We start from the raw sequence: 71,603 nt of genomic DNA on the forward strand, positions 1-71,603 counted from the left end.
ATACGCCACGATAACGGACCCTGTCACAGTCAAAGTCATCTACATTCAATTTCTTGGTTCCCTTGATACATTTGACCTTCGTCATTTTAATGCATATCATTGTTTTTCACCTCCAGGTGATAGGGCCACTGACGGATCATCCATTCTAGTCAGTCAAAACGTTATTCAAAGCCCTTTTCCACTTATTACTAATATGCAGGCTGTTGCAGAGAGAATTACTTCACATGTAGCGTTTACGTTATGCTCTCACTATATTTCGCCGTCTTCGACGTTTGCCAAAACTGATCTTCAAGCTCTATGTGACCAACTCCCAAAGCCCTATATTATAATGGGAGATGTAAATGGGCACAACCCACTCTGGGGTAGTGTAAATACAAACACTAAAGGTAAATTGTTGGAGGACTTCTGTTCTGACAATGATTTATATATTTATAATGATGGCTCCAGCACATATTTACACCCTGGTACAGGGACTTATTCTGCTCTCGACTCGTCACTCACAAATTCAGAACTACTAAATGAATTCGAATGGTCAGTCCACGATGACCTCTGTGGAAGTGACCATTTTCCTACCATATTAAAAGCTGTAACTCCATCTGATGTTCCTCCATCATCAAGGCAGAATTTTAAAAAGGGCTTTATATGAAACACTGTGTGCTGCAAAACTTAAACCTGAACGTTTTATTGACGTTCCTGACGCTATTAAATGTTTTTCTGATGAACTGAATTCCATAGCTGATGAGTGTATACCAAAGTCCCTTGCAGTTCCACATATTCGAAAACCATGGTTCAGCGATGAATGCAAACAAGCTAGGAAGGCATGGAAAAAAGCAGAACATTATTTCCGTCGCCATCCTATGGTGCATAATTTAAATAAATTTAAAATTTTAAATGCTAAAGCGCGGCGTACTTTTAAACAGAACAAATGCCAATCTTGGCAAAATTATATATCCAAAATAAATTCATGGACACCCATGTCCAAGGTATGGAACATGGTCCAGAAAATTAGGGGTAAAGGTACTAAATCTACTGTCCACTTACTGATAAATCAGATATTGCGAATAAACTGGGCGAAAGTCTCGCTGAACATTCTTCCTCTTACAATTATATACCTAAATTTCAGCAATATCAGAAACAAGAAAAGAAATTTCAATTCTGATAATGGGGAAGATTATAATGAAACGTTTTCTATTCATGAACTCCATACTGCTCTTGATCAAGCTCATGACACTGCTATAGGAGCTGATAACATACATCATGTCTGATCATTACAATCAGGATCAGGGTGTTCCACAAGGCAGTCTTTTGTCAGTGACACTTTTTAGTATAAAGATAAATATATAGTTTATCAAAAGTTTTAAACGATTCAGTTGATGGATCGTAGGAAAGATATGCGTACTATTGAACGGCAACTGCAGCTGTGTTTAAACAAAATAGATAAATGGTGTCTTGAAAATGACTTCAAATTTTGTAAATCAAAAACCAATTGTATACATTTCTGTCGTAAATATAAACCTCATAAAGACCCAGAACTATTTCTAAGTGGCACCTCTGTCAAAGCTGTCAAAGAACTTCACCTATTGGCAGTCTCTACGTTGAGGCCGATGAACCATTTCTTACACACCGTCGTATTAAATTATCCTTACAATACATTACTAAATTACACTCTAATGACTCTAACCCTGCATATAACTGTGTGTTCAATCCCCTTTATGAGGATGTGTACGACGAGAAGTCTTCCCTTGTTCCACCTCCAGGGCACAGAATTAAACCCGTTCTTTCTTCGGCCTTCATTCAGCTGGAACACATAGCTCCCTCCCGTCTTCTTTGTTCTCCTCCTTGGCAGATGGTTAGGCCACAAGTTGACCTAACATTAACTACATTTAAGAAATCAGAAACGAATGAATTACATGAGTATAAACAAGAATATAATCAATTGAAACATAAATATAGCAATTATAAATCCTCATTTACAGATGGGTCCAAGGACGGTGCCGCAGTGGCTTGTGCCACTGTCACTGGATCCAGAACAATATCTTCTAGATTACCAGATAATAGTTCTATTTTTACAGCAGAAGCTGACGTCATAGCTCTTAAATATATTCAAAGACACCATAAACGTAAGCAATATATAATCTATTCAGACTCTCTTTCTTGTCTTCAGGCGATTAAAAATTTATCATGTAAACATCCACTTTTAATTGACATTATTGAATTGTATAATAATCTTGCTAATGGCCAATACGACATGGTCTTCTGTTGGTTGCCTAGCCATGTAGGCATTTCAGGTAACACAATGGCCGATCTTGTTGCCAAGGGAGCACTCAACATCTGTGACACCACTTCTTATTCCATACTCTGATTACAAAGCGAGCATTGGAACTTATATGATCTGATGCAAAAGAAGTGGGACATCCAAGTAGGTATAAATAAATTACATGAAATAAAACCGTATATTGGTAACACCTACTTAGGCTGTCAGCCCAGATTTGAAGAGGTTATTTAATGTCGTATACTAGATATACTCATGCATACCTTTTAAAAGGTGAGGATCCTCCATTTTTTATCTCTTGTGATGAGAGAGTCACGGTCAAGCATATTCTGCTTGGCTGTGTTGAATTCTCCATCACAAGGGATAAGTATTTTACAGTTAAAACAATTAAGGATCTTTTGCCAGCGTTAATTCTCATTTAATTATAGAAAAGAAACTGATTTTTGGTTGAATTTTGAACAGTATGTTCTGTAAATAAATGTTTTTTGATGATTGGTAGTTTGGATTAGTAACTTGAAGTGTTGGTGGCTGTACCCTCAAAGGGGGTTGAAGTATAATAAAATTATTGTCCTCCTGAGAGGGTACGTAAGTCCAAAAACATTCACAGTAAATTTAAGTCTACCAGGTTTTTAATCGTAGTATTCATGTTATTTTAATTTTGGGTTAACTTTTCGTACAATCGCCAGCAGCTGAAGGGATAGTGCAAATCCAACTAGGGTCCATGTAGGTAGCAACGGTACTGTAAGTCCCCATGGTCCCTAGTGTGGTGATACACCTTCTGTTGTTGACGATCTATAGTCTGTTTTTACATTGTATTGTCTAAATAGTGATATTAGTTTTAACTTTCCATGCTAGGTTTAATTGAAATTCTGATATTCTAGTTGTTTTACTGTCCTTTGTTGACAAATTTTACCACATGCATATATTTCATTTAAATGTTCTGTCACGTATGGTGGCTGATTCGGGCCATCGCTTTATCGCCCTGTAAAATCAAGGCGACATTGCGACAAAGCGATAGCACGACACGACATTGCGATACGCCGACACGATATAGCGATATTGCGATACGGCCAGAAAACGAAATAGCGAAAACCTGACACGAAATGGCGATATCACGACACGAAATGGCGATATCACGACACGAAATGGCGATAACTAGACACGAAATGGCGATATCACGACACGAAATGGCGATATCACGACACGAAATGGCGATAAAACTGGGCGACATTGCGATATGGCGATAACGCGAAAAGGCGACATTGCGATATAGAGACACGATATGGCGATACAGCGACATTGCGATATTGCGATATTGCGATATTGCTTCCTTTCCATTTATGAAATATGGAAAAGCGGGTAAGCTGATTCAGTTTTAGAATGTGAGATAAACGCATTTGTAAAAACATCCAGTTTACAGAAATAGCTATAGCTCATCCAAAAGCACGATGAGTGATGACATATTTCAAAGTGTGATAGTTGTGCAGGCCATGGTCATGCTAACTTTGTAGGCTATAGGATTTCACCAGAACGGATTTGGCATCATACCGTGCCTTTTTTCTTCTTCTTTACGAAATGAAAATATGATCATAAAGAAAAGTTGTAGAAGATTTTATATTCTTATATCTATAAATAAGATAATATTACATTGTACACTGAATTAATTTCAGTAAGTATAGTAAGTCACTCTCAGAATTTAAAGAACTTAAAGCAAAATATATTTGACGACGAATACAGTATTGTGGACCCACTGATGACCTTCAGCGTTTGAGGAGACAGCCCAATTAAACAGTCCGAGATACAATATTACACAATATTAGATTAAACAATTTGGTACAAAATTGGGTGGAATTGACTTTAGTTTAGGTTTGTTGGGGATAGAGCAATAGAATTTTACTGGAAAGGTACAATTTACGGGGATGTAAATGTTTTTTTGGGTGAAACATCTAGTTGATAAAATACAATGTATATGATTAATGCACATGGGTTTCAATCTGTCTCTACAGATATTTATGGATTAAGAAAGTGTAGGTCTTGTAGTTGTTATAGCATGATCCCTCTGGTAAACGATTTGGAAACAAACAGATAAAAACATGTATGTTTGTTTGTTTGTTTGCTTTCTGACCATGTCAGTGTTGTATTTGAATGGTGGGGTGGTTATTACTATTTAAAACGTACCTCTTATCTCTTATCTCTTACCATCAGTGTAACTGCGGCGTCATATTACCACTAATTAAAGAATAATGGAACAACGTCGACACATTGTTCCATACATAAGGACAACAAATATTGCACTAAATGTAGAAATGTTTGAGATATTTACCGATTTTCTCTAAATAGACATTAGCAGGGCTGGGTGTTACCAAAATGTTCGTATAGCCATGTTTTGTGATATACGTCGTCGTACTGCAATATGTATTGCAATACATTGTGAAAGTGGAACACATGGTTTAAGGTCATAAAATTATTGTTACATTTCTTTTGAAACAATGCCACTAGTCAGTTGCTAATCAGGTGTGATTGTAGGAGAGATCAAATGAACATGTTCCTGAATGCTTTGCTCTAATGTTTGGAACTCGAGTCTCAGTTTGGACATGATAATTTGGAAAAAGCGCGTGGCAATAATTAAAGTATTTATAGCTCTGAAAATGAGAGTGTAATAAGTAATATATAATTTAAATTTAGACAATAACTCTGCCGATTTACATTTTCGTTCAGATTATTGTAGCCTTGTATGACTAATGGAAGAAGAGAGTGTTATAGTGTTAAACTCGTCCAGTTGTTTTTGTTCTGGCTGTCTTGAGTATCTTTGGCATTATGAAGGAAATAGTGAGTATTTTTACCCACTTCTTGTGGAGCTTATCTTGTTAAGTACTCTGGCGTTAGACATGTACCATCTTATGAAAAATAAACAATTTATGATTCTTTCTCCTTTGGAAGAGAGATGGCATACATGTTTCTTCGTCATTTGTTTAATGACTGATACCCATGATGGCCTCCCTTTAGGTACGATGAGCATCAAGGTGTAATCTTTCTAGTACTGATCCTTGTTCTTGGGATCAGTTGTCCCAAATGAAGTCACAGTATTCAAAGACAGGAAGGAGGAATGATATATACAGTCTTTCTGTTTAGTTTATTAGTGCATATTTAAGACTCCAAAAGCAATATATTACAGGACTAGTTTCTTTACCTGATATTGGATTTGCAAATTCTATATACCATTGCTTTGAAATCGTAGCCCTAAATGTTTATGATAGTCATCCATCATTAAATCTGTTTTCGCTCTAGGTATTGCCTTTCAGTGAATAACGTTGTCACTGGTTTTGGGGGACTAAACGGCACCTGCAATTCATTTCTTCATTCAGACAGATTAGTAAGATCACTGTTCAATATTCTTGGTGCATCGGTGGGTTTACGTATGATTATGTAAAGGGAGGTATCATCAGCAAATAAAAGTATGTTGCTTGATACCAATAAGTGATTCATTTATCTAAACAAGGAACATAAGAGGACCCAGTACGCAGTGTATTAATATATAATGATGTAAAGGAAATACGAATATTATTAGTAGTTTGGCTACATCACAAAAATGGCAGATCGTATCGGGTGAACCGGTTCGCGAAAAGTGTACCGCAATATATAGTACTGTGAAGCTCGTATGGCAATATAACGGTTAAGCGGTATTATCGGCCACGTGCACAAATTAATCATTGTCGTACTTTAAAACGAACTTCTAAGCTACAACCAAATCGAGAAAGTGTTAACTTTAACAAGTAAAAGATAAGGTTCTGATTTTAAATAAATACATAAATAAATAAATAAATAAATAAACATGAGATATTACCAGAATGCACACGTAAAGCACGTTCTTCATCCAGTATGTACCAGTCGGCGGCAGGATGATGTGCTGTGAACGAGCCTAGCACATTGAGGTATACTAGTATATTTCAAAATTGCACTTTGTGCATTATGAACTGATAAAAATCATGACATTAGTACTAAACATTAACTTGACACGGCAAGACGTAGACTTTCGGAAAACGGGAAATCAGCTTCATCCTTTTGTGCACATTACCATGGCCACACATAATTTTAAATGTCTGTTTCCAAATCGTCTTCCAGAGGCATCATGCAATAACAACTACAAGACCCAGACTTTCTTAATCTATAAATGTCTGTAGAGATAGACTGAAACCCATGAACATTAATCATGTACATTATTTTTTATTAACCAGATGTTTAATCCCATACTCCACATATTAGATTCTAAAAGTGAATAAATTTATCCACTTTTCCACATTTCACAAATGGAAAGGGAGCAATATCGTCATATCGCAATGTCGCTGTATCGCCAAATCGCATTGTCGCTGTATCGCTATATCGCTGTGTCGCTATATCGCAATATCGCTGTATCGCTTTATCGCAATATCGCTGTATCGCCATATCGTGTCTCTATATCGCAATGTCGCCTTTTCGCGTTATCGCAATGTCGCTGTATCGCCATATCGTGTCTCTATATCGCAATGTCGCCTTTTCGCGTTATCGCCATATCGCAATGTCGCCCAGTTTTATCGCCATTTCGTGTCGTGATATCGCCATTTCGTGTCGTGATATCGCCATTTCGTGTCTAGTTATCGCCATTTCGTGTCTTGTTATCGCCATTTCGTGTCGTGATATCGCCATTTCGTGTCGTGTTATCGCTATATCGTGTCAGGTTTTCGCTATTTCGTTGTCTGGCCGTATCGCAATATCGCTATATCGTGTCGGCGTATCGCAATGTCGTGTCGTGCTATCGCTTTGTCGCAATGTCGCCTTGATTTTACAGGGCGATAAAGCGATGGCCCGAATCAGCCACCATAGTCACGATATGGCTGAGATATTGCCAATGTGACGTTAAATTCTAACTCACTCACTCACCCGAATTCATTACTCTCAGAATAAAAATTGCCCAAGGTGTAATTTTGTTTTGTTATGAAATGTAAACCACTTATGAAATGCGCCGAATAAAGACTGGTCACTTTCTTCTGGTTAGAGGCACCAAAGTGATGTCGATCGCACACCTGACGCACCTCCGACGAATGCCAAGCGTATTCCCGATTTATTAAAATTCGGCTGTTTTCCGTTGTTCTCGTTACAAGTACAGATTCCATAGCGTGAACATCACCCTTTTGTCAGCATGGATGTGTACCATGGATATTGGGCATGCACGCTATGTGTACGCTGAGCGTTGAAATAAGTACAATAAGTACAGTTTTGTGCAATTATTCATAATACGCTTTGAGTTCATTCAGCGTGAGTTGTATCTGTGTTGCAAGTACGTTATGGTGATGCCTTGTATACGCGCCTCATTGCTGCAGCAGGGAGATCAGCGTATTGCCGCGTATTGCCTGCGTAACAACGTACGCAGCGCACACGCACTGGGCGTACTGTGAGTACGCACAAACGGACATAGCTCTTTGCACAGTTCATGTTCACCCATTTCCACGAGGGTTTAATTGGTCATTTAATAAACAATCATGAAATAAGCTGGTTGTACACGCCCCTCTGGATCCGCCTATGGTATGCAGGTGTATATAAAACATACACACAAAAGGATTGGATTGCATATGAGGTGCGTGTTGTGCATACGACTGTGCATGAAAGAAATGTCAATGCGCAATTTATAAAGAGTTAGGATACGCAGAACTGCCATCACAAGTGAAACACTTTAACCTTTGTATACGCCGCCATACGTATTTCTCAGTAAGTACTGGGCTGTGTGGTTAGAGATCAACCAACATTCCAAAAGTCTGACACCAAACGTGCTGCCCAATAGTTAGTTAAAGTACACCATTGCGTACATAGTATGTCCGTCTTTTCTCAAATCGAAACACATCCGATCTTTTCCCTGCGACGGACGAATGCTGCCTCTGAATCTATCCCTAAATGACCCAACGTCAGGTTGAAGCTCCCGATCCGCGATTTCATTACGGATCCGATGTTAGAGAGTAATCTTGGCGCCTGATAGAAGGATCCGATATTAGCGATTGCTAGCGGTTGCGCGCCATGGTTTACCAAACTCAGTTATGTCTCAGCTTTACCTGACGGTCCATCCAACGTATGAAATACTATGATTGTCAATCGACGATCAGTTAAGTGTTTATGGTCAACAGAGAGGCTCGAGCTTCCACACAAACAACTATTTTCTGCGCTCTCAGCGTGGTGCCCGACAAGCGTCAAAATTACCGACGAAGTGATCCGAAATAATTCCTCCGTTTCGGATCCACTCGGAAACGATTGGGCTGCATCGTGATTTCAGACACAAAGGAACTCGGGCAGCGTTCTTCTGGCGATTTTGGTTAATGATATGATATATGTTGGTCAATGACATATTTCGGATCTCGCAACTCTAAAGTTCTTGTTATATAGATCATGCTTTGAGATTTCCGATTGAATGTCATGGCATCATATGATATTAATGTCCATACATTATACCTGTGTTGATTGCGTTCATCACCATACTGAGAAAATCACTTCAAGACGGAAATGAGTACTGCGTATGCTGAAATGAAATCGAAATTGAAAGCTGCTCAATGACTTAAAGTGAAATAGGAAAGTAATAGGAAAGTAGGAAATATCGTATACTAAAAGCTGTACGTATACGTTTGGAATGTTTGGTCTCACTCCAATCCGGGTTTTTTTTGTTCGCCTAAATTTGATAACTGCTGGTGAAGTGCATATTTTCGGATAGCTTGTGAGTTTCGAATTCCTGAAGATGAACCTAGAATGTGTGTCAGTGTGTATACACCTGTAGAATTGCAGACTGGTATTTTCGGACCACATTCACTCTGTTTTCTTCAGTGCAGATCGAGGACGTATTTCTGAAATTGAATCTATCACGTAGCATGGGTAGTTTCTATACTGATCATCGATCTCAACAAGATTTGTACATTTTCACACATATGGCCTCGTGTGAAATATATTATTTGCAAGTTTATTCAATGTAAGACGTTCAATACTTTAGGCAAGCAATAAAGCTGAGGAGCACGAAAATGTTTGTAGAGCGAAATAGCTGTTATGACTCGTTACTAGTATTATGACAGGCAGTTCCAGGTTATTACAAAATGGAAAGATCAATTGGGTGTCTAAGACAAAGTTTCTTTTGTATAAGTAATGACTTAAATATGTATGAGAAAAACAAGAAGTATACTTATTAGATTAATTTGTATTCTGAATTTCTTTAACAAATAGTTCAAAGATGTCTATTTATTCATCACTTAAAACTATGCTTGAAATTGATTCATATTTTTCAGTCATTTCACCTGATAAATTTCACTGTAATGATTTTAGCATGTTTGGATACAATTCCTATACACTCCATACAGTGACTGAAAGGTATAATATAACACCACCATGTTGTACTTGTATTTTTAAACAGGACTGTGTCGAAAGTGAACTCCATTTTTACTGGTGTGAACGATGAATGATTGTCTTTGGAAACCGGCTAAATACTATGTAAACCCTACTATTCAAAGTTCGACATATTGACGTCTTGTGAAAATGAGCATGTAATAGGAAATGAGCTGCATTCTTATACTGCACTACTTCTCATTTTACGACATTACAAAGTAACTGAAATAATACTACATGTACACCTATGTAATATGACTAGCTTGATGATACGTCCTTGTTTGATTTTGTGGGATTTATTTCTCTAAATTATAAGGCCAACATTGTGTAAATTAAGAGTAAATGACTCATTACCGTTTTGATTACATTTTCGAAAACACAATACTTATGGTGTCGTGACAGGTCCACGTTTAACATCAATAATTCAATAACGACGGTTCAACATTGTTCGCGTATTTCCTGGTTTAGCATATGTGGGTTCAGTAAATGGTAACTGTATTCTTATGAGACTAATTATGGTCAGATATCTTTTATTTCACTTTTCACCCTCGCTCACATTTGTGCTGAAAGTCGTTGTTTATATATTCGACTGCACGAATGAAGTGAGTGAGTGAGTGAGTGAGTTGGGTTAAACGCAGGTTTCAAAGTGTAATTGCGATGTGGGTCTCAGATACGACTCACGAACGAAGAACCTTAATCTGGACCGACCGAGATTCAACCCAGAATGATAGGTGTTTCGTGAGAGCAAGGGAAGCAACTCTAAACAGCGACTTCAGACCAGACAATATTCAAACCGACTGAAACAGTGGAAGAAAGGAAATGTCTTTTAAAAATATGTTTTGACATGCTTCAGTTATGCCTGTCTTAAGTAAATGTTAGTTAACAGTTGTCAACATCTATTTTAACATCCTGCCCGATTAATGCGCTTACATTTGGGGAAAACAGACAAAAAAAGAAAAACACATTAAGCAAAAACACCTCTCATATTAAAAACAATATGTCAACGCGCAGGGCTCTAAAATCACAAGCATAGCAAGAATTAGCCAAAGGCTATAATGTATGTTAATGTATGCTAATGTATGCTAATGATTCGCCTGTGACTAGTAATTTACATTGTTTACTATGTAGGACTAACACAGGCTCAAGGGTCACTCATAGATATTCATGCTCACATGGGGAGCTGACTTTGTGTGTGGCAGCCAGTGTATGGATATCCTCTGAAGAGGTGAGTAGTACTTGTATTGAGAGAAGGGACGTTGTCACTATTCAGGGAACGTTTTGTTTTGGAGCAGCCACATATTTATATATTCATCGCCCCCAGTATAAATACCTAACACAAAGGCATTGCAATGTGCCTATCCTCTTCCTACTAACTTGTGAACAACATGGAACATGTCATATTCACGATGTGTTGATGATGAATAAGGTTGGTTCTATGTTTTATAAAATTAAGCTTAGCTTGTCACCAAATTACTAAAGCACACTTATTTCAGAACCCTCTTTCTATAATCTAAGAAATCGAGATAACAACTTGCAACTTATCAACAACAAGACGACATTTTATGCAATCTAAATAAACTTAGTCTCAGTATTATTCGTTACACACTGAGTCCAACAAACCCAAGTAGGAGGTCGAGTCAGATAGCCTTGAGACTGACCAATCAGAACACAGCTTACCAAATCGCGAAAGTAGTCATTCGCTCATATCCTTTGAACCTTTACCTCGAAAAGGTTTGTAGCCGAACGATTCCGAATGCCCTTGAGCCTGTGATAGTAATACACGGTAGAGAAATATTCTCCTATTTGTCTCTTCGGGGTCATGCACATGGTGCATGCTACAACACTGTCAACGGTGAGTCAGCAGTCGCTGAAAATAGCGCTTTCGTCAATATTCGAGGATGTCAGCTTGCGGAAATATTAGCTAATGGTAAATATGCCATCAGAAAGCCCTAGGTGTATATACTTCAGGGGGAATATCTGTGCTTTTGCGGAATTTCGTTTGTTGAGGGATCAATATCAGTGACTGGGGAGTTTTTCTGCCAAACCCTAAACAGCAGCCGTTGTCTGATTGGTTAAATCCGTTCGGCCGTCTCGCCTTCGGGGGGTTACCTGACGCGACCTCCTACTAGAGTTTGTTAGACTCAGAAGAAGAGTGAAACGAATAAGACTGAGACTAAGTTAACTGACATTTTATGCAAACACCTTTCTTCCAGATGCTATCTGCAAAGGAACCCATTACCTTTAATAATATATGTTTTATGTATTTTTATTTCCCAAAGCATGTGTATATCACACAGATATCCGGACACATTTCAAAGATGATTCAAGGCACGAGTATAGCTGAGCAATTCAAATGCTGAGTCCTAGTATACGTAGTATGTGCATATACAATGATCCCCAAACATGCATGTTGATATATGATATCGTAAGTAGTGAGTGACTGTGTGTGGTTTTACGCCGCTTTCAGCAATATTCCAGCAATATTCACGGCGAGGGTCACCTTCACATATTGCGCCCATGTGGGCATAATGTATTGGTACAATGAACATACACATTCAGAAACTGCTGTGTGATACAAATATTCAAATGTTCATTGAAAGTCAGTATACATGACATTTGATTTTATAAAGATATTTAAAAATAAAAAGTGTTTGGGAAGGGTGTATATTAGGAGAAAGGCATAGAATTCTGCTGGTTCTACATTTCAAACAGCTATAATTTATTTTGTTGTTGGTATTTCTAAGCTGAACGCCAGAGAATAATCAGGCTCGATTTTTTGCATTTTACGGCAGTGCAGTGGTGAAAAATATATGAATTGACTGCTAAAAGAAGTTATGGCACCAGGTGTTCGAGAGAGGAGATTTACCTTCATGGTGTCCCGATCTATGCAAATGAGATACGATATCATGTGTCAGCAAAGTCAGCAAACTTGATCCCCGATCTCCTTAGCACCTCTTACTAACAGTAGTATAAGTAAGAGGTGCTAAGGAGATCGGGAGATCATTACTTATACAACTCGAACACCAGTTCTAACACGGATATTCACAGGTTTATTTTCTGTGTATGTATATGACACATTTACACGTTCACTTGTTGCCAGCCTGTAATTTTATATTGAAATACTGTTCATCATATAATACAGGAAAAATCACACATTTTCGACTACATTGTAGTCTTTGGCATATATACTGGCATATGACTGTGAACTCATTTCAGCTTGATATTGATGTTTGCCGAACTGGTTTCAAGTTGTGTGTAGGAAATTCATAAAAGCGCCCCAAGGGACATAACTGTAACAGGTTAGTTTGAAATAATGTTCGAACCGTAGAGGGTGGGGGAGTTGATTTAATGCAACGTTAATTCATCCGAACATTTTTATTTAACATTTAATCAAAATACGTAGTTTTTCGATGAAACTATATGGTAGCTTCCCTGAGTGTTGATAGTATTTTTAAGAGAAATACATTACGTGACTTTAGATATAGTACTTTAATGGCTGCATCTACCCCAGCAATCAAATGTGATTAACTATCGTTGGTATCTCAGGTACAAGGTGACGATGCCTTTGACAAAGTTATTGGACTGCAAAGGAAACCCCTACACTCTCCTGGACGTAGATGGAACATATTTTCCTCCCGATTTCAATTGGGAAACGTTGAAGAACATTGCCGACGTCAACATCCGTGACGACGATGTGCTGTTGTGTGGTCACGCAAGATCAGGTATCCATGGAAACTCCATTAAACCACAGCTTATACTTATTCTAGCCTATATGAATCTAGGGTACAAGGCATTAATAGTTACCAGAATCTTGTCATACTGATCATATATCTTCATGGTGTTCGACTAAAAGCAACAGATTACAGCAGGAGTGAGGTTAACACCCGTTGACTAGTATTCCAGTAATATCAAGTAAGCACTTTTTGTGGGAAGTAATCCCGAAGTATAGCTAGTCTGACTCAGTTAATCCATAGGAGCCTGTGGGTGTTTGTTGGCGAGTTATGTGTGATAGCATGGGAACAAATCCATCATCTAAAAGTAGTTTTGTGACAATTAGGATGTCGAAATCAAAGTTTGATGTGGGTTAAATATATTTTCAGGAACACATCTAACATTTGAATTGGTCCGTATGTTGCTAAGAGGAAAAGCGGAAGTTAGTCCTCACGAAAAGGACTCTCAGACTCTAGAAGTGCAACCGGAAGAGGTCCTGAGTTGTCTCCCTTCACCAAGGATTCTCAACACACATGTCCAGTTTCACTTGCTGCCAGCACAAGTGCGGAAGAAGAAAACTAAGATTATCTATTTGATGCGAGACCCCAGGGACGTCATAGTGTCTCGATTTGTTCTAACTTCTAACTATGAAGTGAAAGGCACAATGATGGGATTTGATGAATACCTGGTAGCTGCAGCAGAAGGAAAAGGTGTGTTGATCTCTTTGTTTGATTATTAGATTAACGCCACACTGAACAATATTCCAACTGTATGGCAATACTCTGTGAATAAATAAGGCTTCGCCTGACAGTCCTGTGATAGACCACCTGAGCATTGATATATAGAATCGGATACGGTGACATGTGTCAATCACGTCAGCGAGCCTGAGCACGCAGTCTCATTAGTCGCTTCTTACGACAAGCATGGGTGGCTGAAGATCAATTCCAACCCGGAACTTCTCGCCCCAGCTATTGGGAGATGGTCTATGAATAATCGAGCCTTCATCTGACAATCCAGAGTTAGACGTCACGACCTGCAGCCATTCGGACCGACTACTGAAATGACGAGTAAGAAGTCAGCAAGTGCAAATCAGAGATTAGCTTTCACTTGCTGGTACTTGTTCCACACGGGTGGTTTCCCGACTACTAGAAATTGGAAAAATGAACAAAGGAAATGTTGAAGGGCGAGATTTGTTTACAGTAATGCCCACGGACTGTGGAAAGTCTCTTCTATTGATGAGAGAGATACCCGATCATGGGCGCATTCAGGAATTGAGGAGTGGTTTCGAACCCCCTGGATCCGCCCATTCCGATGGTTTTAGCTCAGAATACCTCCTAGCGTACCTTTTCGAGATTTCATGATCAGAAAGCATATTCCGAATGTCACTTTCCCGGTATTTGTTCGATTCAGAAGTGTCGTTCAGAAGTAAGCCATTTTGGCCTGTGCCTAGAAGTTTGATCAGAAGTGCCGGGATATAATTTGAAAGAGATAACATTCTGTAGGTTAGCGAATTCAAACAGTTCAAAATCATACAGTTCAAAATTAGCACTGAGGCGTTCGGTAAGATAAATACATTGTTTACTGTACCCTGAGCCCCACGAGTTGATATACACTTGATGTCTGTTTATGCTCCCTTCTGGCTCAGGGAACATATACAACCATCCAGGATACATCAACCCATGTCTACTCGGGACCAGTGAGCAACTCATAACATACATAAAATTGTAGATATTGATGTACCCCTTGTGACAAGTGAACAACGTATAATGTCTAAATGGAATGGCATGATATGTGATTATCCCTAACAAAGTAACAAAGTAGAATAAGACCATGCCTTTTTACAATGTGTTGTAGTTGCCTGGGGCTCCTGGTTTGACGATGTTCTCTCCTGGGAGAAACTGATTCATGAGTCGGGCCACCCGGTGTTGATAGTCAGATACGAGGAGACAAAACAGGTATGATGATGACGACGACGTGTGTGTGTTTTTTGTTTTTTTTGTGTGTGTGTTTTTGTTTTTGGGGGTTTTTTTTCGGTTTGGTTTGGTCCTGTTGTTCGTGCTGGTGTTTTTATAGTCCCTACATGGTGCAGTGATGCTACTGCTGGCATTATTTAGCTTGTTCTCCGAATACTTGATGATATATCTGAATATATCAAGTAGCTTACGTTTTACGCCCAGCAGATCGTTTACTTTTATTTTAGAACTCTAAGCGACCGAACCCTTTCCTCGTCCATACCGGTGCTGTTAATGATGTCTCACCTTTATATTTATAACAACTAGGTTTATAATTGCAACTTGAGTCACTTATTTCTTAGAGTTTGGGTTATTTCAGGATCCCGTCCGTGTGATCAAAAACATTTCGGAATTTCTAAATATAGACTGTACGGATCAGCTTGTCCAGGACATAGCTGTACAATCCGACTTCACGAATATGAAGAGGGCAAAGGGAGATAATGCTGAGAAACGTGATGGTGACGTCATCCACTACAGAAAAGGTACGGTGAAGTTCCTGTTGCCTGCATAGTGCGTGAGTGAGAAGGAGTATGTTTTAAGCCACGTTTAGCAATATTTCATGCTCACTCAGGACGGAGACACCAGAAATGGGCTTCACACATCGTAGCCATGTGGGGAAGTGAAGCTGGGTCTTCAGCGTGACGAGCCAACGCTTGAGCAGCAAGGCTACTCAGCCGTCGTTATTGTAGGATAAGTCTTGGATGGCAGCCCAGTCTCATGTATGTATGGCCAGTTGAAAATCTGTGAAATTCTTGGTGATCGCGGTGCACGGTTCTGATTGGACAGTCGCAACATTGCAGTTACCTAATCATGCTGTAATTGTGGTCATGCAGTATAAATGTATTTCATCTTTACGTCTTTGATTCATCCGACAGTAACAATCAGTATTGACTGTAACTAACATCTATGTGTGAATTTAACAATATGTAAAATAATGTTCAAAATTGTCTCAAAAACATCTCTCTCTTACGTCAAACTCTCTCGCTCTCAATCAATATTTCTCTTACAATTACAGGAATCACTGGCGACTGGAAGAACTGGTTCACCGATGCCCAGACGAAATACTTCAATGACATTTACGCACAGAAAATGAAGCATTCCAAATTTTATGAATGGTACTTGTAGATGTATTTTGGCGGTGCTACGTCGATGCTGCGGAGACGCCTGTACAATACGCCAGCACAGCTTTGACGTTAAGCAAGTGCTGAGTACCCATTCTTGTGTCCTTTATTAGGTATGTTTAACACCGACTTCAGCACTATCACGACCAATTAGGAGTGGCCTTTGTACGCTAGTACCTCGTGTGAGTATTCGAGGCTGGAACGTCATGACGAGGACTTTCACTAGAAAGCATTATATTGACTTCAAGAGAATGTGTTGTTACTCGAGATTGTTCATGTTGACCTGAGATGCAAACACTGTACTGTGTTGGCAATTAGGCCAATCAACTTAGCAAAAATGTGAATATATCTCAAGATTGTTGATTATTATAAATTTTTGGAAAGAAAAGAAATACACATTTCGGAATTGTAGCCCCTTTTTGTGCTTAAAAAGATAATTTTATACGTTTTTATTCATGTGTGACTCAAAAGAAAGGTTTGTGGCAAGAAATATATTCTTTACCAACCATCCATGTAAGCTGCACAGAAAGGAAGTTGCTGAACTTAATTGCTAACTGTTCATGTAAACTATTCACTGACAAAAAGTCAAACGCTTTATCAATGCTGTGCATCTTAAATCGAAGATGAAAGTTGGTGAGCAATTATGGAAGAAAAGAATGAGTGGTAGTTTACCGCCCCAGAGAATTCTTTCAGCCATTCGTGGATTTTGTGAAATAATTTTGGGTTATTTATCAATGATTTTATAATTGTTGCGATTTTCAGCAGAAATGAAAGTATTGCTGTATGCATAGTAGTAATTATAGACAACTTTCAACTGTCTTTGTTTTAACCATGGGGGTAAACAAATGACTAATTTGACTGGTCTAAATGGTTGTCTGTCATTCGTCATTGCATATTGTAGTTACTGTATATCTTTTCAGTGAAAGATAAATATATATTTAATAATTACACACTGATTCTAATAATGCATTTGTTCTCAACCCGCGTGTTCAAGATCGCTGACTTGGTTGAGACGTCACCGCATCAGTGACCGACAAAGTTTCCAAATTTTGCTGGCCAGTCGCTCTAACTATGCCTGAAAGTTACCAGCCCACAAAATAATTCGCGACCCGGCAGTTTGGATGTAGAAAGTAAATAAATATTACAAAAAATAAATGAGAATAAGATATTTTTAATGAGACTGGTTTCATCATTAAGCTGCTAATTTGATTAACATTTTCCAGGCCTTAATCTTGCATGAATGAAAAGTGTATTACAACTTAACAAGTTGGAGAGATCGATACACACACACACACACACACACACACACACACACACACACACACACACACACACACACACACACACACACACATACATACATATATATATATATATATATTTTTTCAAAAGGACGTCATGAAAATTCACTAGACAGCCGTACCTGTGACTGTCTAGATTTTTTGGCCCGACTGGATATTTATTAGCAACGGACTAGCAGACCAGCGTCTATTTCGCATCCCAGTTGCGTAGATCGATGTCCCTGCATTTGATCACTTGATTGTCTGGTCCAGCCGCGATTATTTACAGACCGCAGCCATATAGCTGGAATATTGCTACGCGCATAAAAATCAACCAACCATTTGTTTTCAGGAACACATAACGCTGACAATATGTGTTGTTATTTTATTGATATTGATACAGAAGAATCACAATAAAAGAATTATATATTTTGAAGCTGATATTTATGAACATAATCAATAGTTTAAAAATCGATGAAAGCTTAACGAAGGTCTTCGGCTTGAAGTCGAGTCGTGGGTTCATTCTGGAGACCGACCTAGCAGTCGACGTTGTGAGCGTAGTCGCAGGTTTGGATGTCGTTGTTCCACTTCATGTCAGCTGGACATTCCTGCTGGTACACACGACCGCCGTCCACGCATATGACGAAGCTAGAGCAGTCCCGGGGGTGACGCTGGAACATCCCCAGCGAGGGGTCACAGCTAGTGACGGGAGGGATGGGCGGTGCAGTAGCGGTGAAGCTACAACCGTTGATGCTCGTGTCGAATATGGTGCCAGGCGCGCATGGCCTGCGGACAGCGACTCCGTTGTCGCATTGGTAGTATCGCGTACTGTCAGTGACGTGAGGGTGGAACTTGACTACCCCAGGGGGACAACGATCTGGAAATATTGTGTGATTTTATAGAAAGTAAATTACATGTGAACTTTTCATAAGAGACAATCAGTTAAAATATGTGTATTAATTATTCACAATATTATAATTTTGAAAATTGAGAATACGTTGACGTATTGATGTGTAGATATAGTTTGGCAAGAAATGCATGTGGACCCGGCGTTTGGAAATTTCTCTTCATCCAATGATCCAATCGATCTCAAACTTTGCAAGCGGATGTTTTGTCAGACGAGCTAATCATATTGTAAATCACCGATTTTATGCATTTGCATCAAGAATCTGCAACTGAGCGGCGATTTGCACTAAACCCGCATACGAAGCCCAAGCCAGATCTTCGCTATAACGAGCTTATGTTTTAAATACTAGACCAGATCTTCGCTATAACGAGCTTATGTTTTAAATACTAGACCACTCCGCGCCCAACTATCTGGATAAGTTAACCCAATAACGGCAGTCGCAGCTACATAATAGGCGAATGTTATCACTTCCAATTTTACTTCTGTGTAATGCTTTACCTCATTAGTCTTCAAAAATATTTTTAATGCACATAAATCAGTGAGTGAGTTGGGTTTTAACCCCATTTTTACTGCATTCAAGTTACATCACTTCACGTCACATTCGTGAGGGGAAAACCCAAAGTTTAGCAGGTCTCAGACATTTGGATTCGAACCCACAATCACACGTATAAATTTCTGGTGTTTCAAGGAACGCAAGTCTCCACAATACATTGGGCGTCAAAGACAACTGGCAACCTGTGATCCCTTGATAAGAAAGCCATCAAAATATATGTCGACGTAAATGTTGCTCACCGCCGCATTCGTCTGTGTTACATTCAGTTGTTCCGTTCTCCCTGTCGTTACCGCTGCAGCCAGCGCCACCAAACTGAGGCACGGGGTTGGTGCAGGTCCTCTTCCGGTGCTGGTTCATAGTCCCTCCTCCACACATGGCCGAACAGTCTCCACCCTTCCACGCCCCCCAGGCCGACCACCCACCGTCAACTTGAATGCGACAAAAAGATAGCAGTGATAACACTAGGGACGTGGTTTTTACGCCGCCTTTAGCAATATTCCAACAATATCAGGGCAAGGGACGCCAAAATGGCCTTCACACATGTGGAGAATCGAACCCAGGTCGTCGCCTTGACGAGCAAACGCCTTAACCAATTGGCTAACCCACCGGCCAGTAATAACACAAGTCGGAGATCCATATTGTTTCATCCATATTGTTCATGCTCTTCTCATCTCCTGCCCCAAATTCAAAATGTTTTTGAATAAATGAGCGACGTTTTTAAGAATTTTTAAAAAAATTACATCATTTGGTAATAAATTGAAGCCTGATATAGATCAGCTTCGAAAACAATGTTCAATAAAAGTAGAGAAAGAAAGAACGTGACTTGATTTTCTCCACGTGTTCAAGTGTAAGAGTGAAAGAAGTCAGATCAGTTCACCCATTTCAAGAGGCGGAAGAAAATATTGAGGGCTCTCGTTTAAAATGTATACTTAAATGATGTGTAATTTTGTTAAAATTTCCCTTTTCGCAAACACCTTATGTCACCAGTGATTTTTCATCCCTTCACCAAATGGAAAAAGATTCTGGGCATGGTCAAGAATGGTTTTGTACAAGGGCGTGCAAAAATAAAATTATAAATATGTACTTCAAATCTTTTGCGAGTCATTTCACATCAGAATCCTGAAACATTTCAAAATTCATTGATTTGTATATGTTGCTATTCTAAGATACTCTTAAGATTAAGAAGATCAATTGCGTACATGGGCTGCGCAGCAGAGGTCACGAACCAGTCACGAATTCTGGGATATCATCCGGGTACTCACGGGAGAGAAAACAATAATAAAAGTTTAAACCAGTCCACGGAAATTGCTCCGCATCAGCGCCCCTTTAAGTAGATCAGAATCTATGCGTCCAAAATATGCACGCAAAATACTTTTTTGCGTTTTTTTCATTATTTTTTAGCAAAGAAACGCAGGTTTCTGCGTTAACGCGAACACTGCAGTATTCTTTTTGACTGAAGTTTCATATTATGTGAGTGAGTGAGTTTACTTTTACCCCACTTTTAGCAATATTCCAGCAGTGTCACGGCGTGGGACACAAGAAATGGGCTTCACACGTTGTACCCATGAAAGGAATCGAACCCGGCTCTCGGCGTGACAACCCAACGCTTTAACCACTAAGCTACCCCACCGCCCTTATGTCTAGAAACATATAAACAAATATACATATTTCAATGTCTGATACAGATGTGTGTAGATGTATTAACCTTCAAACCTAAACGCCTATTCAAGTTATAATGTGAAAATATAAGTGTTTAGGAGATATATCAATTTACATATGAAGATATCAATTTTCTCCTTTCCACGTTGCAAACATTTACTTCAGCTATCACGACCCGTGAATATGGTTTATTATGGTAATTACAGCGGCCATTCTGATAATAACCACGAGGTAAGCAGGTGCACTGTAATATAACCTTTCGATATAAGTACCCGAGTTGTCTTGGATGTACAGAAAGAAAGGCAGGGGTAGAAACAAAACCACTGCCCGACATCCCAGTCCAGAGTTTTTGTTTTGTATTTGTTTTTGTTTCTGGTTTTTTTGTTTTGCTTTTGTTTCTGGTTTTTTATCTTTTATATTTTTTAATTTTTTTTGTTCGTTTGATTGTTTTGGGGGTTGTTTTTTATTTATTTACTTTTAATATATATTTATTTTGTAATTTTTTTTCTTCTCTTTTTTGCTTTTTTTTACAGCGCCACTGTACCGGAGCACACTATCAATTTTAAAGTTATTTCCAAACTGAATTGTCTTGTAAGAGAGGAATTTTCTTTTTAAACGGTGAGTCAATAAATAGATAACTCAATTAGTATAATATTTGTAATTTATATTCCGTTAAAACTTAATATCTCTTGCCATGACAGATTCCTATAGACATATGAAAGGACGTGTTCTTGAACATCGCCTGGATAGACCTGAATAACCCTACCACGGTTGTGCGAGTGAGTAATGATATCCGAAATTTTAATCCACAATGGTGTGTTTTCAAATCGTCTCACCCACTCCAAATATTTGTGGCACTGGCAGAATACAGTAATAACATTCAGTAGTAATGCAATAGTAACAATTTGAGAATCTTGAATGTCAACAGTAGAACACTGTAATTTAACTATAGGCGCACAAATAGATGTGAAGAGCAAAAGAATGCGCCTTCAGGAGCATTTGTTTACGAAACACATAATCCTGTTCTACCGGAAGAATACATCACTCAAACGCTTTGCATAAAAACATGGTTGTTGAAACCCTAACATTGAAAATGGCAGTAGTTCCTGAACACCTGACTTTCACACATCAATTCATAAAATGTTCACGAATATTTTTTCCTGATTTCTGATGATAGTGAAAACTGGGTATTCTTTTGCACTGGCGTTTTATATTCATGCGAAAACATGTTTCAGTGCTTAGTTTCTGATTCTAGGGAATTTTATATAATATTTCGATTAAACAATGAGTGAAAGAGTGACTTTAGCTTTGCATCGATCTGCACAACTGGGAAGCGAAGATCAGTGTCAAACCAAGTCAGCAAGCCTGACCATACAATCCCGTTAGTCGCCTTACGACAAGCACAGTCGCCTTTTATGGCAAGCATGGGTTGCTGAAGACCTATTCTATCCCGGGACCTTCACGGGTCAATATGAGAAAGAAATGAGAAAGACATAGAGAAACATTATGTGTTTTCACCAGTGTCATAGACACAAGGCATGTCGATTTTATGAACTTGACCTTCATGGGTACGATAAAACGGACCCTCACGCGTAGGATAAAACAGAAAGTATGACGTCGTCCGAACGTGGACGACGTGTACTCACTAGGGCAAGGTTGTTCGTTACAGTCGACGACGTCTACTTTACGGCACTCTCCCGAACACTGGCGTCCCCCATTCCTGGGGACCGGGGCGGTACAGGTGCGGTCCATAGTGATCTCCTTTTCACCCCCTCCACATGACACCGAGCACTGCGTCTCGCTTGTAGCTGACCACGATGACCACTGCCCATGGGCTGCAAATAAACGTTGTACCATGCATGTCGTTTTCCTTACCGTGCTTAGCTATGCTAATGGTCCATTTCTATGTATATATTAATTGTATTTTTTTTACATATTTTAAACTTATGTCGAATATTTTCATTATATTATAAAAAATGAAATTTTAATGTTTCAAAGAAATACATTATATGCACAAAATTGATTCGTCTGTTGTTTAACGCCTCTCTCAGCAATGTCTCAGCTGTAAAACGACGGTCTGTAAATAATCCGAGTCTTAACCAGACAAAAGGGTGACCAACATCATGAGCTTCGACCTACGCAACAGGGATACGATGGCATGTGTCAGCCATCATGGGTCTTGAAAACCAATTCTAGCCCGATTATTCAGGAGTTTCAGCATGAAAATATTCGTCAAACAAATGTTACGTGAGACTTACTACAGTCCTTGTAGCGCACCTCCGTCTTGTACCTGAAAAGGATGCAACCTTTCAACATTGGCATGTTTCATATTCTTCACCATGATCGATTATACATGAACACGTTAAAAAAGTCCCTTATCAATGCGATATTTCGGCTTACAATGATTGATATTTGTGTTTCATTGTCACAAATCCTTGAAGCATTTTATCTCTTTTTGTTTGCTCGTTTGATGTTGTGTGTTTGTGATTGTGATGTATTACAATATAAAACCCTAACATTTCAGATAATGCTAGATAAACTACCTATATGAATCAGTGTTACCCGTTTCTTTGATAAGAATATTCATGTATATGTTGATGTCATTTTCTTGTTAAAACAAACAACTTACAGCTAACACACGAGTCCCCAAACAGTGCGGGTGACTCAACATAGTACCAAGTTCTCCTAAGAAATACCAAGTTCTTACAAGTTCTTCCAAGTTCTCCCAAGTGATATCAAGTTTTCAGCATAGAGTGATAGGTTCTTCAATATTAGAGAGGACATTACAAACTGAAGATGACATTAAGTGACGACGATAATGACGACGACGACGACGATGATGATGATGATGACGACGACGACGAGTTACCTGTAGCTCCAGCACCTGCCCCAGCTGTACCAGCCACACCTGGTCCTGTACGCCTCCAGGTAGTACTGCAGGTATGAACACCTGTATGAAAAAGTGACTTAGGGTTAACGCCCTGCCGAAAGAGAATCTGGCAAAAACAACTGTACCTTCTGTGAGTGAATCCTGAATAAAACCACTATAATTACTGTTTCGGCATATCGGATAAACATTGAATGATTGTCTATTTGTCTTTTTGACGTTCAATCAGGCTTCAAGCCTTTCAACTTCTTTGGAACTTATCTGTTTCAGGTTGTCCAAAGCATTTGTTTTAATACGAGGCACAATCTTCTTGAATAAACAAGTTCCAGATTGGTTTAAACAGAGATCAGACCTGGTAAATATATTTTGAATATGCAAATATTGTTTTGAACATAAACGTGGATTTCTAACAGAGATACGTTAGAGATCCTGAAATCATTAGACTAACAGGGCAGTAACACGCTTTCGTAAGGTGTCTTCCCGCCTTGCCAAAGGCCGTGGTGTTGTTGCAAGGGATTAACACACTGATGCCTTGAATGAGCTTTCAGAAGTCAACAGAATCATCAGACGTGCAGACTAGATAGACTAGACGATGTATGGATTCGGGGTTTAGCAGATCGACCATCAGAAGCAATCGTCATTGATATGTTTGCGGACTATGTGACTGAGTAGTGGGCTCAGATGTAAGATCGTCAGACACAGGCCCAATCTGACACCCAGGACTCCCATATAACAAACCACCTTGAAGGATGGAACCACAAACTCGACAACACCATCAAGACACCCCATCCTAATATGCAGAGTTGCCAGTTCATCAGTGTCATCAAGACCGTGCTGACCAAGTATGATTTCAATCATATGACTCCTGGTCACAGGTAGACTAATACAAGAAGAAGAAATATCGAGACTTGCAGACTCAGCTCTAGACTCTAGACCAGGCATCGATATAACGAAACTGGCCTTTTAATGTTTGGTTATGCTGCATTTTTTTCAATATTTTTATTGACAATTATGTACATTCATTGAGTCAAAATTTCACAGAATACGATATGCATTTGTGTGTATTGGTAAATCCTGTTGTCATAGTCAATACTGTGAGAAATAGTTTAATTCATAAGGAGAATGGTCATTCGTTCTACAGCGCATTTCCGTACAGCTATGCTGGTTGATAAGTCATGGCACTACATTTACCACTACTGTAAGTAGTAGTGTTCATAGAGATAATACATTCTTTTTATAATGATATGATATAGGGTTGTACATATTGGCAAATCATGGGACCCGTGGAGTAGTAGTGTTGACACGAAGTAGGTAATTCATTATATACATAGATAACATAGGGAGTCGCGGCATCTCAGTCGAAGCCATGAGTGAGTAAGTGAGTGAGTTTAGTTTTACGCCGCACTCAGCAATATTCCAGCTATATGGCGGCGGTCTGTAAATAATAGAGTCTGGACCAGACAATCCAGTGATCAACAACATGAGCATCGATCTGCGTAATTGGGAACCGATGACATGTGGCAACCAAGTCAGCGAGCCTGACCACCCGATCCCTTTAGTCGCCTCTCACAAGCACAGTCGCCTAGTATGGTAAACATGGGTTGCTGAAGACCTACCCCTGGACCTTCACGGGTCCGAAGCCATGAGTAGTAATGTTCTCCATGGTAAATACATTGGTTCTACGAAAGGATGATATAAGCTTAGTTACAAGAGTAAGTACATTTATTCTACAAAACATATACACATGTGAGTCTTATTGCAGTTGTGAATAGGTACATTCAAATGTTACAGCAAAGGTTAAACATCGTACATGTTGAGAAGTCATGAAAGGTCAGTCCACATTGTGGACAATGATTGCCGATTAATGATATTCGTCAGGATAGGTTTTGTTTGTTTTGTTGTTTTGGGTTTTTTGGTTTTTTTGGGGTTTTTTTTTATTCTGAGAACACAACTTGCGCTTGAGGAATGGTGACGAGGGGTGTAGGGGTCTAAAGTGTAGGTTGAGATAATTAACTGCCACAGTCTACATCAGTCAGTACGGAATTTTCTGTTGAATAGGTTCGACTAATCGCAGAGCATAATACTTTTAACAATTTCAGGTGTCCTCACAATGAGCCTACACAAAGGCACAAAGTGCCAGTGTAGGCACTTTGACAAATTATAACACCCTTTCTCCCCCAATAACTACAAATAGCCCAGTCTAGAAAGCAGTTCAAATCATTTGGATATTCCACTCATTCCGAAACTGGTTTGTGCTGTGAGTGAATGAGTGGGTGAGTGAGTGAGTGATTGAGTTTGGTCTTTTTTCAGCAATATCATGGAGTAGGCACAAGATACAGACTTCACACATTGTGTCAATGTGGGGAATCGAACTCGGGTATTAATCTTGACGAGCATTTGGTTTAACCATCAGGCTACTGTGCCGAACCGCTTTTCGCTTAAAAGCATGCCATTGCTGAATTTTCGCCGTTCTTTTGCCTTTCATAGCTAAAAGAATGCGTTTCGGTGGATACCCGAGACTGGTTAATTTCTGGCCTTGACGTTTTATACTGGAGAATTCTGACTATAATTTATCCCTCACCATAAGCATGACTCAATTCTCACTAGTACGCGTGACTCGTTTACGGACACTCGATAGCCTGGCACAGCTTCAACACTGCGAGTACGGCGTAAAACAACATTCACTCACTTACACAGAAACAATTCCATGAAAGACTGATGTAAAAAACAACATACCTGTCTGCAGCGGAGATACTACCGACTGCAACAGCCACCAAGAGCACGACCGACACTGCGACGATGTCCCTCATTGTGAAAGGCTTTCACAAATGTACCTATCTCTCGCATTGCAAACTGTCCATTTATAGACGAGATAATTACAAAACAGAGTATTGAATTCTTCGAACTCATGTGCTTCTGACAAATGTCTACATTTCGCACGAGAGGTACGTATCATGCTCTCTATTTTGCCTTTGATAGGGAGATTTATTTCGAAAGGTGTTGATCATCGGCCATCCCGACCGCCATAATGTTTTCATTTCGCACCAACGCGGAGGCATAATAGCGTTATGGTAATGGACTCATACATGACTGTGGGCCAATCATGTTCCTCGCTCTGTTGAACCCAACATTACACAAAGACGATCCCAGTAATATGATAAAGATAAGTGGCGATATTGGCCGTTACATGAATATTACTTCCAAACAAACATTTTCTGACATGTTCCATGGGACAAAGGCACACATTTCAGTCACAGGTATACGAGTACATATTCATGTTTAATTTGTTTGGGGTAAAACCCATGGTTCATTTCTCCTGATGTCATCAACTGTTTTAGCGTGAAATGTAATAGGAGAAAGAGAAATAAACAGACATCGAGAAACATCCTGTTTTTCACGTCATAGCTAGTTCCGAGAAGACAAACGGAATGTCGTTTTTAACTTAGTTTGAAATGTGTCACATATTTCAATCACACAATCTTGGTAAACAGTAAATTTGTGCTGATTAAACTTTCACAATCGTCATTTACAGCTTGTAATACCACTATCACCGAGCAAATGTTGATATACTTACATATATCTGATTTAGATGGTAAATATACAATACCATTCAAAAACAAGTAAGGGACAGTGGATTTACAAGACTGCTAAACTGGAAATGATAAAGCGAACGAGAAAACAGATGATGAAGAGAAATTAAGGGAAAATGTGACAAATTATCTCGTTCCTTGGTTTAGACATATTTTATTCACAGAGAAAAGGATTAGGAAGAAGTTCTCCAACTTAGAATGCCCTCTCCTTGGTATGTACATAGACAGTATAGATTCCTGCAACTAGAGATGACAGATGTGGACAAGAAGGTATTAGAAGTGAAAAGGAGATAGAGCTTTACAGAATAACCCAGAAATGCTATACAAATCTCCTTCCTTTGTAAATGGTTCATCTTTATGGATACATACTACTTTTTTAGACTTTGACATTGGCTAGTGGTCTACTTGCAAAATCCCCTACTTTTTTAATAGTATGTAAATACATATATTTATAATAATAATGACAGGCAATTATATAGCACCTTCCGAGGCAGAGATATGCTCAAAGCGCTTCCAGGACTCAACTTAAACTACATGCACATAAAGTTATGGATGATTGTTCCTTTTAGCGGAGACATAGATGAGTCGTAAGTCGTGCTGTGAACGTACCTTAGCAAAGAGATGATTTGACTGGGAGAGTTCCACAGAGAATCTGCAGCGTATGAAAATGTTCTTGCGCCAAACGATTTTAGATTTTGCTCAGTGGTTCTTTCCTTAGAGTAATGTGTCAGAAGGTCCTAAGCAGCAAATAGACTGATAGGTAAGGCAGAGAATTTGAATTCACAATCCTTTCACTAATACTGAGCCAGTGTAGAGAGTTCAGAAACGGAGAGATGTGACAGCATCGACTGGTGAGAGTGATTATACGTGCAGCTTTGTTCTCGAATTTCTGACGACTACGAAGAGATGACAAAAACTAAGGTGTTTCAGTAATCCAGGCGGGATAGAATCGGTGTCCGCACTAACTTCTTTCATGCGGTATTTCAGTGCGTAACACGAGTAGATGATTTTTTAATGAAAATTGTATTTATTACCTGCTAACATGATGATGTTGGCAGTTAGCAATGCCAAGTCTACACATTTACTTTCCAACATAAACAAAAACAAGATTTATGGTTACAGCAGTTATATTTTGCTTGCAGGGTGAAAAATGACAAAATGTTATGGATGTCAACTTCTTCTTTATTGTTACAGAACGTTTCTGGGCTATTCCTTGCCCCTTCGTCGGGTGGATACTAACAGTTACACAGGAGATATATATACTCATGGAAACAAATAAGGGAATGCGTGTAAGTACACGTGTTCCTGTATTATTTTCCAGGTTTCTTCACAAGGTATGCATTGCATTGTGGGTGAAACTCTGGTAATAAATAAAGGAAAAATTGTACTCTCGTGTGTTCCCTTATTTGTTTCCATGAGTATATTAATGTACATGCCAGAGTGATGATTTTTTAGCATGTACATACAATAAACAGCAGATTTTAAGATATAAAAAATTGAATAGACAAAAGTAGATATGGTGTTGTTACTGTGGATTAAGTCGGAAGACGCTGTGTAATCAATAAACAAGAAGTTGACATGTATAGTATTTTGTCTTATACCTGAATACCAACTAAAATGCATCTCAAGAACCTAACTGCAGGATGAAGTTTAAAACATTTGTCTTGTTGCTGAATTAAATAACCCAAAGAGATAAGAAACTGAAAATAAACTGAAAACACACCGTCACACCTTTTGTTGTCAACACATCCAGGATAAACCATTGTCTCTGTCCATAGAAGCTAATCCAATCGTTTATGTATACATATTATCCTGTATTGCCGAAACAACACGAGGCATGATTAAACAGTCATTTGTAACAGGGGCACCTTTCACGAAGCAAACTTTACTAAGATTAACCTTGTCATTTGTAACAGGGACACCTTTCACGAAGCAAACTTTACTAAGATTAACCTTGTCATTTGTAACAGGGGCACCTTTCACGAAGCAAACTTTACTAAGATTAACCTTAACTCTCATTCTTTAACATTGCACTTAGGTTACCTTAGTGACTTACAATCACCTAAGTGCTGTGTGACACGAAGCCCAATACTGAAGACGCCACAGGCCTATCGCAAAAAGTAGGGTGACATACAATCTGATGGCATACAATCTGATCTGCCTGGATTAAATAGCAGACATACATAAATAGGACCAGCAATAGCGGAGTTCTAATCCCTTAACGGCGAACCAAGACAACACGTTTCCGGTTTGAAATGTTATCATGAGGAACTATCAAACACATGTCAGGTGACAAACAATTTTTAAAAATCCAAAATCGTGGATGATATTCCCCTATTCAGTCTTTATCTCATTACTGTACATCGACTGGTCAAGCACATGTGGAAATGGAACGTTTAGATCGAGTTTAAGTTATTGAGTTAATGACCACTTTGCTTTAACTTTCGATTTTCAAGGCGAAGAAGCCGTGACCCTTCATCACCACACCATACAAACTACATTATATCACTTCTCCTCCATATTTAGTCTACTTCCATTGATTGCCATGTTTGGTTGAGTCCCCGTTAGATGGGTCGTCCCATTCCAAACAGGGCATGTAAGTCCAACGAGGCGCTACTTCCGACTCCAGTTACGCGCACCCACTTTACTTCCGGCACCGGAATTCCGGTGACAAGCGTATATTTGAGAACCTGTTATGATTTCAAATATGACTTTACTGGACCAAGTGTACAACCGTGCTTAGCTGTCACACCCATTCACAGTCGTATTGGTTGGCTATTTGAGGATGGTTAGATAGGAAATTTGTTAGGATTATGGGTTTCTCACTGTCATCTCACAACCATGAGACCATTCGAAAAAAATATGAATCGTTGTTTGTCACCGGAAGTACTAAGGTCTCGCGAAGTGTCGGGACCTACTTATGGACCGTCATCATCTTAACCTACTTAGGCTAAATAAAAAATTTAAATGTTTATCGGGCGTCGGCTCGGCACTTATATTTGTGCGCGTAACAATTTTTTTTAAAGTAATTTTGACTTTGCAGCGTCCCGATCATACATTTGTCGTCAACAGGAATGAGCGTAAGAACGAGTCTGACTGAATCTACCACTCGGTTAGCACGTGCTGTTTTTCTGAGAGAATGAAATAAAAATGTGTTCCGCCCTTGTCAGATCAAAAAAGGTCCTACAGCCTTCGTCACTTTTGAAAAAAATGTACCAGAAAAACATTTAATTCTTTATACAGCCATAGGTGTTGTTGACAATCTTCAAGAAACTGGAAACGATTGCTTTGTCTGTTTGCGGTCTAACTGGTGAAGACCCTACGTATATATCCGCTAGCACGTATACGTTGCATATTTCAGATGGGGCAATGTTTTGCTCATCACACTGAACAAATATTGTTATACATCGATATAAGTCGGTCCTTCGTGTGGTTACCATAACGGGATCAGGTGGTCAGACTCGCTACCCATGTTATCGTATCCCAGTTGCGTAGATCGATTATCACCGGATTGTTTCGTCCAGACTCGATTATGTACAGCCCGCCACCATATACTGGAATATTGCACAGTGCGGTGTCGATCAAACGGAATTGCACATTCCATTCTGCTTTTGGTAAAAAATCTCATAACTATTAGTAAAAGGGTTTGGTCGTTTTTACTTTACCAATGACACAAATGTTTATACACCTATACTGTAAGGTATCACTCGGGGTTTGCCCGTACATAATCAGGAACGTTCAAAATGGTTGAAGAATCCTAGAACCTTGCATTCTCTTCCGGTAGACGTCATAAAAGTTTTCCTCTGTCTGTGAGGAACTTTCATAACGGTTTAGGAATCTCGAAACTTGCATTCCCGTCCGCTAGACGTTATCAAACGTTGCCATCTGTCTGTGAGGAACTTTCATAACGGTTTAGGAATCTCGAACCTTGCATTCTCTTCCTATAGACGTCATCGAACAGTGCCTTCTGTGCTGGCGTGAACACGTTCTTCCAGTCTCCCACGGTACCTGCAGGGAGAAGTGGTATCATGTGACGGTGGCAGTGAAACCTTGGGCCCAGGTTTTCCTGGTCCGAATGGCTTCGCTTCGCCATTGTCTTATAATGCGAAGAATAATGAAGAGTGTGGTTAATATGGCACTTCAGGTATTCCACGAGAAGTCACCGTTGTGTTGGAGGGTAGACCACTAAGATAGATTGACGTTTACCATTTATACAGGCATGGGTATGGGAAAATTGTGTCTGTAATGAATGTCTGAATTTCACCCAAATTGACCAGTTATCCAATACTAATTAACAACGTAATGATTCCTTTTACTTGTCTTCGAAACGTTGGATTTAAATTGGGTTTAAGAAAGAAATCAAGCATTGTTGTGAACGCCAATGCGTGGAATCCTTTGGGTATTTCTTTTACATTTTGTCCGAACTACAAACCTTTTCTATATTGGCCCTGGCTTGCGTTCCATTTGTCTCCTATCTTATCTTTCTGACTCTTCATTCTACTGAATGAAGACATATATATAACTTTATTTATGAAATCTTCCGAAACGGGTTTATCTAGGAATGCTGCCAGTTTTTGCACTTCTTTGGATGGATCCTGAAACAAACAACAAAACATGTTTCATAATTTTTATACTATAGTTTGTGTGTGATTGAATTGAGATTAACGCAGGTTTGAAGAGTATTCAAGCTATATGACGGAAGGTTTGTTCAATGTGGGACTGAAGAAAGGAGCGATGTCTATTACTTTGGTGATGAAACCTTCGAACATTGGCATTGTGCCACAATCTAAAAATATGAAAGGATTGGTGCTCAATCTTGTCAAAAGTGAAATATTTATTTAATCCAATCGTATCGCTGCAATACCAGATGCTAGACAACAGCAAAGTGATGTACCGTTACAATTTACAGAATCTGGGTCCCGATCCACAAAGCGTTTCTTTGTGCAAAAACATTCATAAGCCTGTGATAAGCTGTAGTGCTAACGTCGTAACGTTACGAACGCTTTGTGCATCGGGTTTCTGATGATTATATCTTGGTAATGGACTCACATAAGTCACAGACACTACAGTTCAGTCACACACTGAACCTACCATTAGTCATAAGAAAGATTCCTCCTCTTCTTAATTCCCTTTTCATCAAACAGCTGCGCATTTTTCTTACTTCTAATATCACCAAATAGTTTCGCATGTTCTTACGTCTTCTATCATCAAACAGTTGTGCATGTTCTTACTTCTATCATCAAACAGTTGTGCATGTTCTAATTCTATCATCAGACAGTAGCACATGTTCTTACATCTTCTATCATCAAACAGTTGTGCATGTTCTTACTTCTATCATCAGACAGTAGCACATGGTCATACATCTTCTATCATCAAACAGTTGTGCATGTTCTTACTTCTATCATCAGACAGTAGCACATGTTCTTACATCTTCTATCATCAAACAGTTGTGCATGTTCTTACTTCTATCATCAGACAGTAGCACATGGTCTTACATCTTCTATCATCAAACAGTTGTGCATGTTCTTACTTCTATCATCAGACAGTAGCACATGTTCTTACGTCTTCTATCATCAAACAGTTGTGCATGTTCTTACTTCTATCATCAGACAGTAACACATGGTCTTACATCTTCTATCATCAAACAGTTGTGCATGTTCTTACTTCTATCATCAGACAGTAGCACATGTTCTTACATCTTCTATCATCAAACAGTTGTGCATGTTCTAATTCTATCATCAGACAGTAGCACATGTTCTTACATCTTCTATCATCAAACAGTTGTGCATGTTCTTACTTCTATCATCAGACAGTAACACATGGTCTTACATCTTCTATCATCAAACAGTTGTGCATGTTCTTACTTCTATCATCAGACAGTAGCACATGGTCTTACATCTTCTATCATCAAACAGTTGTGCATGTTCTTACTTCTATCATCAGACAGTAACACATGTTCTTACATCTTCTATCATCAAACAGTTGTGCATGTTCTTACTTCTATCATCAGACAGTAGCACATGTTCTTACGTCTTCTATCATCAAACAGTTGTGCATGTTCTTACTTCTATCATCAGACAGTAACACATGTTCTTACATCTTCTATCATCAAACAGTTGTGCATGTTCTTACTTCTATCATCAGACAGTAGCACATGTTCTTACGTCTTCTATCATCAAACAGTTGTGCATGTTCTTACTTCTATCATCAGACAGTAGCACATTTTCTCACGTCTTCTATCATCAAACAGTTGTGCATGTTCTTACTTCTATCATCAGACAGTTGTGCATGTTCTAATTCTATCATCAGACAGTAGCACATGTTCTCACATCTTCTATCATCAAACAGTTGTGCATGTTCTTACTTCTATCATCAGACAGTTGTGCATGTTCTAATTCTATCATCAGACAGTAGCACATGTTCTTACATCTTCTATCATCAAACAGTTGTGCATGTTCTTACTTCTATCATCAGACAGTAGCACATTTTCTCACGTCTTCTATCATCAAACAGTTGTGCATGTTCTTACTTCTATCATCAAACAGTTGTGCATGTTCTAATTCTATCATCAGACAGTAGCACATGTTCTTACATCTTCTATCATCAAACAGTTGTGCATGTTCTTACTTCTATCATCAGACAGTAGCACATGGTCTTACATCTTCTATCATCAAACAGTTGTGCATGTTCTAATTCTATCATCAGACAGTAGCACATTTTCTCACGTCTTCTATCATCAAACAGTTGTGCATGTTCTTACTTCTATCATCAGACAGTAGCACATGGTCTTACATCTTCTATCATCAAACAGTTGTGCATGTTCTAATTCTATCATCAGACAGTAGCACATTTTCTCACGTCTTCTATCATCAAACAGTTGTGCATGTTCTTACTTCTATCATCAGACAGTAGCACATGGTCTTACATCTTCTATCATCAAACAGTTGTGCATGTTCTTACTTCTATCATCAGACAGTAGCACATTTTCTCACGTCTTCTATCATCAAACAGTTGTGCATGTTCTTACTTCTATCATCAGACAGTAGCACATGTTCTTACTTCTTCCATCATCAAACTTTGAAGCATTTTCTTACTGCCTTTATCATCAAACGGATACGCATTTTCTAACCTCTTTGTCATGAAACAGTTGAACAGCTTTTTACTTCTTTGTCATGAAACAGTTGCTCATTTTTTCACGTCTTTGTCACGAAACGCTTGCACAATTTTTTAGCTCTTCGTCATGAAACAGTTGCATAGTTTTGTACCTCTTTGTCATGAAACAGTTGCACAGTTTTTTACCTCTTTGTCATGAAACAGTTGCACAGTTTTTACCTCTTTGTCACGAAACAGTTGCAGTTTATTACCTCTTTGTCATGAAACAGTTGCAGCTTGTTTTACTTCTTTTATCTTCAAACACTTACGCATTTTCTCACTCCTTTCACGCAATCAAGGCAGATGGTAATGTCAATACGTGCCTCCCTGCATGATGTACATAGTCGTGTGTAACACAGATCCGGATCTCATTTCTGAGCGTCACATTGTACATGAACATCAGTATACTGTCAAGTCACACTGCCCCGAAAGTAGACTATACACTGTACACCTACCTCCCCACTTTGTATTAATAAAGATCACCCCCGTACGCTCACCGCTGGGATCCATGCACAATACCTTCTTTAGATCTTCGTAAAATACAATGTGCAGAAGGCGTGGATCTGTGGATTCGCATTCTTTTTCAAATGAGCGGGTATGATCAAACCACGTACTCCACATAACTGTAATGTAAATCATATATCTCACTTAATAACTTCTTTGTCATTTTTTCACGTCTTTGTCACAAAACGCTTGCACACTTAATCTCACTTAAACATTGCGTACTCTCATAACACTTAAAACTATTGCGGCGGCGACTGTTCATCACTTCAGCTTGGCTTTAAAGCATTTATGCCTGTTTGCTTGAGAGAGCAGCCACACCCCTGTCCACCACATAAAGATGAAATGAAATTTCATGAAATGACAGACGTATGTTAATTGTTGTTACACAAAACGACACTCTTAGTCATTTCACGGAATGACTGATTTCACAATCTGACAGTAACATATATAAAGTAAGTGGAACAATAGCTTTTGTCTCCTCAAACGACATTAAGACATTGTTGGTCGATTACCCACATTTCTCACTCATGAACAGATGTATCCAGTCATCCCAAGAGCCCTGGTATGCGTTGTTGGGAAAGGATCTGTAGAAATGAAACCACGACACCGCTACATCCTTGGGGTCTCGGATGATGTACACCGTCTTCACGGTCCGCCGTTTCAGGTCTGCGGGCAGAAGATGACTCTGGGCGTGGCTTGTGAGTATTCTTGGGGAGGGGAGACTCTGGAGGGCTGTGTCGGAGGCGACTTCCAGAACACCGCTCTCCAGAGTGAAGGGCACATTTTCGGCACTACCAGACACCAGCATGTTGATGATCTCGAACACCCAGTGGTGACCTGCATAAAAAGGAAACGTGTCCTTCTTTCTTGGATTAATTTACAGGGCCACTGGGCCCACCTTTTGAATACAGCACCACAAACGTTAAAACACGTCATAATACTCCTTTACGTTATTCTTTAGGTTAGGTTAGGTAAAAATAGCTATCCCTACCGTCCTCACGAGAAGTTGTAGTGCAGTATTCTAAAGGTATTCCGATCATTGTAACGCACGATGAAATACAGACATAAACGCTGTGATTGCAGGATTCCGTTGCTTGGCAAGCGTCTTATGTGATAATAAGGACGAACCTTATAAAAGCACCTTAGAAAATTTCTTTTCAACTATAGCTCTATCTTCCTGTTATATGTAACTTAATCGTCGATAACCCTCTTAACCGGGGGTATATATAAGTCAAATACCTTTACTGTGATTGTCGATGTGGAATTAGATACTCACTCACTCACTATATTATTATCAGTGAAAACAACTGTGTTTCCTTATTGGGAATCGAACCCGTGACGAGCGACCGTCTTAAGCATTGTTCTACCGCACCCTCAATCTCTTGCAGATTATATCCAAACTATGTGTTAAATGTGGTAGAATTTTAATGACATGTGATGTGTACCCTTACCGACTTAAAACTTATAACGCTTACACTCGAGACAAAACACCACAGTTAGACGCAGATGAAACGATAAAACCTTTGCCATTTATGCTCACAACTTGTAATAGATCCAGAGCACATTACATTGAGGTACAGGGTTGGCACGCAACCGGAAAGACATAAAACAGCTTTACGTATCCTACGAATATAATGATCATAACCCGATAAATATAATGATCATAACCCGATAAATATAATCATAACCCTATGCTGGAATATTGCTGAGTGCGGCGTAAAACTAAACTCACTCACTCACTCACTCACTCACTCATAACCCTATGAATATAATCGTCATATGACAACAAAGTGAATGAGCTGTCCCCGTTGCATGTTATGGCGTGAGCTGTTCACAACTCTTATAACCTACCTGACCTAGGGTAGCCGTAAAGAAGTATGTCGTCGTCCCTGAGGCTGACGTTGGGGATATTTCTCAGCGTCTCTGCAGACAGGGCGTCCGGATACCATACCCCGTCGACAACCAGCATGATAAGAGGGTTGCCGCTCTTGTCCCTCACTATCCTCTCCGCCATGTTGTAACACTAGTGTCGCAGCATACACGGCAAATTGGGAGATATGTGACGACTTTGAGTTTATTAATAGCTCAGACTGTGATCTAGGTCAGATTTCAGGCATTACGAAATGTCCGTTATAACATCGAAGGCTGATAAATATTCATTACAGCACAGACTCTGTGTGCCTCTGTGACAGAGGTCACTGTCGATCGTGACTGTACAGGCATCAACCTGCAGCGGAGAATGTTTAGATTCACGAGATCTACAAGATGTTGGTCTAAAATTATAACAAACCCGAGCCGAAATAACAATAAAAAATGATATTAGCCCAACTGTCTTACTGCGACGTGGGTTGTCACTGGCCCCGTAATTTAAAAGCCCGTATGACAGTACCATTATACATTATGTCACATGACGTGACGTGACGTGACGTGACGTGACGTGATAGAACGTTACATTATAATAGGTACTGATGGTATATTATGTATGTGTCCTAGTAGCTATGTTACATTACACTACATAACATTACATTACATTACTTCACATTACGTTACATTATTACATGTTCTGCTATCCTTTGCGATTAAAACAGTACTTGTGTACGTCACAATATATTGTTATAGGTACTGGTACTCGCATATCTACGAGGGGATATCACAACGTTTTGAGCCTTGCATATTTATACTTGGAAAAAAGTAATGGGCAGGGCACCTATCGTACACTAGTGTCCCAGCTACACATTCCCGGTAGGATCACATAGCTGGATGCATTTCTTCAGTGGCAGTGCCTTGTAGAAGAGATATACCCCCTAGTGAATGTGAAAAATGCACAAGGTTGACTAAGGAGCAGTAATAAAGTTTCTTGTCCTGGGGGGCAACACGGCCAAGCAGGCTGAAGACCGACTCACTGCTGTTTACAAGGAGTCTTCCCCTTCTGCTGCAACCATCAAATGTTGGGTGAATGAGTTTCAACGAGGAAGAGAGACCTTAGATGACGACCCCCGTCCAGGACGACCCTCAACCAGTACCACCCAAGCAAACATTGACACTGTGCATCAGATAGTGATGGGAAATCGTCGTATCACCCTGCACGAGTTAGAAGATGCAACCAGGTTCTCATGTGGATCCATTCACATCCTCCTCCATAACAATCTCTACATGTCCAAAGCGTGTGCAAGATTAGTCCCAAGAATGCTTTCTGATGACATGAAGCTTTCTCGGGTCAACATCAGTGGATACTGACTCGTTACCATGCCAATCAAGAAGATTTTCACTTTAGAATTGTAACCTGTGATGAAACCTGGCTTCATCATTATGACCTTGAAAGCAAGCAGGAGTCAGTGGAATGGAAACATGTCACCTCTCCAAGGACAAAGAAGTTCAAATCGGCCAGGTCCCCAAAGAAGGTTATGGCAACTATTTTTGGGACAGTAAAGGTGTTATCCACACCGACTTCTTGCCTCATGGTACGACAATGAATGGAGAGTACTATGCTAACCTTCTGAAGCAGGTACGCCAGTCCATTAAAGAGAAGCAGTGAGGAAAGGTCCGGCGAGGGATTCTTTTCACCAGGACAATACGCCAGTCCACACCAGTCGAGCTGCAATGGAAACTGCACGCGAGTGCGGGTACGAAATTTTACCTCACCCTCCCTATTCACCAGACCTAACCCCTAGCGACTTAGATCTCTTTCCTAGACTGAAAAAACACATTCGGGGCCATAAATGTCAGGATGATGATGAGTTTATCGCTGCTGTGGAGGGTTTTTTCAGGGGACCAAGATGTGGAGTTCTTCACATCAGGAATCAACAACTGGCAAACCAGATGGGAGAAGTGTATGAATTCCAAAATCTTGCTTTTTCAGGGCGAGGCTCAAAACTTTTTGATATCCCCTCGTATATTATATTTTATTATGTTACATTATATAGTACATTCAAGAAAAGGTAGGTGGCATACCACTAGCCAATACATATGGGAAAAAGTATTATATATCCATACAGATGAAACGTTTCCGAAGGAATGAAATAATTGTCATATTTTCCCTTAATTTCTCTTCATCTCATTCTGCCTTTGGCTTCATCATTTCCACTTTATCAGTCTTTTAAATCCAGTATCCCATATATTTTTAATGGTATAGGTACTGTTAGATTACGACTATATCTTTTTTATGTCAGATACACATGTGTCCTCCGTCCCTGGATGAAATCTAAGAGTCATAATACAGTTAGTATCTCTATATTTGGTTGGCTGTATTGTGTTCACCGGTGGTAGGGTAGCCTAGCGGTTAAAGCGTTCGCTCGTCGCGCTAAAGATCTGGGTTCTATTCCCCACATGAGCAGAATGTGTGAAGCCCATTTCTAGTGATGTTGCTAAAAGCGGCACAAACCATACTCACTTTTTCAAAACTATATTTGTCTATGCTTTCCCATAAACGTCATACTACATCTGGGGGCGGTGGGGTAGCCTCGTGGTTAAAGCGTTCGCTCGTCACGCCGAAGACCCGCGTTCGATTCCCTACATGGGTACAACGTGTGAAGCCCATTTTCTGGTGTCCCCCACCGTGATATTGCTGGAATATTGCTAAAAGCGGCGTAAAACTCAGCTAACTCACTCACTCACTCATACTACATCTTTTACGACTGGTCACATGTTAGCGCTTGTCCTTGGTAACAACCCTGTCTTTGTTCCATGCAAAAACATATTATTGCAGCTCTTGATACGGGCAATATACAGGGTGTATGACGGGACGACGTTAAAACAGGAACAAGTGTGAACAAAACAAGGATGACGCAGATAATGTGTGACACAAGTTTTAAATATGTCATTTATACATAAAATTATACGTACATTATTCAAACAATTAAATTCAAAGGTCCTTCCATTTCAATTCAAAGTCTTAATTACTTGAAAGAAAAAACCTCGATTCTCTTTATTTTAGCCGTTCGTAACCTTTCGTATTTCCTAATAATATTGACAAGCATCAAGAGTTCCAGATAATTTTTCAAGCAATTAGGTACTTACTCCCATGTCTGTTTATGTATGAGTAATTGCATGCTTTCAGGAGTAACTAGCATTTTGTACACTCCCACTAGATTAAAGAATCGAGTTCTTTTACACATAGTGTCTTTTCCCTCTTGGGTAATTAACATGCAAATGTAAATGCCTCTCAGAAGACTAGTTTTTAGCAATTCTTGTATTCCCAAATATAGTCCACAGCGATATTTGAACAGGCAACATGGAAGTCACGTGGCTGCTTCAGTCAACTCCAGACAGTGGCAACGGCTATAATATAACATTTTTGATTAAATGTCATTTTTTATACTTACCTGGTAGAAAGCCAACAATGCCCACGTGAGTGGCGCTTACTCAATTTCTCTCATAACACAGTCTACAAAAAGTAGAGATGCGAGGTCAACATACGGGCGGTAGGTCACCCAGGTCACGAGATGACCTGGACACGTCATTCCCTTACCCAGCGAGGCAGACAACAAAACCTTCAGGAGGGGAGGCTGGGCGGGAACTCCCGACTGTTGGCTTTCTACCAGGTAAGTATAAAAAATGACATTTAATCAAAAATGTTATATTTTTTACATACTTATCAGGTAAGAAAGCCAACAATGCCCAGAATGGCACAGAGGCGGAGGGCTGACAGCGTGGACGCGAGACCTCGCCCTTGCGTGTCTACGTAAAGAGGAACCAAGAAACCCTGAGGAGAGCGATCCACCGGCATCCGCCTCCGCACTAGAGGGCGGGTTGGACACCAACCGCTGTCCGGACATCTCCGATAAGGAGGAGGGATCGGCCGACAACCCCGGAAGGGAAACCCAACACGAGAAAAGACAACTCAACACTGAAGGAGTGGAGAGAAGCAACAGAAAAGTTTATTTGAGGCAAAAAGGGTGTGTAGCTGAGGTCCCCAGCTTGGCACCATACGAGAGGCGGGGGAGTGTAGGCCGCCTAAAGAGGAGCAGCCCCGCGCCGAATTAAAGGGTAAGGATCCCGCGTTCTTTGCTGGGCAAAGACCTGGGGTCCTAGCCTTGAAATGCCCGCCAGATCCTCGTTGGAGAGGGTTCGTAAATAGTGGTTGGCGAACACCAAGCCAGACTTCCAGAAGCAGCCCGCCATGATGTCCGCCACCGCAATGATGCGGTGATAAGCCATGGTGGCCGAGACGGCCCTGATCTCGTGTGGGTTGGTTCGAGTCGGAAGAGGTCTGTCCTGGCCTTTGTAGGCCTCTATGATGGCCGACCGAAGGTATACCCCAAGAGCTCTCCAATCAATCTCCCTTTTGCTCCTCTGGGAGTGAGGGAGGAAGAGCCTCCGCCGCCCCCGCCTAAGGGAGCGGGTACGGTCGGTATACACTCGGAGAGCCCTGACAGGGCAGAGAGAGAGTGCTCCCTCCTCCGTCGGGTCTACCAACGGCCCTAAGGAAGGGATGTGGAAGGTACGTCCCAGTTCGTCTGCCTGTTGGTTCTTGCAAACGAAGTCGGGGGCGAGGCCCAAGGACGCAGATCCTCCATCCGTGGCCTCAAATCTCAGGAGATCTGCCTGAAGAGCGTGAAGCTCCGATATTCGGGCCGCCGAGGCCATGGCCACTAGAAAGGTGGTCTTCACCGTGACGCGGAGGAGGGGAACCTCTTCCAGAGGCTCATAAAAATCTGACTTGAGGTGGTCAAGGACCACTGCCAGATCCCACTCAGGAGCCCTCGGCTTGCGCCGACCCTCCACCTGTCGGAAAGACTTGATGAGCTCCCTCAGTACAGAAATGTCCAGTCCCGGCGACCTCTTCCTTATAACGGACATGATGGCCGCCAGATTGGTGTTAATGGAGGAGGCCTTGAGCCCTCGAACGTTGCGCAAGTGAACCAGATAATCAGCTATCTGGGGAAGAGTGGCAGAACCGGCCTCCACGCCGTTGTCTTCACAGAAGGAGGAAAAGGAACCCCACTGGAAGTCGTAGAGCTTCTGCGTGGTTTTCCTCTGTGAGGAAGCCAAGGCCGAGGCTACTTGCTTGGAGTATCCACTGTTCCTGAGCCCCATTTGAATACAAGCCAAACGTGCCGATCGAATACCTGAGGGTTTTCGTGAACACGGCTGCTTGGCTTGCTTATGAGAAGGTCCCTCCAGTGAGGGATCTGAACGGGATCCTGCAGACAGAGTCTGCGAAGGGGAACGAACCAGGGCTGGGCAGGCCACATGGGAGCCACCAGAAGCAGTCTGATGGACTCGGTGGTCTGAAGCTTGGCCACTACCTGTGCTAGAACCGCTGGGGGAGGGAAGGCATAAGCGTCCATCCCTTCCCACTCTAACGACAGTGCATCGACGGCCCAGGCCGCTGGGTCCGGCACGGGGGATACATAGATCGGGAGCTGGCAGTTCAGCCTGGTGGCAAACAGATCCAACATGGGCCTGCCGAACTGGAGACAGAGGGACTGAAACGTCCACGGGTTCAGTTGCCACTCTGTCGAAGGAGGCGCGTCCGGCTGGGAGAGAACATCTGCCAGGACGTTCTTGGCTCCTGGAATGTGAACTGCACGGATGCTCAGGCAGAGCCTGTCTACCAGTTCGAACAGGCGGAGGGTCAGGTCTAGGAGAGGAGTGGCTCTGGTGGAGCCTTGACGGTTGATCGTCCAGGCTGCGACTGAGCTGTCCGTGTGGACCAGTAAGGTCTGGTGCCTGAGGGGAACGGACCAATGGAGGATGGCAAGTCGTACGGCGTCCAACTCCAGCACATTGATGTGCCGGTCCTGCTGGGCTGCCGACCAGGTACCTGCCGTCTGGTCCGACCCCAAGTGAGCACCCCATCCTTGGGTGGAGGCGTCCACGAAAAGGTGACTGGTCGGGAGAGGTGTCCTTAGGGGAACTCCTTTGAGGACGTTGTCGTCCACTTGCCACCAGGTGAGGAAGTGTCTGAGGTGAGGTGGGAGACTTATTGGGTGAAGACAGTGGGTCTCCCTGACGTGCTCGTTGAGGAACACCTGAAGAGGTCGGAGCATCAGCCTCCCCCTTATGGTTAGGTCCTGGGCTGATGTCAGGAGGCCCAATATCCGCTGCCACTGCCTGAGGGACAGGGGCTCTGATAGTGCCCGAGTCATCAGGGGCGCTAGCCTGGTCATCCGCTCCTTGGGTACAAAAGCCTTGAAGGCTACTGTATCCAGTATGGCACCTAGGTATTGGAGAGAGGTGGTTGGTACCAGGTCCGACTTCTCCAGGTTCACTAGCCACCCTAGGCGTCGAAGGAGGTGGATGACGAGGTCCCGTTGCGCCTCGAGAATGGAGGGTGAAGGGTTGTGATCGAACCCATCGTCCAGGTACATAAGGAATTGGACCTGGAGTTCGTGGAGGAACTGGACGATGGGTTGGGTCACACGAGTGAACAGCCATGGGGCAGAGGAAATCCCGAACGGGAGGACATTCCACTGAAAGTGCCTGCCCCCCAGGATGAAACGGAGGTACCTGCAATCCGCCAAGTGAATGGGGATGTGCAGGTACGCATCCTGGAGGTCGAGGGACACCATGTAGTCCGAGGGCTCCAGTAACCGCATGACTGATGGAACAGTCAAGAGTCGAAAATATGGCGGCTGTTCGAGGTAGGAGGAGTTGAACTCCTTCAAGTCGTGAATCAGCCGCCATTTCCCCGAGTTGCGTTTGGGCCTGACAAAAACGGGGGAATAGAACCCGGGAGTCAGATCCTGGAGGGGGATTTCCTGAACTGCCCCCTTGGAGACTAGAGACTCCACCTGCTCTAAGGTGAGTTGGAACCTGACCGAGTCCATCGGACATTCCACCGGAGAGCAGGTTAGAGGGGGCGGAGAGGAGATCGGGATGCGGAAGCCACGCTCCAGGATCCGACACACGAATGGGTCTAGTCCTAGCTGACGCCAGTTTGGGACAAAGAGGCTCAAGCGGCCGCCAACGGGTCCGTCGAAAGGAGGAATGATAGGTGGCGGAAGGATTGGCGGGCACCAAGAGTCACTTCTTCTTGGACGTCCACTTGCCCTTGTTCCGCTTCCGTGGAGTGCCCTTGCTGGGGGTTTGGAATCCCTGGTTAGCCTGGCTGGGCTGGTTGGACTGGTTCGTGGGTCCTCGGCCACGACCTCCGAACCGAAAGTCCACCTTCCCTGTCCGCTTCCTAGGAGTGGATTGGTCTGCTGGAGGACCTCCCTGACGCTTGCGGGGGGTGGAGCCTGCTGAGGGTCCACCACCCGTCATGATCCGATTGGTTAGGTCTTGCTGCTGGATCTCATGGCGAGTGCGGAGAGCAAACAAGGTGTCTGCCGACACTGAGGCGTGACGGAGGGAGTCCCTAATCTCCGGAGGGAGATTAGTGCGCCCCAGGAAGCCTTCCCGTCTGAGGTTGGTAATGGCAGCTGAAATCCTAGCAGCCGACAGGGTGACTTGTGCCACTCCGCCAGCTACCGCTCCAAATGCCCTATACAGAGGTTCCTCACCCTGTTCCATCCCTGCCTCCTTGGCGAAAGTGGCCATAGCTTGGCAGGCGTGAGCAACATAGTTGCTCAGCGCCACAATGGATCTGGCCTCCTTGTCCAAATGGATAAGGTGATTGTCCGACACCTTGTGGGGTACCCTAGCAGAAGCAACACGAGAGATATCGGGATCCAAGGAGGGAGGATCTAAAGGAATGGGCGAGTTCGCCACTGGAAGCCTGATCCTCTGTTTGTCTGAGAGGAGGAGCTGAGGGGTAAGGCGACCTGGTCCGGCGGTGGCAACAGCCTCCTTCAGTTCCTTAGCGGCTGCTTCAAGGAAGCGGTGCGGAGGGAGGACTTTCCGAGGGGAGAGAACACAGTCTTCAGGGCAGAAAGACTCGCCTCTCGCCCTAGAAGCGGCAGAAGGTTGATCGTCCACCTCCGCCAACACCACACCGGTGTATTCCGCAATTGCCTCCAGTCTAGACGCAGAGTCAGAGACTGGAGGGTTAGGTTCTGGAAGGACAGGGTCGCTGTCATCCCCCACCTCCTCCGGGAGGATAGGAATAAGTGGAGGGTCTCTTGTGTTAATGAACTCCCTAGAGGGGGAGGACCTGGGAGAAGGAGAGCGCCTCGGGGAGTGAACAGGCGTCCGCCTCCGGAGGCGGAGCGGAGAGGAGGGTTCCGCGGAACGTGCCAATGTGGGTGGACAAGGCGTTGATCAAGGATGGACTCCACTAACCCTTTAACGGAAAGGAGAAGCCTCTCTGAGCGAACCTGCTCCCTGTCACGAGACTTCTTCGCTTTTTTCTCCTTCCTTCTCTTCTTCTCCTTCCTCCCCTCCGGTGATACGGCTACGTCCTCCCTCAGGAGGGGCCGAGAGGGAGAGACGGAACGGGAGCGAGTAGCGCTCCCCTCTGGCATAGTCCTGATGGGGTCCGACTCCATTCCTGACTGAGAGTCGAACTCCTCCGCCTCCCCGTGAATAACTAACTCCTCTGATGCGGAGGGAGAAGGAGGGCGGATGGGAGAGCGAGGCACCGGTCGTCTAGATGATGCGGAAGACACTGGCGAACCTGCGGAAGGCGCTGCCTTCTTCCGATGAGACTCCCTCTCGCTCTTCCTAAGTACTGCCAGGTACTGACGAAAGTCCCGCTCAGAGAGGACCTCACACTCTGCACAAGTGTTATCCGCAGCGCAGGGACTCTTGCAAAGCCTACACAATGTGTGAGGATCCCACTTAGCCGACTTCCTAGTGCCGCACTGAGTGCAGAAGGAGGCGAATACCATGGTGGAACGCACGACAGGGTACGCTGCCGAGGGGTGACGGCAGAGTAAACTCCTATCCGAGGAGGATAGGCACGTCACAAGCGAATGGTCCGACCAGGCGGAAGGTTCGCCTGTCCTCCGCCTCTCCGTCAAGGCGAAAGGTCCGCCAATGCTCCTCTACACCACACAAGGGTTGAGGGGAACGACAGAAGAATCTCCTAGCGAAGGGTCCGCCTAGGCGGAGGGTCCGCCTGACCTCCGCTACTGCGCACAAAGGCGCAGGTGAACGATTGTTAAGGAACCCCTAACGAAAGGTCCGCTCGGGCGAAGGGTTCGCCTGTCCTCTGCCTCTCCGTCAAGGCGGAAGGTCCGCCTATCCGCCAGCCCGCCTATCCGCCAGCGAGTAACGCGGAAGCCCGACAAGGGTCCGAGTGCACGAGCCACACAAGCGTGAACCGAGACACAATCGGGACACCCGTGAAGCACGTGCAAGTGGGACGACGGCCGACGACCCACAAACTGCTGGCAAGAAAGAAAAAATCAGCTAGTCGCAGATAACGAAAAACACCTAAAAGCGACTAGAATGATGATAGTAGAGAGAGAGATATATATATAGAAAAATGCAATAAACAAAGCACACACTTAACTAGAATCCAGTAGAGCGGCCAAGCAACACGTCTTGACTCGCTCGTCTCTAGTAAGGGAATGACGTGTCCAGGTCATCTCGTGACCTGGGTGACCTACCGCCCGTATGTTGACCTCGCATCTCTACTTTTTGTAGACTGTGTTATGAGAGAAATTGAGTAAGCGCCACTCACGTGGGCATTGTTGGCTTTCTTACCTGATAAGTATGTAAAAAATAGTATATGTACATATAGACTGTGTAGAGTTCGGGCTCCATGACGAATTATCATACGCAAGCCCATTTAGTTCTTTGAGTAAAGTACGCAAGACAAGGTAATTCGTACTCCCAGAAATGTAATTAATTGAGTAAATCCGATTTTTTTATTGAGTAAAATACGCAAATACGCGCCTTATCTGGAGCTCTGCGTGGCATTTCACCGTAGGGTGTCATTATTGAAAAGCAAACGTCACGCCAAAGACTTGGGTTCGTTTCCACACATAGATACAAGCCCATTTCTGGTCTCCCTGCCGTAATATATCTGGATCATTGCTAAAAGCTGCATACCATACTCGCTCACTACTCTTAAAGCGAGGACTGACAGACTGCTGTGCAATACTGATCATGTCTACACATTCATTATATATCCAAACATGAAGATAATACATTACTCCATATAAATCGCATAGACAATTCGCAAGTCTGGCTAGTGGTTGTTCAACATAATTTTTTTTTCTGCATAATCGAAATATATACATATACACTTCCAGAGGTAATGTTGTCACTTTCTTACTACCAATCAAAAGTTTAGACTCACCAGTGTAAATATAGCCACTTACTTCAGACAGCTGTTCTAAACTATATTTTAGGGGGGAAATTCCTTACCGTTAAAAGGTACAGTTTCCACATGAACTGATGTATTGTCAAACAAATTCGATACCTTGAAAAAAATATTGTCATGAGTTCAATAAATGAAAACAAATACTGAAAATTGCCGAAATATTAAGAAAACATTTCACCAACACATGCACGATATTTGCACATGCTTTTCAGCAGTTTGATGAATGATCCTCGAGCAATTCATCTGCATAAGGTTTGCAGTTGGTTCCCATTAGCGGAGAAATAAATCTTCGATGAATGCGTAACATGTGGTGGTGCTGTATGTGTTTCTAAACCTTTGATGCGCTGTCTATTTCTACGGTGAACTCGTACGATGGGATACGTCTCTTAGAATGCGCAATGGTTGTGAATACGTATCCCAAATTCACTCTGACATGCTCAGCAAGTAGTGTATTATTCATGTTTAGTAGACATGCTAATTCGTGGTTAAGAATGTTGTCAGGACGTTAACAATAACAACTCTCTGCTATGGAATCCTGGAAGGGATATTGTCGCGATGTCGCGCTTTGGATGAACACAAAATATTCAAAATGCGACAATGCGACATAGCGACTAAGGACGAAAATGTCTCACTGTCGCTGTGTGGTCAATTCAACCTTTTTACGTGTTTTCGTGAGGGCTTCAACGCGACAATGCCCCTTCTGGGACTCCATACTTTGGTGTCAAGAATCGTTATTATTCCATGTTTATGTGAAACAGCAATGTTAACGTTTAATCAGTTCCTTATCACAACAGGATGTACTAGGATACAGTTTGAAGACGACAGGAAGCTGATAGTACCGGAGGCCGTGACATGTTATTTACAGAAGGTGATGAGTACATCCCTCCACACAGATTGCCCCACCACACTTCACAACACCTCAACAGGGCCCCTGTATCGCGACTCGAACTTTGACCCAGACATCTTCTGCCGATAGAGCTTCTCAAACTCTTCATATTGTTCAACAGTGAAAATCTGTTTCCACGACCCAGCCACACCTGAAATCAGGAAGTGATGTCCTTTACACAAAACAGGTTATGTGATTTTAATATACAGTGAACTAAAAATATAGCGAATTCACAGGAGCCACTCATTTCTCTTTGTTTGGTTGTTGCTTATCGCCTAGAGCTATATGTCAGCTTTGCGACGGCGGTCTGTACAAATTCGAGTCTGAACCAGACAATCCTGTGATTAAATATCGATCTACGCAGCCAAAACCAGCTCTAACGTGTATTAGCTGCGGTGGGGTAGCCTGGTGGTTAAAGCGTTCGTTCGTCACGCGTAAGCGTTGGGTTCGATTACCCACATGGGCACAATGTGGTGTCCCCCGCCGTGATATTGCTGGAACATTGCGTAAAATCATACTCACTCACTCTAACGTTTATCTTCCGGGGTTACACGTTATAAGACGTACACAATACCTTTCTCATAGTGTTTGCATTCGCCATTTTCCAACCATTCGTAAGGCAATTTGTCTGACTTCATCCTCTCTATGTGACACTTGTCTACAATTGCCTGAAGCAGTTCTTCCGAAGAGTTGATGCCAAGGAACATGGAAACCTTACGTAACTCTTCCAGGGGATTCTACAAAGGAATAACCCCAAAATATATTGCATCAAAACCTTTTGCATGACGCGTAAACAACTTTTATATATAGAGGTAAAGACACGATTCCTTCGTCTCAGCATATTTGTAACTGTGACGTACCACGTCACTACAGGTTAAAGCGTTCGCTCGTCGCGCCTAAGACCCCGGTTTGATTCCCAACATGGGTACAGCGTGTGAAGGCTATTTCTGGTGTCCTCCGCCGTGTTATTGCTGGAATAGTGCAAAAGGCGGGGATGAAAAATGCAAAAATGCAAAGTGGTTCCTAACTCACTCACTCACTCACTCACTCACTCAGAGACTTCAGTTTCCTCCTATTCTCGAGCTATTATGTTAATAGGTACCTTATTCGATGTCAGTAGGTATAGGAGAAAACACACATCCTAGGGTTTGGTAGGCAAAGTGAAAACCGGAGGGGTCGGAAAATCCCGAGCCGGCGTATCATTCGATGAAGCTACGTAACAATAACTGAAGCGCACGTAAAATCAATTTATTGACAGTAACTATAAGTAATTAACCCTACCACCTTCGTTGGCCCGGTACCCGGCGGTAGAGCGTCTGCCTTCGAATCTGAGAGTTGCAATTCCGATCTCGCTAGGGAAAACATTTGTAGTTTGACCTTAATCTTGCACGATATTTTTCAATTGACTTAAAACACTCATTATATCATTTGAATGTTGATGTTCATATAAAGTTAGGAAAACTACAACCACGGAAGAGGTCTTACTAACGAAAAGTAAAACCTGAGAGGAGGTCTTTCTAGCGAAGAGTAAAACCTGCCCGTCCAAAACAAAAACCTCAAATACGGTTATTCTGGGAAAACGAGATGGCCTAACATATAGTGAGAAGCACAATTCAGGTTTATATGACAGAATGTAAACTTTACCTTGTAAGGACTGTGGACTGTGCCATGAAATAATGTTACCATTACTTTGCTGCCTCTTGCATTAAACAACATGCATTCGTTCACTTCTGAGTAATCAGAATGTTCAATGGATGATATTTGTGTTTCGCCATAAGATGTAAAGTATAGCTATAAGATGTAATCTTTAGACAATTATGCAGTGTCTCAATATTCAATAAAATGCATACCTTCTTCATGTCTTCATAATACCAAAAATGCACATCCAGGTTTGGATATTCGTGGAACACTCTCTCCCAATCACGAACGTGGTCAAACCAAGAGCCCCATATCACTGGAATAAAGACTTAGCAGTGAAGAGACACTTCATCTATGCTCGAACAACTTCCCCATTATTACCTTTTAAGTAATACATTATCAAACTTCGTATCTCTTTTCTCAGTGACATTATGATTAATCACGATATTACTAAAGTCCAGGGGCTAGATTTTCGCAGCTTTCTTAGCGTTAGGACAGTCTTAGTTAATGTATGGTACTTACGACTATCCTAACGCTAAGAGAGCTTCGAAAGTCTAAGGCCAGTTTCATAAAGCTAACGTAGTGCTGAAGTGATCGCAATCCCCTTACTTTAACAAAGACTTACGACAGTCATTAGGCTAAGATCGTTTTGGATATTGTGAATTTGTGATGCATTGTTTTATTGTTATTGTGGAGTCCCGCCCCACAAACCGATCGCAGCGCTACGACCATCGTAGAGCTACGACGATCGTAACTCCGTCGGAGCGCTACGATCGGTTTGAGGAACAGGACCCAGGGGCCTATCAGCATTGGAATCCCTTGTCAGTTTTGGATTCCTTACAATATGCTTTGTAGGTAACTGGAGTCATGCAATATACTGTTCTGATTATGCAAAGGGTATAAACTTCATATAATGGTCTGATTTACTTTACCTATCGATAACCCTTGAAGATCCCAGTAAAAATTGTGAAAGGAGACTAACATGTCAATTCCAGACTAAGTACATCGATCCTCATGATATCAATCATTGGATCGTTCCGTCCAGATTCTAACACAACATCTAAACAAAATATTCGTGCGCACACCTTGACATGGTCGTTATTTCAAAATATAGGAAGAAGAAAGAAGCTTACATTCCCCTTTCAGACAGAGGGCTGCCCAGTTTTTCCATTTTCCATCATATCCAACAGCGGGCCGACTCGATTGCAATGTGTAAAAAGACACAAGAGCATCTCGCGGATCTCTCAGTAAGTAAACCACTTTGCACCGCTTCGTTTTCATATCTTCCGGCAGATACCGGAAGTGAAGGTGGGTGTTTATAACTCGCGGAGATGGCAGAGTATCAAGCAATCTGATTGGCTGATATTCCATCATGTGATCCTCTTTTTTCTTAGGAATTGTCTCTGTATTACCGTTCAGTAGCATGCTGATCATTTCAAACACCCAGTGAGTACCTATGTTGTAAAATATTTGTAAATACACAAAAATAGATGAATATACTTTTTATGCTTTTGAAAACAAATGATAGTCAAACACGCTGGCGTCGGGATAACAGTAGTGAAAACAAGGTTTTACTTCGGGACAACCGTGAGTTCGATACATCAAAGTTCCACTCAAAGATATTTCACTGAACAATATTATAACTATATCTTATACGCACAATGTCACAACACATTTCCCTGAAAAATATACATTTCTTTCAATGCTACGAAGATTCACCCATCGGGGAAGCCACCACATAATTTATTCCAAACCAATACGTATTTTGATTACAATATTAAGTTTAAAAATTTCGAACAAATTAATGCAACGTTGTAGTGCATCGACTCTTGCGCCCATTACCTGCTAAACATTATTTCAAGCGCTCCTTGGAGCGCTCTTAACGACTATTCTTCGCAAAACTTGTGACTTAAACCAGTTTGCTAAATACTGACAACACCGCGTGCGACAGTTTTCGGTTTTTACATTCCATGTGTGGCAAGTGTTCTCTGTTTGGAAGCTGTTCTAAAATATTGTCCAAAATGTGTGACATTGTGCCTTTAAGAGTTTAAGCGACATCCTGTCAAATAACATTCTAGAATGTTTCCACAGACTTACTACGGGTTCCGTCAGTATCATCATTACCTGATCTCATCCAGTTTGCGATCACAATATCATCGTCCCTGATTTTCAGTTTTGGCACTTCTTGTATTACATCTTCGGGGAAATCCGGAGGTATCCGATTCTCCCCGACCTCTCGCATCCTCATACTGTATCCTTCGCTGTCTTTAATTTGTATCACCGGCATTGTGGATTACCTGATCTGAATTGAAAACTGGGAGTTTGCTGTTTGTTCTTGATTCACGAAATTGCAAATGAAAGGAAAAACAATTAACCAATGCCAATAAAATATTTCGGTACTTCCTAGTTTGTCCCGAAATAAAAGAAGGGTGAATGTGTTTTAATTTAGCAATATTCAAGCAGTATCGATGCAGGGGACACCATGAATGGGATTCACACATTGTACCTATGTGGGGAATTGAACCCGGGTCTTCGGCCTGATGACAACTGTGAATGTGTGCGTGTGCGTGTGTGCGTGTGCGCGTGTGCGTGTGTGTGTGTGTGGGGGGGGGGGGGGGGGGGGGTTGTGTGCGTGTGTGTGTGTGGATGAGTGCGTGTGTGGCAATAGTGGCAATGTGCGTGTGTGTGTGTGTGTGTGTGTGGTTGTGTGCGTGTGCGTGCGAGCGTGTGTGGCTGTGTGCGTGTGTGTGAGTGCATGAGTATCCGTGTGTCAGAACAGGTCGAAAAAGATGAAAATGACACTATACATGCATAGGATTTGTGTGCACGGTGGAGCATCTTTAATCAGAGGTATTACCCACACCACTTAAAACCCGTGCTAACTTCTAAACCCCTCCTAAAACAACACGACAGCTAATACGCAATACCCTAATACGCAATACCCTAATACGCAATACCCTAAACACCTATTCTCTAACGCTTGTATTAACGTGCTTCAGGAGCATACATAGAACAATTACGTCCCTTTTTTATGTGACATATTTATCCGACAGATGGAGCACTTAACTAACAAGAACTAGTCTGTTGTACATACCAGAGACTGGACATCTGCCTTGTCCTACTTGCAAATGCGCACAGGCCTGCTGTCCTTGCTTGCATGGATCATGGTGACCCAGTTGCGCCTGTGGTGGTGCATATCAGATAACCTGCGTTATCTGGGGGCAGTCTTTACCCCCATCAGGGGCTGATGCAAGCTGATCTATCTGCGCACAAGTAGATGCCCCAAACAACTATATCTTTACGTACTGGCCACCAAAGGAATCTCTTTGTTAAAAGTTTTTCTAAGCTGGAAAATGTATAAAAACTGAACAGTTTCCGTGTACATTTTAACGGATGGACATTGAGGATATGGAGTATGTTCTTGTGTTATTAACTGGGAGTAACTCGCTGGGAGCAAAAACGGACGGTGGACTGTCGTAGAATTACGATCTCTTCGACTGTTTTGTTTCCAATTACACTTTCCACGACCCGTAGGATACGGACGTAAAATATATCCTTCAGGTTTATTTGTATGTGAAGTAAACGAGGTCGTGACTGATCAACAGCATGAACATCGATCTACGTAGTTGGGATACGATGACGCTTACAAGCATGGGCTGCTAAAGATCAATTCTAAGCCGGATCTTCACCTGTTTTTCACTGTATTGTTTTGTGTTTTTTTGTGGGGCTACCAGGCGCGTAGCAAGCCAGTTTTTTCGTTGAAGCCCGGGAGTTTGCAGAGTTCTATTTTTAGATAGTATTGAGGGCTTGCAAATCCTTTTTAGCAACAATAAAGTGTAAGCCCGGACTTTTTTTACATTAGTAGTTACGCCCGTGTGTACGGTTATAACGAAATGAAATTATGATATATGTTTTTTACTGGACAAAAATAGTTACGGATATATGCAAATTTTGCAATCAAATGTAAGCCCGGACTATTTTTATAGTAGTAGCTACGCCCGTGTGTACGGTTATGACGTATGACTACGGTTACAACAAGCTGAAATTATGACATATGTTATATACTGGGCAAAAAAAGTTACGGATACATGCAAATTTTGAAATTTTGAATAATGATATATTTATTCACTGACACACTGGTATAGTATCAATCATAAAATTCCAATATCAGTAACCTATTTTGTCCAGCATATTTGGGATAGAGAGTCCTAGAAAAGTGGAGATAATGGTACTTTTATTGGGTTCCCATCTGGGATTCGAACCCACACATTCCGAGTCAGGCACTTTATCGCCAGCACATAAAGTCAGCCGCTTTTCCCACTCAGCTACCACACTCTAAGTAAGCCTAGTCTCAGTATTATGCGTTACAGTCCTCAGTACTGAGACAAAGTTTTCGTAGACTGTCAGCTACCGCGACTTCCACAAAAACGGAAGTCGAAATCCCGGATGGAACTCAACCCAACAAAAATTCTAGATACTTTACTAAAGGCACCTTCACACATCTTTGAACTGACAGGAATCACGGAGAATCAGCCAGGAACTTTCAAGTGTTAAGGGGGTATTAGAAAGTATTATCTAAACTATAACATGTGAAGTCTGACCACTTTCGAGACGGTACTGCGTATTCAGGGCTGAAATTTATCATTTCTCGCAGTTATAACATTGGTCTGCTGCTATTGCTATCCGATTTATGGATGAGGCGGTTCTGAAAAGCGTCCTGTCGTCTCATCATACAGTGATGACACACTGGTGACTTGCGTCAGTGCCGTCAACGTGTGTGGTCGGAAGGACTCTTCTAACAACTAAGGCTCGGGGATTACTGACTTGAGGAGCGATGTAATCTCATTGAATAGGTTGACAAGTAAACAAGCAACGCTATCTTTGCTACTACGGGTTGGTGTGTGAGTTTAGATATATGGGGGTGGTCTGTAGATCGAGTCTGTAAATCGAGTCGAGACAATCCAATGATCAACAGCATGAGCATCGATCAACGCAGCTGGGATACGATGGTACATCGGGTAGATGACGAAGGGCAATGAATAGCCCAGAAACGTTGTGTAAATAATAAGAGGACATCCATAACACATTATTGTCTTATATTATCCATAAATCTAACATCCCAATGCATGTCGTACACAAACACAAGCAAAGCCTTGTCTTGTGATGTTGTCTAGTGATGATGAAGTCTTTTATGGCAGTCAGTGAGACCCTGCCGTTACAAACCGCGTGACTATTCTGACGGCGAAAAACTTTCCCATTAACATTGTTTCCAGTTATACAATTCTTACTGTTACTTCAGTTGATAAAGATTAAATTTTAATTCAAAATGTGTTTGTATATTTTTTTGGCTTCGTGCAAGAGTAGTTAGTCAATATGTAGCGCTCTTTACTTAGTAGCATTACACAGGGAGTTTACGTCCATAGTGCCGTATCACTGTATTCATACTCGACCTTGACCTTTACGTCAAGCGACAACAGCTGATTTCGCTTTACGCGTAGTTGTTTAGAAATAAAACAGTTAAATACCAATAGATAATGAAGAATTTAATACACGAGCGAGTGTTTACGAAACTCGTGTCAAAAATCCATATTCCCCTCGCTCTCGCTTGGGAAATATGTACTTTTTATGACACTCGTTTCGTAAACACAATATGACACACCCGCTCGTGTATTAATCTCTATATATCACTCAGGTGTCTCCTGCAGATAAAAAGAGTGTTTATGTGAAGAAATGAAGGGTCACTTTCATTATTTCAGTGCTGTCATTATGTCATGTGCTGTGATTGTGGTGAATTCTGGCAGTAAAAAAAGTGATATACTGCAACCATTACTTAAGTTTCAAGAAAACCGCTAAGACATTGTGCATTAACTTCCTCGGAAATGCCAGAAGCCTATGAATCTCGGTTCGCTTTGACTATACCACTGAATTTGTAGCCACCATTCCCCCGCCCGTCAGTTTCACATTCATCAATCGGACATGTGGCGGCATTGCTGAAATACCGTTCCAATTAAAGGAGAATCAAATTGATTCACTCCGACAGCACAACAGATCCTTCGAATTGATATATTTGTCACTTACTTGCCACATACATTATCTGTGATAGTGCATCTTACCTAGCTACTTTGCCATCTAGCTAAAACAGTACCTCAATATCCACATGTATTCAGATCAGCAATTCCTCATCAGTCAATGTCTACAACATCTGCTAAACTCAGATAAGACAGATCAATAAAAAAAACAAGACGACAGTTTCATAGTTTTATTCTAAATTTAGCACTTTGTAACTAAGGTTACAAAACATCCTCTCAAAGGCGATATAATGAGCACTAGTTTACATTTATGTACGTAAATATACACAAGTACAATTACCATCACTTTTATATTGCATACCATGACGTTCGCTGCAAGAGGTCATGAACATCACACTCATACACGGGTCACTATGCAAAATAGGACTGATCATTACGATGCACAAACACTGTATGTAAAAACAGTTATCATCATTTACATACATGTATCATCATCATCATCATCATCATCATCATCCTGGGATCACGACGCCAGATAGGACGTGATCATTATGATCATCATATCAAACAGCACCAGCTCTTGTAAACTGTTAATTGATATTACAATATTGTTGCAGGACAATTATAACAATACATTCATCAGTACCATGTATATCATACCATCATCAGTACGATCATCTACACGACTTCTAAAACATCACCAACTTTAGTGTAAAGCACATTTCAGACAATACAAGCTTTAAAAGAGCAAAGTATTGCTTTGACAAAAATATATATGTAAATAAATATAATACATCATAAACAAAGAACAGAAAATGTTTTCATAAAATTTAAGTTATAACATTTTTTTCAAAAACATTTACGCTGCTAATAAAATACTGGAAAGAGCATGACAAACATTATGCAAAATTATTTCATCCATCTATAACATACCCACTAGTGATATATAGCACATCAAGGCAGTACAAATATAGAAAGAGCAAGGCATTGTTCTGGCACAAATATACCGATATATATCACAAACAAATAGCACACAATGTTTTCATAAAGTTTATGGTATCACATTTGAAAAACAAAATATATACTACCAACAAGATAATGGAAACAAGCCATATATGTAAAAAAATCCATATTTAGGGGGGGAAAAATCAGTAGGGGTAAAATCAAATGCGTATATTTGTAAATACCTGGATAAGGTTATGACAGTGGGTCCATTTGGACTACAATGCAAAGTAAAAAACAAATCTGATGTTGTTCACCACTCTCATGAAGTTATGTGTTGAGAAAGACAGTTTCAAGAAATCTGTGGACAAGAGAAGGGAATGGGACTAAGGATGGAACATTTACAAACCTGAATCAACCATAATGACAAACCAAATAAAATATGTCAGAGTAACTGAATCATGTAATCACGAGTGATCTCTGTGTGACATGCGTGACCTGTGTGTGATGTGTGTAACCTCTGTATGGCATGTGTGACCTGTGTGGCCTGTGATAAATATAATCATTGTTCAAACAAACTGCAGAAGGTTTGAGAAGAGGGGGCGCAGGATAAAAATATATCCTTCACTGTAGAACCCCTTCCTACACCTACCTACAGATTTGCACTTGCAAACGTCCATTCAAAGGAGGAACTTGAGATCACTCATAGACCTCGTGTGTTAGAATATTCCTACAATGAGCATTCATCATTGATCAAGCAAATCATAGAAGGTTTGAGAAGAGGGCAGTTGAGGATAAAAAATCCCTTCACCGTAGAACCCCTTCCTACACCTACCTACAGATTTACACTTCCAACAGTCCACTCAAAGAAGGAACTTGAGGTGTCTCATCAGCCTCAGATGTTAGAACATTCCTACCAATGACCTTTCATCGTTGCTCAAGCAAATCATAGAAGGTTTGAGAAGAGGGCAGTTGAGGATAAAAAATCCCTTCACCGTAGAACCCCTTCCTACACCTACCTACAGATTTACACTTCCAACAGTCCACTCAAAGAAGGAACTTGAGGTCTCTCATCAGCCTCAGATGTTAGAACATTCCTACCAATGACCATTCATCGTTGTTCAAGCAAATCATAGAAGGTTTGAGAAGAGGGCAGTTGAGGATAAACATCCCTTCACCGTAGAACCCCTTCCTACACCTACCTACAGATTTACACTTCCAACAGTCCACTCAAAGGAGGGATTTGAGGTCTCTCATCGACCTCACATTTTATAACATCATCTTGCTGTAATAATCCATTAAATTACCAGTTCATTTGAACAGTTTCCGACCTCCAACATCAAAACATGACAATAACCCTGGTGCCTCACATATACTGTATCAATACATTCTTGGCAGTACTAAACCTGAAGGTGGATTGCTTCCCATCACAGAGAGTTTAGGTATTTGGCCCTACTCTGATTGGAGGTACATTGCTTCCCATCACAGATATTTTCAGGCACTTGCCCCTACTCTGACTGGAGGTACATTGCTTCCCACCACAGATGTTTTAGGCTGTTGGTCCTACTCTGACTGGAGGTACATTGCTTCCCATCACAGATATTGTCAGGTTGTTGGTCCTACTCTGACTGGAGGTACATTGCTTTCCATCACAGATGTTTTTAGGTTGTTGGCAATACTCTAACTGGAGGTACACTGCTTCCCATCACAGATATTATCAGGTTGTTGGCCCTACTCTGACTGGAGGTGGATTGCTTCCCATCACAGATACTGTCAGGTTGTTTGGCCCTACTCTTACTGGAGGTACACTGCTTCCCATCACAGATGTTTTAGGCTGTTCGTCCTACTCTGACTGGAGGTACATTGCTTCCCATCACAGATATTTTCAGGCTGTTGGTCCTACTCTGACTGGAGGTACATTGCTTTCCATCACATATATTATCAGGTTGTTGGCCCTACCTACTCTGACTGGAGGTACATTGAGTCCCATCACAGATATTTTCAGGTTTTTGGCCCTACTCTTACTGGAGGTACACTGCTTCCCATCACAGATGTTTTAGACTGTTGGTTCTACTCTGAGTGGAGGTACATTGCTTCCAATAACAGATATTTTCAGGTTTTTGGTCCTACTCAGACTGGAGGTACATTGCATCCCATCACAGATATTTTCAGGCACTTGCCCTACTCTGATTGGAGGTACATTGCTTCCCACCACAGATGTTTTCAGGTTATTGGCCCTACTCTGACTGGAGGTACATTGCTTCCCATCAAAGATATTTTCAGGTTTTTGGCCCTACTCTTACTGGAGGTACATTGCTTCCCACCACAGATGTTTTCAGGCTGTTGGTCCTACTCTGACTGGAGGTACATTGCTTCCCATCACAGAAATTTTCAGGCTGTTGGTCCTACTCTGACTGGAGGTACATTGCTTCCCATCACAGATATTTTCAAGCATTTGGCCCCACTCTGACTGGAGATACATTGTTTCCTATCACTGATATTTTTAGGTTGTTGGCAACACTCTAACTGGAGGTACATTGTTTCCCATCACAGATATTTTCAGGTTGTTGGCACTACTTGGACTGGAGATACAATGCTTCCCATCACAGATATCTTCAGGTTGTTGGTCCTACTCTGAGTGGAGGTACATTGCTTCCCACCACAGACATTTTCAGGTTGTTGACCCTACTATGGCTGGAGATACATTGCTTCCCATCACAGATATTTTCAGCACCTGCCCCTACTCTGACAGGAGGTACATTGTTTCCCATCACAGATATTTTCAAGTTGTTGGCCCTACTATGACTGGAGGTACATTGCTTTCCATCACAGATATTTTCAGGTTTTTGACCCTACTATGGCTGGAGGTACATTGCTTCCAGTAACAGATATGTTCAGGTTGTTAGCCATACTCTGACTGGAAGTGCATTGCTTCCAATAACAGATATGTTCAGGTTATTGGCCCTACTCTTACTGGAGGTACACTGCTTCCCATCACAGATGTTTTAGACTGTTGGTTCTACTCTGAGTGGAGGTACATTGCTTCCAATAACAGATATTTTCAGGTTTTTGGTCCTACTCTGACTGGAGGTACATTGCTTCCCATCACAGATATTTTCAGGCACTTGCCATACTCTCATTGGAGGTACATTGCTTCCCACCACAGATGTTTTCAGGTTACTGGCCCTACTCTGACTGGAGGTACATTGCTTCCCATCACAGATATTTTCAGGTTGTTGGCCCTACTCTGACTGGAGGTACATTGCTTCCCACCACAGATGTTTTCAGGCTGTTGGTCCTACTCTGACTGGAGGTACATTGCTTCCCATCACAGAAATTTTCAGGCTGTTGGTCCTACTCTGACTGGAGGTACATTGCTTCCCATCACAGATATTTTCAAGCATTTGGCCCTACTCTGACTGGAGATACATTGTTTCCTATCACTGATATTTTTAGGTTGTTGGCAATACTCTGACTGGAGGTACATTGTTTCCCATCACAGATATTTTCAGGTTGTTGGCACTACTTGGACTGGAGATACAATGCTTCCCATCACAGATATCTTCAGGTTGTTGGTCCTACTCTGAGTGGAGGTACATTGCTTCCCACCACAGACATTTTCAGGTTGTTGACCCTACTATGGCTGGAGATACATTGCTTCCCATCACAGATATTTTCAGCACCTGCCCCTACTCTGACAGGAGGTACATTGTTTCCCATCACAGATATTTTCAAGTTGTTGGCCCTACTATGACTGGAGGTACATTGCTTTCCATCACAGATATTTTCAGGTTTTTGACCCTACTATGGCTGGAGGTACATTGCTTCCAGTAACAGATATGTTCAGGTTGTTAGCCATACTCTGACTGGAAGTGCATTGCTTCCAATAACAGATATGTTCAGGTTATTGGCCCTACTCTGACTGGAGGTACACTGCTTCCCATCACAGATATTTTTAGGTTGTTGGCCCTACTCAGACTGGAGGTACACTGCTTCCCATCACAGATATTATCAGGCTGTCGCCCCTACTCTGACTGGAGATACATTGCTTCCCACCACAGATATCTTCAGGTTGTTGGCCCTACTCTGATTGGAGGTACATTGCTTCCCATCACAGACATTTTCAGGTTACTGGACCTACTATGGCTGGAGGTACATTGCTTCCCATCACAGATATTTTTAGGTTTTTGGTCCTACTCTGACTGGAGGTACATTGCTTCCCATCACAGATATTATCAGGTTGTTGGCCCTACTCAGACTGGAGATACATTGCTTCCCACAACAGATATCTTCAGGTTGTTGGCCCTACTCTGATTGGAGGTACATTGCTTCCCACCACAGATATTTTCAGGTTTTTGGCCCTACTATGACTGGAAGTACATTGCTTTCCATCACAGATATATTCAGGTTGTTGACCCTACTATGGCTGGAGGTACATGGCTTCCAGTAACAGATGTGTTTAGGGTGCTGGCCCTACTCTGAGTGGAGGTACATTGCTTCCCACTACAGACATTTTCAGGTTGTTGGCCCTACTATGGCTGGAGGTACATTGTTTCCCATCACAGATATTTTCAGGTTGTTGGCCCTACTCTTACTGGAGGTACATTGCTTCCCATCACAGATATTTTCAGGTTACTGGACCTACTATGGCTGGAGGTACATTGCTTCCCATCACAGATTTTTTCAGGTTGTTGACCCTACTATGGCTGGAGGTACATTGCTTCCAGTAACAGATATGTTCAGGTTGTTGGCCCTTCAGGTTAGTGGACCTACTATGGCTGGAGGTACATGTTCAGGTTATTGGCCCTACTCTGACTGGAGGTACACTGCTTCCCATCACAGATATTATCAGGTTGTTGGCCCTACTCAGACTGGAGATACATTGCTTCCCACCACAGATATCTTCAGGTTGTTGGCCCTACTCTGATTGGAGGTACATTGCTTCCCATCACAGACATTTTCAGGGTGTTGGCCCTACTATGGCTGGAGGTACATTGCTTACCACAACAGATATTTTTAGGTTGTTGGCCCTACTGTGACTGGAGGTACATTGCTTCCCACCACAGATATTTTCAGGTTTTTGGCCCTACTATGGCTGGAGGTACATTGCTTTCCATCACAGATATTTTCAGGTTGTTGACCCTACTATGGCTGGAGGTACATGGCTTCCAGTAACAGATATGTTTAGGTTGTTGGCCCTACTCTGAGTGGAGGTACATTGCTTCCCACCACAGACATTTTCAGGTTGTTGGCCCTACTATGGCTGGAGGTACATTGTTTCCCATCACAGATATTTTCAGGTTGTTGGCCCTACTCTTACTGGAGGTACATTGCTTCCCATCACAGATATTTTCAGGTTACTGGACCTACTATGGCTGGAGGTACATTGCTTCCCATCACAGATTTTTTCAGGTTTTTGACCCTACTATGGCTGGAGGTACATTGCTTCCAGTAACAGATATGTTCAGGTTGTTGGCCCTACTGTGACTGGAGGTACATTGCTTCCCACCACAGACATTTTCAGGTTAGTGGACCTACTATGGCTGGAGGTACATTGCTTCCCATCACAGATATTTTCAGGTTATTGGCCCTACTGTGACTGGAGGTACATTGCGTCCCATCACAGATATTTTCAGGTTGTTGGCCCTACTATAGCTGGAGGTACATTGCTTCCCATCACAGATATTTTCAGGTTGTTGACCCTACTATGGCTGGAGGTACATTGCTTCCCATCACAGATATTTTCAGGTTGTTGGCCCTACTCTGACTGGAGGTACATTGCTTCCCATCACAGATATTTTCAGGTTACTGGACCTACAACGGCTGGAGGTACATTGCTTCCCATCACAGATATTATCAGGTTGTTGACCCTACTATGGCTGGAGGTACATTGCTTCCCATCACAGATATTATCAGGTTGTTGACCCTACTATGGCTGGAGGTACATTGCTTCCCATCACAGATATTTTCAGGTTACTGGACCTACAACGGCTGGAGGTACATTGCTTACCATCACAGATATTTTCAGGTTGTTGACCCTACTATGGCTGGAGGTACATTGCTTCCAGTAACAGATGTGTTCAGGTTGTTAGCCATACTCTGACTGGAAGTGCATTGCTTCCAATAACAGATATGTTCAGGTTATTGGCCCTACTCTGACTGGAGGTACACTGCTTCCCATCACAGACATTTTTAGGTTGTTGGCCCTACTCAGACTGGAGGTACACTGCTTCCCATCACAGATATTATCAGGCTGTTGCCCCTACTCTGACTGGAGATACATTGCTTCCCACCACAGATATCTTCAGGTTGTTGGCCCTACTCTGATTGGAGGTACATTGCTTCCCATCACAGACATTTTCAGGTTACTGGACCTACTATGGCTGGAGGTACATTGCTTCCCATCACAGATATTTTTAGGTTTTTGGTCCTACTCTGACTGGAGGTACATTGCTTCCCATCACAGATATTATCAGGTTCTTGGCCCTACTCAGACTGGAGATACATTGCTTCCCACCACAGATATCTTCAGGTTGTTGGCCCTACTCTGATTGGAGGTACATTGCTTCCCACCACAGATATTTTCAGGTTTTTGGCCCTACTATGACTGGAGGTACATTGCTTTCCATCACAGATATATTCAGGTTGTTGACCCTACTATGGCTGGAGGTACATGGCTTCCAGTAACAGATATGTTTAGGGTGTTGGCCCTACTCTGAGTGGAGGTACATTGCTTCCCACTACAGACATTTTCAGGTTGTTGGCCCTACTATGGCTGGAGGTACATTGTTTCCCATCACAGATATTTTCAGGTTGTTGGCCCTACTCTTACTGGAGGTACATTGCTTCCCATCACAGATATTTTCAGGTTACTGGACCTACTATGGCTGGAGGTACATTGCTTCCCATCACAGATTTTTTCAGGTTGTTGACCCTACTATGGCTGGAGGTACATTGCTTCCAGTAACAGATATGTTCAGGTTGTTGGCCCTTCAGGTTAGTGGACCTACTATGGCTGGAGGTACATGTTCAGGTTATTGGCCCTACTCTGACTGGAGGTACACTGCTTCCCATCACAGATATTATCAGGTTGTTGGCCCTACTCAGACTGGAGATACATTGCTTCCCACCACAGATATCTTCAGGTTGTTGGCCCTACTCTGATTGGAGGTACATTGCTTCCCATCACAGACATTTTCAGGTTGTTGGCCCTACTATGGCTGGAGGTACATTGCTTACCACAACAGATATTTTTAGGTTGTTGGACCTACTGTGACTGGAGGTACATTGCTTCCCACCACAGATATTTTCAGGTTTTTGGCCCTACTATGGCTGGAGGTACATTGCTTTCCATCACAGATATTTTCAGGTTGTTGACCCTACTATGGCTGGAGGTACATGGCTTCCAGTAACAGATATGTTCAGGTTGTTGGCCCTACTCTGAGTGGAGGTACATTGCTTCCCACCACAGACATTTTCAGGTTGTTCGCCCTACTATGGCTGGAGGTACATTGTTTCCCATCACAGATATTTTCAGGTTGTTGGCCCTACTCTTACTGGAGGTACATTGCTTCCCATCACAGATATTTTCAGGTTACTGGACCTACTATGGCTGGAGGTACATTGCTTCCCATCACAGATTTTTTCAGGTTTTTGACCCTACTATGGCTGGAGGTACATTGCTTCCAGTAACAGATATGTTCAGGTTGTTGGCCCTACTGTGACTGGAGGTACATTGCTTCCCATCACAGATATTTTCAGGTTATTGGCCCTACTGTGACTGGAGGTACATTGCGTCCCATCACAGATATTTTCAGGTTGTTGGCCCTACTATAGCTGGAGGTACATTGCTTCCCATCACAGATATTTTTAGGTTGTTGACCCTACTATGGCTGGAGGTACATTGCTTCCCATCACAGATATTTTTAGGTTGTTGACCCTACTATGGCTGGAGGTACATTGCTTCCCATCACAGATATTTTCAGGTTGTTGGCCCTACTCTGACTGGAGGTACATTGTTTCCCATCACAGATATTTTCAGGTTGTTGGCCCTACTCTGACTGGAGGTACATTGCTTCCCATCACAGATATTTTCAGGTTACTGGACCTACAACGGCTGGAGGTACATTGCTTCCCATCACAGATATTATCAGGTTGTTGACCCTACTATGGCTGGAGGTACATGGCTTCCAGTAACAGATGTGTTCAGGTTGTTGACCCTACTATGGCTGGAGGTACATTGCTTCCCATCACAGATATTTTCAGGTTAGTGGACCTACTCTGACTGGAGGTACATTGTTTCCCTTCACAGACATTTTCAGGTTTTTGGCCCTACTCTGACTGGAGGTATATTGCTTCCCATCACAGATATTTTCAGGTTACTGGACATACTATGGCTGGAGGTACATTGCTTTCCATCACAGATATTTTCAGGTTGTTGACCCTACTGTGGCTAGAGGTACATTGCTTCCAGTAACAGATATGTTCAGGTTGTTGGCCCTACTGTGACGGGAGGTACATTGCTTCCCACCACAGATATTTTCAGGTTGTTGACCCTACTATGGCTGGAGGTACATTGCTTCCCATCACAGATATTTTCAGGTTAGTGGACCTACTCTGACTGGAGGTACATTGTTTCCCATCACAGACATTTTCAGGTTGTTGGCCCTACTGTGACTGGAGGTATATTGCTTCCCATCACAGATATTTTCAGGTTAGTGGTCCTACTATGGCTGGAGGTACATTGCTTCCCACCACAGACATTTTCAGGTTGTTGGCCCTACTATGGCTGGAGGTACTTTGCTTCTGAAAACAGTTATTTTCAGGTTATTGGCCCTACTCTGACTGGAGGTACACTGCTTCCCATCACAGATATTTTCAGGTTGCTGGACCTGCTATGGCTGGAGGTACATTGCTTCCCATCACAGATATTTTCAGGTTGTTGACCATACTCTGACTGGAGGTACATTGCTTCCAGTAACAGATATGTTCAGGTTTTCGGCCTTACTCTGACTGGAGATACATTGCTTCCCTTCACAGGTATTTTCAGGTTGTTGGTCCTACTCTGACTGGAGGTAGATTGCTTCCCATCACAGATATTTTCAGGTCTTTGGCCCTACTCTTACTGGAGATACATTGCTTCCCATCACAGATATTTTCAGGTTGTTGGTCCTACTCTGACTGGAGGTACATTGCTTCCCATCACAGATATTTACAGGTCTTTGGCCCTACTCTGACTGGAGGTACATTGCTTCCCTTCACAGAGATTTTCAGGTCTTTGGCCCTACTCTGACTGGAGGTACATTGCTTTCCATCACATTTCAGGTTTTTTGACTCAGCTTCCCATCACAGATATTTTCGGGGGTAGTCTCCCTATTACTGAATAAACCATGTCCCACGTTTGACCTTGATTTGAATAAACGTTTCTTCAATCATCTACAGTTTCTTGACTGATATTGAATTTGTGAACAACATCAGATATAATGATAGAACTTTGAAATTTTAGTTACAAATTATTAAATACAATTGTATTACATTTCATTATCCAATTGTGTTATTGAATTTGAGATTCAGATGTAGCTTTAACTTTTGAAAAAATACACCAGGCTACAAAGCTGGACCCACACAAGATTATGAATTCATCAACTTTTGAATAATTCCTAAGTGAAGCTTTTAGTGGTCATTGAAAATACATTTTAAATAGAATGCACTGCCCCATACATCACAGGTATTCTAGTACGTGCATATACATTGATAACAATATATCGACAAAGAGGATTGACATGCCTGTATCTTGTTAATCACACAATCAATTTGCACCATATCAAATATTGCCAGGATTCAACTTCCAAAATTTAAATCTATCATTTAGATATATAATGTTCTATGTCATATGTATCTTTCAAATTCTAATTTCACTGATCATATCAACTATATACACATGTAGTTGGCAAAATATATTGATGAAAAGATTCATTCTGGCCATTCATAATGACTGACCACTGACAGTCAGAAAATCAATTTGCATCATACAAATTATCGCCTACTCTCATCCAAAACAGACCACTAGTAAATCACACAAAAATCAGCTCTGAATGCTTTGAAATATACATATATCACTAAATACTATCAAAGAAATATCACAGATCAAATAGGTGTTCCAGTAAGAACAGTAAACAATATATCCATGTCAAAACAAATGATAAAGACCAGTTCACTTTTCCAAATCATTGTCGAGTTCATAGCCAGGTCCGTTAGGGAAAACCATCAGTGAGCACATCTAAAATTTCTTACTTTCCATCAAAACCCTTCTTGGAGAATTTCTTCTTCAGGAAGGATTCTTTGTCCTTCATCTTAGCTGTGGAGATCAGCTGTACAGGAAAGAAGCCATATTTCTTCTTCTTCTTCATTTTCCCCTTCTTAATGTAGCCATATGCGCGGCCATCAGGAGCAGATTCGTAGTCAGTGATGTAAATCTTTTGTCCTACAAAATCCAAAACAAGGACAGGTGTAGCTCCTGTTATATAGCACGAAGTACAAAGAGCCTTTGGCAGCAACAATGTAATCATCTACAGTACTTCACATGCTCATTATTTGCAGATTCTTAATCACTGATGTCATCACCTTTCGTTAAATATGAAAATAATGCTTCAAATACCAATCTTTATTGCCTCACTGTATATTTTACTCAGTGTCTTATACTTCTTAATAGAATGAACTTGTATAACACAGTCAAGTATAATTACGGTAATGAATACTGTTATGCCTGTCAACATACCTGCTTTGAATGTGAGTTCATCCTCTGAGCGAGCAGTGAAGTCCTTCACAGCATACACTTTGACCTTCTTGGTAGTTGCTGGCTTCAAGACATAGTTGGGGTCTGCAGACGGGGGCACTGGAAGTGATGGATGCACTTTCTGGGTGTCAGCATAAGAGTCAGAGTCCGCTGAAAGGGGAATCGATACTTTCCATCCTGAATGTGTTTACTTTTTGTAAATGTCACTTTCCATATACAACTAAACACAAACTATCATTCACAAATTAAAAGTCTTAAGTAAAAGTAAACAAGTCCACATGTTAAACAATCATCAAGATGTTGAAAGGAACATGTCTCCCAGTAACTGGATCACTAAGCAGTGGCCTTGTCTAACGCTGTCATTCACTGATACATTCTGTTGGGTTTGTATACATATAAGATCTATACAATGATTTATACCCTAATATTCTCAGGTGATCAGGACAATGTCTTACATGATTCACCTTTCAAGTCTTTTACATCTTAACCATCTTGAAGCTCATTTTGCTCACAATGGTGGCAGGCAGCAGAATTGTCTTAGCCTTTGCTGTTTCCATTTCATACTGAAATATGTTGACATTAAGTAAATCTGAACTCTGAACTTCCAGATAAGGACAAGATAGAATACTTACAGTCACTCAGGCCCTTGAAATTTTCCACTGTGGTCTCTGTGACGATGGGAGCTGTGTGTGGTGTTGTCTCCATCACAGCGTTGGGAATCTCAACATCTGGTTGGCGGTATGCAGTCACCAGCCTTGGGGTAGTGAGTTTTATGGGACGGGAATGCTCCCATGAGTCTGAAGATAACATAAATTCCATTCAGATCGTGGGTAAAACCCTCCTAATGTATCCCAATATCTTGTCATCTAATATTCTAAAGACAGTTTGCTAAAATACTTAAAGATCTCCCAATCCTTGTAATCACCTTGTACTGCCTGCCATGTACAAGGACACACATAATCTACTAGTCTTTACTTAAGCCAGTAGTACTGCCTGCCATGTACAAGGACACACAAAATATACTAGTCTTTACTTCAGCCTGTGGTACCCACCCTCATTGTCGTCATCATCTGAAGGTACCCTGGTCTGTACAAACACAGCTGTGTTGTCTCTGGCAGACAAGTTTTGACTGTAAAACACATACATCATCAACTCAGTCACAGACCTCAGTGACATCAACAACACGAATGATATTGTTAGGATGTGTCTATTAAAGATGTATCACATGATAAGTGAAAGTTTCCCTTTCACATTATATAGTATTACACATCAGAAAAAAAAGACAGATTATTGGAGTCTTTCACATTTTCAACAAAAAGTATGTTAATCTAGGTACCCTCAAAGCTAATTTCTTACAGTATTTTCAGAAGGCAATTATTCCTGGCTAAATGTTTACCCAGTTAACTAAATGTGTACACAACTACTGCCAGACATCAGATGGGACTGATCATCACTAAAGACACCAAGATGATTTACACAACTACTGCCAGTCATGAGATGAGACTGATCATCACTAAAGACACCAAGATGACTTACACAGCTACAGCCAGATGTCAGATGGGACTGATCATCACTAAAGACAAGCTGAGATGATATACACAACTACTGCCAGACATCAGATGGGACTGATTATCACTAAAGACACTGAGATGACTTACACAACTACTGCCAAAACATCAAATGGGACTGATCATCACTAAAGGCATCCTGAGTTGATTTACACAACTACTGCCAAACATCAGATGAGACTGATCATCACTAAAGACAACCTGAGTTGATTTACACAACTACTGCCAGACATCAGATGGGACTGATCATCACTAAAGACAAGCTGAGATGGCTTACACAACTACTCCCAGACATCAGATGGGACTGATCATCACTAGAGACAACATGTGATGACTTACACAACATCTGACACCAGGGACTGTCTTGTTGTGGCCCACCTCCCAGGTGACTCCAGGTCTGACTTCTCTTCTGTTGTCCCACTTGATCTTTGTTTGCTTACTTCCTTTTGTTCCTTGACTTCTGATGGGTGAAACTGTGTCGATACCACATAGGTTTACAACACAGACTGGGGATATCATCACACATCGCAAAATTGAAAAATGTACTATCACTGCTGTATCAATACAAATTCAAAAATTCAAACATTGTGCTCCTAAAGAAATATTTTAACGTTAAACACCTTAAATGAATTGCTAAACTCACCTCTTCTTGGGGAAACTTATGCTCGTACACATAGAACTGGTTGAAGAAACCAATTTCTCTCTCAATGTCAAGCTTCTCAAGCTCGGAGATACCTTCTTCAAATACTGCCTTCAGTTTCTCTTTCCTGAAGTGAGGATACACACTTTATACAGAATATCTCAACATACTCAGAATTGTAAAATATTAAAGGACTGGCCATTTGCCAAAGTGGTGGGGGTAGTCCCCTTTAAAATATTCCATCCACCCATGAATACCAAGTGGCCTCTCCCTCAGAATGATTTTAGGGAGCAAGGTCAAAAAAAAATTAAAGCCAGTTGCATTCAATATCTTTGGTAAAGAAGCGTTTATCCATATTTAATGCCTCACCTTTGAAACTCTACATTTTTGTTGCTCTTCAACATCAAACCCAATACAGTCTTCAGGTTTTCAAGACGAGTCATTTCAAAGACATCAGATTCATTCTGAAATTTTTTCATTTCCTGAAAAAACAAATATTCCTCATGATTCCGATAGAATTCTAAACGTTCTAAAAAAACAAAAAGTCTAAGTCTCCAGTAAAGCAAACTGTGGCTAACTTTAGAGGCTACTAATTATTCTCACATGTACTATGACAAAGCAGTTTAACTGTTTCCAAGAAACAAGAGAAATTGTCTGCTTTTCATGTATGTCATACCTCAATGAAAGTCATTCGTGTGGATTTTTCCTGGCGGAGCTTGTCTTTGTAGGTTGTCCTAGCCCCTGCAGCTTCAGCCTCCAGTTTCTGCCAGTGTCCCAAGAGAACCTGGAACTTTGTGGGATTGTCCTCCCTCCCTCTGTAGGCTTCATCCAGCTGTGGCTTGAAGTCATTTGCCTTGTCCTTTGTCTGGTAGAACTCCTGGAATAGCATGGAGGAATAAGTCCACAGACAGGCTAATGATGTTGTCATGGCTTTTTGAACCAACAGACCAAAACACATCATTGTCATCCATAACCTGTTGAAATAGGTGCCATCGGGTTCAAAGGCAAAATGAGTGTGAACATTTATGAATATATGAATGTAAATATGTAATGACCCTGGATGTCCGGAGTAACAAAAAGCATGTCTTCCTGCTGCACCTGCCTCGCGTTTGAAAAGTGATTACCCTCTTAAAGACGGTCATCAAGTCACACCAAATGGCTGGAGGACCAAATGTATCACATGACTTAAATACACACAAATAGAATGGCCTTACTACAGAGGCTCAACACTGAATGTAACTACATAACAAGCAACTTATTCTTATAGCAGGCTTCTGGGCCTCTTTCACAAAGGAAAAACCCTGATCATAAGTCACTTCGGTAACCTTTGTGCAATCTTAAAGAACTCGAACTAAGGGTAACCTTAGTAAAGGCTGCTTTGTGAAAGGAGCCCCTGCCCTATAATGCAAAGCCTGCACTAATGCCATTAAAAGAGATTCATGCAGGGACAGCATCATCAGGAATCCTATCTGCTAAATCCTAGTCTAAGTAGGGATTCAGTTACAAATCATTCTAATCTTTCAGTAACAGATGTACTAATCCACATTTAATGACTGCATCTCTACTGAAACTGATGCTGTCTCGTTATAACCACTCACATCTTTCAGTTGGTCAATCTCCTTCTCCAGCTTCATCTGTTTTTTCCTTGCCCTCATATACATTGACTGTATGGCATCCTTTGATGTATTGACAGTTTCTGAGTGGATGTACCTGAAACCAAGTTAAGAAATTAACAAATCCATTGCAGGGTCATGAAATGGAAACTATAGAGATATTCCCTGCAAGTTCATTCACAATACCTTGTCAAATGACAAACACCTTTTTCAACTGCCACTAACAACAGAAAGGGCCCTTTTCATGCTACTGCCTCCAGTATTCAACACAAATGGTATTCAGTGGAAATGCTGTTTTATG

General features: G+C 41.6%; 6 protein-coding genes across 7 annotated transcripts in view; 1 reads left to right on the forward strand and 5 right to left on the reverse strand.

The window, feature by feature from the left end:
- Positions 1-10,811: 10,811 nt before the first annotated feature.
- LOC137262115 (sulfotransferase 6B1-like) lies at positions 10,812-17,453 on the forward strand. The gene is made up of 6 exons (XM_067799894.1): positions 10,812-10,886; positions 13,208-13,383; positions 13,762-14,082; positions 15,227-15,327; positions 15,704-15,866; positions 16,400-17,453. The coding sequence occupies exons 2-6, from the start codon at positions 13,221-13,223 to the stop codon at positions 16,507-16,509; spliced, it is 858 nt and encodes a 285-aa protein (XP_067655995.1). The 5' UTR covers positions 10,812-10,886; positions 13,208-13,220; the 3' UTR covers positions 16,510-17,453.
- Positions 17,454-18,158: 705 nt separating this feature from the next.
- LOC137262257 (hemicentin-1-like) lies at positions 18,159-26,625 on the reverse strand. The gene is made up of 6 exons (XM_067800063.1): positions 26,528-26,625; positions 23,774-23,854; positions 23,163-23,194; positions 22,551-22,739; positions 19,485-19,673; positions 18,159-18,662 (listed from the first exon to the last, which is right to left on the reverse strand). The coding sequence occupies exons 1-6, from the start codon at positions 26,599-26,601 to the stop codon at positions 18,322-18,324; spliced, it is 906 nt and encodes a 301-aa protein (XP_067656164.1). The 5' UTR covers positions 26,602-26,625; the 3' UTR covers positions 18,159-18,321.
- A 3,980-nt stretch (positions 26,626-30,605) lies between these two features.
- LOC137261517 (sulfotransferase 1 family member D1-like) lies at positions 30,606-37,067 on the reverse strand. Its single transcript, XM_067799274.1, has 5 exons — positions 36,889-37,067; positions 35,554-35,874; positions 35,053-35,156; positions 31,814-31,976; positions 30,606-31,389 (listed from the first exon to the last, which is right to left on the reverse strand). The coding sequence occupies exons 1-5, from the start codon at positions 37,049-37,051 to the stop codon at positions 31,253-31,255; spliced, it is 888 nt and encodes a 295-aa protein (XP_067655375.1). The 5' UTR covers positions 37,052-37,067; the 3' UTR covers positions 30,606-31,252.
- Positions 37,068-39,826: 2,759 nt separating this feature from the next.
- LOC137261722 (sulfotransferase 1B1-like) lies at positions 39,827-52,901 on the reverse strand. 2 transcript variants are annotated; one of them, XR_010954862.1, is made up of 7 exons: positions 52,810-52,901; positions 51,840-52,017; positions 50,849-51,169; positions 49,928-50,031; positions 48,652-48,814; positions 46,488-48,228; positions 39,827-40,483 (listed from the first exon to the last, which is right to left on the reverse strand). XR_010954862.1 is itself a non-coding variant. In XM_067799506.1 (6 exons), the coding sequence occupies exons 2-6, from the start codon at positions 52,000-52,002 to the stop codon at positions 48,101-48,103; spliced, it is 879 nt and encodes a 292-aa protein (XP_067655607.1). In that variant the 5' UTR covers positions 52,003-52,017; positions 52,810-52,901; the 3' UTR covers positions 46,460-48,100. The 2 variants fall into 2 exon arrangements, 1 of the variants encoding a protein (XP_067655607.1); XM_067799506.1 differs by lacking the exon at positions 39,827-40,483 and having other exon boundaries at positions 46,460-48,228.
- Positions 40,990-43,808, reverse strand: LOC137260823 (uncharacterized). The gene is made up of 2 exons (XM_067798384.1): positions 42,105-43,808; positions 40,990-42,012 (listed from the first exon to the last, which is right to left on the reverse strand). Exons 1-2 carry the CDS (start codon positions 43,806-43,808, stop codon positions 40,990-40,992), a joined length of 2,727 nt encoding a protein of 908 aa, XP_067654485.1.
- Positions 52,902-66,975: 14,074 nt separating the features above from the next.
- LOC137260824 (protein kinase C and casein kinase substrate in neurons protein 2-like) overlaps positions 66,976-71,603 on the reverse strand; it is a 6,415-nt gene continuing 1,787 nt past the window's right edge. Inside the window, exons 4-12 of the mRNA XM_067798385.1 lie at positions 71,288-71,399; positions 70,366-70,566; positions 70,059-70,171; positions 69,693-69,816; positions 69,440-69,522; positions 68,534-68,610; positions 68,114-68,278; positions 67,464-67,631; positions 66,976-67,169 (exon numbers count right to left, since the gene is read on the reverse strand). Coding sequence (XP_067654486.1) covers positions 66,976-67,169; positions 67,464-67,631; positions 68,114-68,278; positions 68,534-68,610; positions 69,440-69,522; positions 69,693-69,816; positions 70,059-70,171; positions 70,366-70,566; positions 71,288-71,399 — 1,237 coding nt within the window. The remainder of the gene's footprint in view (positions 67,170-67,463; positions 67,632-68,113; positions 68,279-68,533; positions 68,611-69,439; positions 69,523-69,692; positions 69,817-70,058; positions 70,172-70,365; positions 70,567-71,287; positions 71,400-71,603) is intronic.

This window comes from Haliotis asinina, chromosome 14 (assembly GCF_037392515.1).
Source record: "Haliotis asinina isolate JCU_RB_2024 chromosome 14, JCU_Hal_asi_v2, whole genome shotgun sequence".
Taxonomy (NCBI): Eukaryota; Metazoa; Mollusca; class Gastropoda; order Lepetellida; family Haliotidae; genus Haliotis; species Haliotis asinina.

Excerpts from the sequence above, each read along its gene's own strand:
- LOC137262115 (XM_067799894.1), top strand. The coding sequence starts at position 13,221 with ATGCCTTTGACAAAGTTATTGGACTGCAAAGGAAACCCCTACACTCTC. Across the intron at positions 13,384-13,761 it reads GTGTGGTCACGCAAGATCAG|GAACACATCTAACATTTGAA; the intron begins GTATCCATGGAA and ends ATATATTTTCAG. Across the intron at positions 15,328-15,703 it reads GATACGAGGAGACAAAACAG|GATCCCGTCCGTGTGATCAA; the intron begins GTATGATGATGA and ends GGGTTATTTCAG.
- LOC137262257 (XM_067800063.1), bottom strand. The coding sequence starts at position 26,601 with ATGAGGGACATCGTCGCAGTGTCGGTCGTGCTCTTGGTGGCTGTTGCA. Across the intron at positions 23,195-23,773 it reads GGCAGGTGCTGGAGCTACAG|GTACAAGACGGAGGTGCGCT; the intron begins GTAACTCGTCGT and ends CATCCTTTTCAG. Across the intron at positions 18,663-19,484 it reads TAACACAGACGAATGCGGCG|ATCGTTGTCCCCCTGGGGTA; the intron begins GTGAGCAACATT and ends CAATATTTCCAG.
- LOC137261517 (XM_067799274.1), bottom strand. The coding sequence starts at position 37,051 with ATGGCGGAGAGGATAGTGAGGGACAAGAGCGGCAACCCTCTTATCATG. Across the intron at positions 35,157-35,553 it reads TCTGTTCATGAGTGAGAAAT|TTATGTGGAGTACGTGGTTT; the intron begins GTGGGTAATCGA and ends TTTACATTACAG. Across the intron at positions 31,390-31,813 it reads CCAGGGCCAATATAGAAAAG|GTACCGTGGGAGACTGGAAG; the intron begins GTTTGTAGTTCG and ends TTCTCCCTGCAG.
- LOC137260823 (XM_067798384.1), bottom strand. The coding sequence starts at position 43,808 with ATGGACTCGGTCAGGTTCCAACTCACCTTAGAGCAGGTGGAGTCTCTA. Across the intron at positions 42,013-42,104 it reads GTGTTCACGAAAACCCTCAG|AGGAAAACCACGCAGAAGCT; the intron begins GTATTCGATCGG and ends GCTTCCTCACAG.
- LOC137261722 (XM_067799506.1), bottom strand. The coding sequence starts at position 52,002 with ATGCCGGTGATACAAATTAAAGACAGCGAAGGATACAGTATGAGGATG. Across the intron at positions 50,032-50,848 it reads CCTCTGTCTGAAAGGGGAAT|TGATATGGGGCTCTTGGTTT; the intron begins GTAAGCTTCTTT and ends TCTTTATTCCAG. Across the intron at positions 48,229-48,651 it reads ATGCAAACACTATGAGAAAG|GTGTGGCTGGGTCGTGGAAA; the intron begins GTATTGTGTACG and ends TCCTGATTTCAG.